This window comes from Antennarius striatus, chromosome 13, assembly GCF_040054535.1.
Source record: "Antennarius striatus isolate MH-2024 chromosome 13, ASM4005453v1, whole genome shotgun sequence".
NCBI lineage: Eukaryota > Metazoa > Chordata > Actinopteri > Lophiiformes > Antennariidae > Antennarius > Antennarius striatus.
Window position 1 is genome coordinate 13,017,144 of NC_090788.1, and position 72,089 is coordinate 13,089,232.

The 72,089-nt window shown below is 43.2% G+C and overlaps 1 protein-coding gene and 1 pseudogene across 1 annotated transcript; one reads left to right on the top strand and one right to left on the bottom strand.

Moving 5' to 3' along the window:
* Positions 1–18,845: 18,845 nt before the first annotated feature.
* LOC137605662 (uncharacterized) lies at positions 18,846–44,908 on the top strand. Its single transcript, XM_068330325.1, has 5 exons — positions 18,846–20,129; positions 24,017–24,276; positions 37,657–37,867; positions 37,981–38,416; positions 44,770–44,908. Exons 1-4 carry the CDS (start codon positions 19,349–19,351, stop codon positions 38,106–38,108), a joined length of 1,380 nt encoding a protein of 459 aa, XP_068186426.1. The 5' UTR covers positions 18,846–19,348; the 3' UTR covers positions 38,109–38,416; positions 44,770–44,908.
* Positions 44,909–47,856: 2,948 nt separating this feature from the next.
* LOC137606476 (putative nuclease HARBI1) lies at positions 47,857–49,464 on the bottom strand (annotated as a pseudogene).
* Between the last annotated feature and the right edge of the window lie 22,625 nt (positions 49,465–72,089).

Sequence of the window (72,089 nt, forward strand, 5' to 3'; positions counted from 1 at the left end):
TAAAAATGAAAAAAAAAAAAGAAGCAAAAAACAGAATGAAAAATGCACTCAGATGTCGCACACTCCTCACACTTCTCATGTCCTTTCCCAGCATGCACCAAGAGAGAGGGAGAAAGAGAGAGCGGGAGAGAGAGAGAGAGAGAGAGAGAGAGAGAGAGAGAGAGAGAGAGAGAGAGAGAGAGAGAGAATAGTGGCCAACTAATTACTTTTGAATAGTGTCAAGCCAGCCGGGTCGCACAATCCCTCTTTATAATTAAAGTACACCCAGCAGTATGGGCAGACACTCTAATCATATTGACATCACCTTGTTTTGTTTCAGTAACACGTTGCATAGGCCAAGCCAGGAGAAAAAAAACATTTCAAATATGCTACGTTGTGAATAGTAGGTTTTGAATGCTCTGGAAGTGAATCATACAGGTATTAGAAATACAACATGGTTGTTAGTGTAGGTATGTTTTCATGAAAAATGAAAATCCAAATGATGGTCATATCCATAAACAAGGCAGTCAGATCCTGCAACTTACCCTGACCTACTTTCAGGGTAGGTCAGGGTACCCTGGAAGTAGTACTTGACTAGTGCATAAACTAGTGCATATGGAGGCCAGTGTGATTAAGACCATACATCAAAGCTAGTGCATACTGTAGTTAGATCAAAGCACTAGCTTTGATCTCGGGTCTTACTCACACTGGCCGTCTCCCTCATCTTTCTATGGTATCTGGTTCCTGAGTGTACAAAAGTTGAGATTTGACCTTGACCTGGTTTTCTCATGATCAGGGTCATCATCTCACTTTCTCACTTTGCCGCCTGAGTAATGTGCTTTTTTGTTTCATCTTTCTATCTGCAACGGTTGTGGAGATATTTGGTGGACAAAAAAAAGAACAAACAAACAATCGAACAAACAAACGAACAAATAGACGAACACATGAACACTGACAATCATAATAAATCACCACTTTGAAGTGGGGGATGAAATAATATAGCTTTGTAATTTACACATAATGAGCTTAATATAGTTTCATTTCAATGTTTGTATATTATATGATTCCAAGCTATCATTGCTTGTCTCTTCATAGAAGAAACTGTCCCTTTTTTACTCCTTTTCCACAGAGCAAAAGCTAAAAAAAAAAAAAAAGCCTCCAAAGACCATGGGGAACACCCCAGTGAATAATCGTGCCAGAAAAGGCAATTTATCAGACAATATTGCCTCTGTGTAGAGTGAGTGTCCCTACGCTCCTCCCTAGCAAGGATGATTGGGTTTGGACCAGCAGCAGAGAGAGGGGGAGGTCACCTAACTGATCTCTGATCTGCTACAATCTATCTTCTAGAGATCCAAGTGTTTCAGTGGACACAACTACATGGGCCCTAATGAAGGCCTCACGCGGTGTGCTGCCTGCTGCAACAAAACATGTTTATCACTGTCAGGCTGTGCTGGGTTAAAGATTAGAGGGTGAATAGATCAGATGTCTTATGGTATATGTGTTTTCAGTTGCTACATGTTTAATCTCTTCTTTTCCAGAATACAGTGGTACCTCTACTTACGAAATTCATTGGTTCCGGAAGAAATTATGTAAGTAGAAAATTACGTAAGTAGAGAAGCATTTTCCATGCAAATGCCCTAATCCGTTCCAAGCCCCCCCAAAATTCCGACATAAATGTTTTATAAAGCATAAAAATGCATCAAAACATGTAACAAATACATGTTACGATTAGATTATTACACAATACATGAGAGTTGTGCATAACGTAAAAACCAAAGAATAGAGTAAAGAATAATAATGATGGTCATTTACCTTTTAACAGCTGTCCCCATTGTTTTTTGCCCTCTTTGGTTCATGCGCTCATATCTCACGATGCTGAACAACAGAGTGAATTCCAGTCCTCCTCTTGAACTTCTCCAACCACCCACACAATGCTTTAAACTCCTTAAACTTTTGTTTTATTAACGTGGCGACTGTAGATGCATTTCGGCCATATTCTTTGGCGAGATCAACCAAATGCATCCCTTTGTAATGCTTTTCTATGATCTCTTGCTTTGTTTGTATGGACAAAAAAAACTTTGTTTTCTTCGTCTTTTCTTTTCCTCTTTTCTCCATCACTTTCTTGGGGTCCATAGTGAATACGTACTCAAAAAGTTATTATATTTGCGCAAAACTATCAGACTATCTCACGGGTCGAGAGCTGAAGACATTGCATCAGCTGCACAAGCACCCATCGAGCTCCACACAGAGGTGGAGTGGCATCCCTCTTAGCCAATGGGATGCCAGGAAGATATGTAATAGGTAATAGCCAATGGCAGAGCAGCTATGAGAATGTTGCATTCAGGAACCTGCGGGAGATTCGAGTATCAGCCGATACTGTGTTTTTACATTACGTAAGTCAAAATTTCTTTCGTAAGTAGAGGCAATATTTTCCTCCTGAGAAATTTCGTAAGTAGAAAATTTCGTAAGTAGAGACATTTGTAAGTAGAGGTATCACTGTATCCTTCTGAACCTTTTGTAATTTTTTGGTGACAGTCTTTTACATGTTATTATGCATGCTGGCTCGTCCCATTTGAAAAACTTGAATAACTTCATTATAAGTCACTTATAAAAAGCGTTAATGGGCTTGCTCCTGCCTACATGTCTGATCTGCTTGAACCGTACACTCTGATGAGGGCTCTCCACTCTCAGAATAGTCTTGTGTCTCTTGTGTGTTCCCAAAGTCGAGAAGAAATCAATTGGCCACAGTGCCTTGTCTTATCATGCCCTTTTCCTGTGGAATCATCTCCCTATTGATAGGGAGATGTGTGGTGGATCATCGGCTATTGGTGACCTCTGTCTACTTCCTTGGCTGGTGGTATCAAAGGCTACGCGAAGGAACTGCATCACCATCTACTAAGGGAGTCTGGTTCCATTTCATTTTGGTTCAGCTATGGTTTGGGTTCTAGCAGAGGTAATCCTACACTTTTTTTTTTTTTTAAGAATGTGACTTAGACATTTATTTGGTCCCTCCTCAGAGTGGTGGATCCTAGGCAATTGGTGACCTCCGTCTGCTTCATCGGCTGGTAGTGACTCACTCCATTGGATGGATCAGCATGCTTTGTCATACATTTATTATTGTTATTGTTACTGTTATTGTTATAACAATAACAGTAACAATACTAGACTTGTAAAAAATATCAAAATAGAAATCCCTGTATCTGTTTCTATTTTGGTTCTTTGCAAAAAATGAATGTCAGTTACTTCCGACAGGTTTTCCCAGACTGCCAAAGATGTTGTAAGATGTGTAAGAACTTTGTGTAAGATGAGAAAGAAAGAAACACACCTTTATTGACCCTCTTGGGGAAATTATCTTTACAGTCTTACTGATGAACATACATTTACAGTATATGTTAGTACAGGCTCCTGAGACATTAAATTTGCTAATTGGTTTCCCTTCACTATTTTGACTTATTTTTCTTTAATCAGGTTTTATTTTGTAGAGAAATAACTGAACAAACATCATGTGTAATTCATGACACAATTCATCGGATCAGAAGTTAAGTTGTCTATTGCTGTTCTCTGCTGTACGTACTGTATGCGTTACCATACTCCAGGTACTTGAATTGATACTTTTGTTTTTCAATTCAATTATTCAACTTGATCTTTTTTGCTCTTTTAGCACAAATGGCTATGCCAGTTTTAGATTGGTCAATCTAGAATATAATTTTACTTTACAACTGTTCAACTAATCAGGCAGATAGGGGTGTGTGATATATGACGATATCAAACCATGAAGGATTCAATCATGTTGTTGATCTTCCAAAACAGAAATATTGTAGAATCGTCAATAGGTTACGACCTGCAGGTCCGTGAGGTGCAGTGAGATCGAACACTGAAATAAATTCATATGGTTAGAACGATAAAATAAGATATAATCTGTGATGTTTCTCCTCAAACTGATATTAATAATGCATAATTCAGCCAGAGACATTTTACAGACAAAGTAGAAGATTATAAATATTGTTCTCAACACTTGTGATAACAATGATTGGAAATAAAAAAAATAAAAATAAATAAAAATAAGTTCAGAGATTCTTTGGCCACTTACAAAACCATGATTTTTTTTCCCCCCATATCACCCATGCCTAGTTGCAGATCCATAAAATTAGTTTTAACCTCAACATAAGGTTTCGTGTTTCCACAATCTTCTTCTTTATTGCTCAAATGCATCTAACCATCAGCTTTTTCAACCTAAATAAGCATATTGTATTTTCAAAATTTACTTTTTCTAATTCTAGGTTTTGTTTCTAATTTTTTTCCCCCATGATTCTTCCGCCTCATCTCATGTTCATCACCATATCTGTCATTTTCTTAAGTTTTGAAACCCCAATGTTGAGATTGTTTCAGTTCCTTTAGTTTTACTGAATTTCCTTATTTGTGGACCGTAGAGATAGTTCAGTGTGAATTTAGTCATATATGGATAAAGTTCTTAATGCTGTTGTAGTAACTGCTTTTACATTATACAATTTATCATTTGTATTTTATACTTGCAGTTTACATTATGCGCTGCAGGACACTGGATGGTTGGACACCGGTTGAGAAGAGTAACGTTTAAAAAAAAAGCCTTAAAAAATAAATGCGGCATGAGGACCACAAAACTGTAAAAAAAATTTTTTTATTATCCTGTTCAAAAATCCTGTTCAAAAACTGTCATGTTAACCTGAAAGATTTGTTCGATGTTGTGTAACTGTTAAACACTGTTACTTTTTTAAAAACACAGTTTTGCTGAAAAAATGTACATTTACAGTTCAGATTTTATGTTTGAATACCTTTTGCTTTATTTAAACTGTCTTTGATTTTGGTGTGAATGTTATAGTTATTAATGTTATTACAGCTACTTGAAGTACTCAAAATAATCAGTCATTGTACTCGAAAACTGAGTACTCTTCTTCTTTTCCTTTCGGCTTTTCCCTTCAGGGGTCGCCACAGCGAATCAATTTCCTCCATCTAGCCCTGTCCTTTGAATCCTCTTCTCTCACACCAACTACCTTCATGTCTTCCCTCATGACATCCATAAACCTCCTCTTTGGTCTTCCTCTAGGCCTCCTGCCTGGCAGTTCAAAACTCAGCATCCTTCTACCAATATATTCACTATCTCTCCTCTGGACATGTCCAAACCATCTCAGTCTGGCCTCTCTGACTTTATCTCCAAGACCTCTAACATGTGCTGTCCCTCTGATGTACTCATTCCTGATCCGATCCTTCCTGGTCACACCCAGAGAGAACCTCAGCATCTTCATCTCTGCTACCTCCAGCTCTGTCTCCTGTCTTTTCTTCAGTGACACTGTCTCTAGACCAAACAACATCGCTGGTCTCACCACAGTTTTGTACACCTTTCCCTTCATTTTAGCTGGAACTCTTCTATCACACATCACACCTGACACTTTCCTCCACCCGTACCATCCTGCCTGGACACGCTTCTTCGCCTCTTTTCCACACTCTCCATTGCTCTGGACTGTTGACCCTAAGTACTTAAAATCCTCCACCTTCTTGATCTCTTCTCCCTCTAGCCTCACTCTTCCACTTGGGTTCCTCTCATTCACACACATGTACTCTGTCTTACTGCGGCTAACCTTCATTCCTCTCCTTTCCAGGACAAACCTCCACTTCTCTAGCTTCTCCTCCACCTGTTCCCTGCTCTCACTACAGATCACAATGTCATCTGCAAACATCATAGTCCATGGAGATTCCTGTCTAACCTCGTCTGTCAGCCTGTCCATCACCATGGCAAACAAGAAGGGGCTCAGAGCTGATCCCTGATGCAGTCCCACCTCCACCTTGAACTCCTCTGTCACACCTACAGCACACCTCACCACTGTCTTACAGTCTTTATACATGTCCTGCACCGTTCTAACATACTTCTCTGCCACTCCAGACTTCCTCATACAATACCACAGTTCCTCTCTGGGCACCCTGTCATAAGCTTTCTCCAGATCTACAAAAACACAATGCAGCTCCCTCTGGCCTTCTCTGTACTTCTCTATCAACATCCTCAAAGCAAATACTGCATCTGTAGTACTCTTTTTTGGCATGAAACCATACTGCTGCTCACAAATGTTCACTTCTGCCCTTAGTCTAGCTTCCACTACTCTCTCCCATAACTTCATTGTATGGCTCATCAGCTTTATCCCTCTGTAGTTGCCACAACTCTGCACATCTCCCTTGTTCTTAAAAATGGGCACCAGCACACTTCTCCTCCATTCTTCAGGCATCTTCTCACTATCTAAGATCCTGTTGAACAACCCAGTCAGAAACTCTACCGCCACCTCTCCTAGACACTTCCATACCTCTACAGGTATATCATCAGGACCGACTGCCTTTCCACTCTTCATCCTCTTCAATGCCCTCCTCACTTCATCCTGACTAATCTTTGCTACATCCTGGTCCACAACGGTCACCTCTTCTAGTCTTTGTTCCCTCTCATTTTCCACGTTCATCAACTCTTCAAAGTACTCTTTCCATCTTCCCATCACACTACTGGCACCTGTCAATAGACTTCCATCCCTATCCTTAATCACCCTAACCTGCTGCACGTCCTTCCCATCTCTATCTCTCTGTCTTGCCAACCGGTATAGATCAGTCTCTCCCTCCTTACTGTCCAACCTAGCATACAAGTCATCATAAGCTTCTTGTTTGGCCTTTGCTACCTCTACCTTCACCTTACGCTGCATCTCCCTGTACTCCTGTCTACTCTCCTCAGTCCTCTCAGTGTCCCACTTCCTCTTGGCTAACCTCTTTCTCTGTATACACTCCTGTACCTCCTCATTCCACCACCAAGTCTCCTTATCTACTTTCCTTCCAGATGACACACCAAGTACTCTCCTACCTGTCTCCCTGATCACATTAGCTGTAGTTGTCCAGTCATCTGGAAGCACCTCCTGACCACCCAGAGCCTGTCTTAACTCCTTCCTAAAAGTCATGCAACACTCTTCCTTTTTCAGCTTCCACCATTTTGTCTTCTGCTCTGCCTTTGCCCTCTTCATCTTCCTCACCACCAGAGTCATCCTACACACCACCATCCTATGCTGTTTGGCTACACTCTCACCTACCACTACTTTGCAGTCACTGATCTCTTTCAGGTTACACCGTCTACACAAGATGTAGTCTACCTGTGTGCTCCTACCGCCACTCTTATAGGTCACTCTATGTTCCTGCCTCTTCTGGAAGAAAGTATTCACTACAGCCATTTCCATCCTTTTTGCAAAGTCAACTACCATCTGTCCTTCTGCGTTCCTCTCCTGGATACCAAACCTGCCCATCACCTCCTCATCACCTCTGTTTCCTGTACCAACATGTCCATTGAAGTCTGCTCCAATGACAACTCTCTCACTTCTAGGCATGCTCTGCATCACTTCATCAAGGTCCGACCAGAATTTCTCCTTCTCCTCCATTTCACATCCCACCTGTGGAGCATACCCACTAACAACATTGAACATCACACCTTCTATTTCTAGCTTCAGACTCATCACTCTATCTGACACTCTTTTTACCTCCAGGACATTCCTAACAAACTCCTCCTTCAAGATAACTCCTACTCCATTTCTCTTCCCATCTACACCATGATAGAACAACTTAAACCCTGCTCCTAAACTTCTAGCCTTGCTACCTTTCCACCTGGTCTCCTGGACACACAGTATGTCTACCTTCCTCCTCTGCATCATGTCAACCAACTCTCTACCTTTTCCTGTCATAGTTCCAACATTCAACGTCCCTACTCTCAGTCCTATACTCTTGGTGTTCCTCTTCTCTTTCTTCGTGCGAACGCACTTTCCTCCTCTCCTTCTTCGACCAACAGTAATCCAATTTCCACCGGCGCCCTGTAGGTCAACAGCGCCGATGGCGGTCGTTGTTAACCCGGGCCTCGACCGATCCGGTATGGAAGTCATAGGTTTGATTCGCATCTTTGATTTGGCAAAAGTTTTACGCCGGATGCCCTTCCTGACGCAACCCTCTGTATTTATCCGGGCTTGGGACCGGCACAATAAGACACTGGCTTGTGTCCTCTTGCGGCTACTCGAAAACTGAGTACTACTGTGTTGAATTTGAATAAAGTTTAAAATTCAGATTTTATTCATCACTAAACGTCTCCTGATATTATTATATGTGCCACAGGGGTAGATGTGTGTGTGCAGGCATGAGAGGGAGGGTGAGTGTCTCACATGTTGCTCCATCGTAGCTCCAGTATTGCTCATTTTTTTCCAAAGGAGAAACAAAGGAGCCATGAAAGACACTGATTTAAGGTTAGCAAGGTTATTTCCCTTAAGTCTCATGTATAACTCCCTGTAATTAGTCTGTCTCACCTATTTCTTCTAGTGAATATTAAGAGAAACATAAGAAAAATTTTAGACAAAATCGGAACTAAAATGAGACTGAGGTGACAATCTCAAATTTGTCTCTTGAACTATAGAAGCCCAAGCTTTGAGCTGTAAATTTTTCCTCTGGGTATTATTATTGTTGTGTTGCTAATCTGTACATGCAGTATCTATTGCTTTGTCTGTCCTTTCCTGGAAGACGGGTTCCTCCTCTGTAGTCTTCCTGAGGTTTCTCCCATCCACTTTTTTCCCTGTTAAAAGGGTTTTGGGGAGAGTTGTTCCTTATCCGATGTGAGGGTCGTACTGCTCACAGTACACAAAGCTTAGAGGGATATAATCCATGTGCCGATTGTAAAGCCCTTTGAGACATTTTCTGTGAATCTGGGCTATACTGTATAAGAATAAATAAACTTGAAACATGAAACACTTTTGCAAACAATTAATATGACTAATGCCGTGAAACTGCCACAATACAGTTGTTTTGGTTTTTAACCTGGTGATTATAGTCTTTTTTTTTATCACAAGTATTTACTTCCACTAGGAACATACCTCACTTTCTTCATATCCAGTTACAACCTGTCATATCTCCTGTTAGCTAATCACTTGTAAGCTGTCGATGTATAAATGAATCATCCGTGAGATGGTCTTTTAAAAAATTGAACTCCACTCTTTAAAGAAGAAAAGATTTTTGCTAAATGAAACTACAACCAGATGATGTTCCTTGTGCATGAATAAAAAAAAAAGCTCCAGGAGCAGGACATAAGTGACTTTTTTTTCCATAATGTCTTGAAGATCCTACACTTCGGAAATGTGTTCTAGGTGATGGAAATATTTTAAAAGTAAAATCTGTGAAAAATCAAGTAATTTTTCCTACATGGATAAATTTAGTTAGGAATTAAGTAGGAAGTTAGGAACTTTTTTTCTGTCAAAACACAAGAAATTTATATTTTCTTCATGAACGACAGTGACAATTACATAATCTCAGCCAATGTATCTAGGCACACTTATGAAAACAATCATTAGTTTAATCAGCTGCAAAATTGTTGTGATATGGGAGGAGCCACTTGTTTTGAGAGTTTTGCTTCCCAGCAGCAGGTGCTGCAACACAATGTGACACAATGTCAGAATAAAAAACAGCAAGCAGAGCATAAATCTGAGACTTTAATGTCTAACCACCTAAAAGATGGACACCCCCACAGATCAGAAACCTTGGATTCATCCTTGGCTTGACCGTTTCCTCCCAGTGACACCTCTATTAGATCACCAAAACAGCTTTCTTCCGTCTCTGTAACACTGCCCATCTTCAACTCAACCTATCTCAATCGACTGCAGAAACTTTAATCAATGCGTCTATATCCTACAGACTTGATTAGTGCAATAGCCTCCTGTACGGTCTGCCCTCCAGCTGCCCGGTTACTCACCCACACCCACTCCAGATACCACATTGCCCCGGTCCTGCAACAGCTACACTGGCGCCCCATGCAACTGTGCATCCACTTCAAGGTCCTTCTCATCACCTAAAAACCCCTTCATAACCTGGCACCCAATACCTCTCTGACCTTCTGCAGCATCACATCTACCTATCACCCCTCTTCCCACCTCTGCTCCTCTGACTCCAACCTCCTTACTCTCCTTGCCTTTGGCAAAACCTCCCCCAAACATCCGTGCCTCTCACTCAATACCTTTCTTCAAGTATCAGTTAAAGACTTACTTCTTTCAAATACCTTCTAAACTCCATGAACCTCCACCACCCATTTCACCTGTTTCTGTATCTCTTGTTTGTCTTTTCTGTCTGTAAAGCATCTTTGAGTACTGAACTGAAGAAGTCTCTTGGATGAGAGACAAAACATCTTCAAGAACTTTCTTAACGTCCAGTGGATTGACTTAAGCAGCTTTGGATAACCAGGACCTGGATAAATTAGAACCTACACAGACAATACTTCCCATTCTTCATCTTCTTCAGTACAGTCCCCACTTCATCCTTAATAACCTCTTACTTCTCACATTGTCTGGTTTTCTTACTTTCTTTTTTCCCTCTGTTATCTCAACACACTCTCGTTGAATGGGCAATTTTTTGTACTTTGGAACAAAATCAGCAAAGAAAATAAAAAGTCAGAAAACTCTCAAAAGAGCCCCTTTGTTGAATTTTGGTAAATGATAGACAATACAACACAATTCAGAGCAAGAAGAGGCCATCACAAGCAAAGCTAGAATAATTATTAATTATTCATTTGTAACTGTCCCAAGATACGACACTCTGACAAGGACTCTTGTGGATGATTAAAGAAGGAGCAGCAGTGGGACTTTAAGAAGAAACTGTTCTCACCCAGTTTCAGATAAGTCTCTGTCACCAAAAAGAAAATCCAAATCATACATGGCAAGTCTTTCAGGATTAAAATGTTATTTGTGAGAGATCTGGTGTTGATCAATGTCATGTGGATTGAACATTATTCAGTCTTCTGGGAGATAAGATTGAGTGAACAGAGATTCCACTGCCCAGGAAATCCTCAGAGGCCGGCTACATCGAAATGGTTTCCCAGAGCCAGGCAGAGGCACTAGTACCTCTACTCCAATTAGTTGCCACCAAGTCACCCACATGTGGTATATAGACTATCTCAGGTGTAGCCAATCCATTTTGATTTGGGAAACATGTTTGTTGGATGGTAATTTTAGAGTGAGAATACTTTTGAAGCAAACATAACAGTTCAGAAGTGGAAAAAGCAGTGTTTGACTTGAAGTAAAGCATTTAGCTGAAGCCTGTGTTGGGTTGGATTACATTTAAAAAGGCATCTTCCCATCTATATATTTGAATAAGCTCACTTCAAAAAGTCTAATGCTGTCACCAACTCCACCCACTACCTGTCAATCAAGCTCTCAACCAATCACGGTACCTCTAACTAGAATGAATCACATGAACAATATGGCGTAAGGCATCTGCTAAACTGGCTGGCTAGTACGAACAGTCTGTCCAGCTATGGTTTCCGTTTGTTATGGGACAATTATTTATAATACCAATGAAGCAAAGTTTTTTCAAATATTCTTTATTCCGTGGGTTCTTGTTATTGAGGGAAAGTATGAGACTTAACCAATCGTCATGAGTTTAAAATGTTTATTCCTGACAATAAGTCTTATACAGATATCCGAGCTCTCCCACAGTCCCTGACTGCCGGTACTGTATGGGTCTTACATCAGGGGCAGCTGAAGAAGAGCAAGTTCTATCTTGGCCCAGTCAAATTTAAACCAATTAGGAATATGCATGAGGGGATGTGGTGGCTTATGGTCCAATCAGATCGTGACAAGTTTTCGGACGCATCTTCTTGGTGTAGTTTCTGTTTCCAGCGTCATCCTGTAAACAATCCTGCCTACATCCTGATCACCTCTTAAGTGTGAAAACTTCCATAAATGGAACTGTTATCTTGGGTGTGTGTGTGTGTGTGTGTGTGTGCGTGTGTGTGTGTGCGTGTGTGTGTGTCAGATTAAATAAATTTGCCTACATCCTCCAAATGGAACTGCCTCTGCAACCGTGTGTGTGCCAAATTAAATGAGTTCAAGTGTGTGGAAATTTACTGAGACAGAGTGATAGAAAACTTGATTAAATGATTAAATGATTAAAATTAAATACTTATGCAGCCAGCAAAATAATGAATAGGATGTAAAGTGGTACCTCTACTTACGAAATTAATTGGTTCCGGAAGAAATTATGTAAGTAGAAAATTTCGTAAGTAGAGACGCGTTCTCCATGCAAATGTCCTAATCCATTCCAAGCCCCCAAAAATTCCGACATAAATGTTTTTTACATGTTTTGATGCATTTTTATGCATGTTACAATTAGAATATTACACAATAAATGAGAGTTATGCATAATGTAAAAAACAAAGAATAGAGTAAGGAATAAAAATGATGGTCATTTACCTTTTAACTCCAGTCCTCACTGTTTTCTGCCCTCTTTGGTTCATGCGCTGTTGCCTCATGATGCCAAACAACAGAGTGAATCCCAGTCCTCCTTTTGAACTTCTCCAACCGATGCCTTACATTCCTTAAAACTTCCTTTTGTTTTAATAACGTGGCGATTGTAGATGCATTTCGGCCATAATCTTTGGCGAGATCAACCAAATGCATACCTTTTCCATGCTTTTCTATTATCTCTTGCTTTGTTTGTATAGACAAAAAAAGATCTTTTCTTCGTCTTCTCTTTTCCTATTTTCTCCGTCACTTTCTTGGGGTTCATAGCGAACACTCAAAAAGTTAATATATTTTCGCAAAACTATCAGAACACCTCATGGGTCGAGGGCCGACGACAAGGACCCAGCATAAACACCAATCTAAGTCCACACAGAGGTCCCTCTTAGCCAATGGGATGCCAGGAAGATACTAGGTAATAGCCAATGGCAGAGCAGCTATGAGAATGTTGCATTCAGGAACCTGTGGGAGCTGCTAGTGTCAGCCCATACTGTATTTTTAACTTTTTGTAAGTCAAAATTTCTTGCAATATTTTCCTGCTGAGAAGTTTTGTAAGTAGAAAAAATAAATACCATAGTATTTAAATATCTTCACCAACTAGCGGGAATCCGTGGAAATTCCACGATAAAACAATAATATCAGACTTCATACCAAACATGGCAATAGCACCCAACATAGCCAAAAATCAACGTGGTGACGTAACAACTTTGGGAAAGGAGCTAACGTTAAAGGAAAAGGTACCTGTCAAAAGAGCAAGTGGAAAAGAAATTTTACAGAAGTGATAGTTCTGTTAGCTGACTACATGAACAGAATTGTATGTAGTTACAGTATTTTCCGCACTATAAGGCGCATTGCACTATAACGCGCACCCTCAATAATTTGTTTGTTTTCTAATTTTGACATTTTCGGTGTCATTCCTGCTGTTTGGGATTTCTGCTCAAAAAATGAAAATTGTTGGAAGTTATGACACTCTAAAATTATGTTAACTGGGAAGTCAATGTATAGTTAGTGATGGGCAGATGAAGCCCCATGAAGCATTGCAGCTTTTCATCCCAATCGGTTCAAAGCTTTTTCTTCTTCTTTTCCTCTCAGCTTTTCCCTTCAGGGGTCGCCACAGCAAATCAGTTGCCTCCATCTAACCCTGTCTTTCTGGATCCTCTTCTCGCACACCAACTACCTTCATGTCCTCTTTCACTACATCCATAAACCTCCTCTTTGGTCTTCCTCTAGGCCTTCTGCCTGGCAGTTCAAAAAACTCAGTATTGTTCTACCAATATATTCACTATCTCTCCTCTGGACATGTCCAAAACATCTCAGTCTGGCCTCTCTGACTTTATCTCCAAAACCTCTAACATGTGCTGTCCCTCTGATGTACTCATATGTATTGGTTTTTATTTCACATGTTCCTGAACTTGGCATCACAAAAATTAAAAATGGAAAAAGTTAAAAAGATAGCAATGAACAGATTTAGAAGAATTCATAAATCTAGTGAAATGTCATTCCAAATTTATTTACTAAATGTATTTAATACATTAAATAATCAAGCACAATTGAAAGAGTAATTATTACCAAAAAAAAGAAGTGACATCCTCATTGTGTGATTGTTTAAAGCTGAAAAGGAGAAGGCTCACCTGCTTTGTATTCATTGCTGCTTGATTTCTGTTACCTTCTAATTAGTTTATAGTGTGCATTGTTGCTAGGTGCAGGCAGTTTCTTGCGTATGTTCAGCTGTCAGTGGTTGTTAGAATGTGTCTGTCACAAAATCCCAATGGTTCAACATCAGGATTTACATTCTCTATTTTACCACACAAAGCTCTCTCAGGTTTATACTTTCTTGAAATCTGTAAAATTAATTAAAGTATTCTAGGGTCTTTTTTTCATAATCAAATAGGAGTATTTAGTTTTGCTCCATTTTAATAGTAAGGCAAGGGAATGATTGCACGTGACTGTAGACTGTAGTTTGCTGTCACTTCTTCTATGGCCGAGGAAGTGGAATCCTCGCTCGAATCCCTGGGATCACCAGCATCCCTTACCATGAGGCTGGATAACTGTGTGCCTCACGTAGTGCCTTTTTCCAGCGGTTTCAGGACCACTCAACTCAAGAAAGACGTTACACACATATAGTTGTTGACAAGAAAACATTGTACATTATATACATTAGCTAAATAATGCGAATTTAATTCATAGAGGAAACATGTTTAAACATTTCAATAGCAACAACTAGAGAGATAGCATTATGATCTCACTGTATAGCATGCCAGCAGAGTTAGCTGAGTCATTGCACAATCCATGATGAGGCTCTGCTGGCTAGTGCCTCACCGCAGGTCTCTTCTCAGTATTTCAGCGGTAAATGTGAAAATTCAGCGATTTTGAGTAAAAATGACCTAAAACTGGTGACGGAACGGAAATAAAATAAAATAAAATAAACTAAACGGAAAATAACTATACAATACACATCACTGGATAGTTATAAGCAAATAATTTATTTCTTACATTTGTCATTTTTTTCTTTCATGATGGCAGACGAGGCACTGCCTCACCTGCCTCCCCTGACCGCATGTCACTGCAGTGATCCTTGATTTTTCGGGCCTCTTGGCTTTACATGGTGGCTTTACTTAGTGACCTAACATGACCTAACATGTGGCTATTCAGGAGAGTTTGAATTGCTTTACTTCAAAATTATGTCAACACTTTTGGATGCCAGATCTTTATTATCCTGACCCAAAATGACCAAAACGACTGAGTGAAATAAGAACACTTTTAAACCCCACAGATCCTTGCCTGTGATGTCCAAACCTGTTACTTCACTATGATACATTAAAATAAGATCATATATTCTCTGTGAGACATTCCTTATCAATTCTCAGATTACTCCACATAGGGAGTGGGAGACAGAAAAGTAGGTGAGAAGTAGATGGAGAATGAACCCCAGAAAGGATCATTAAAATGTGAAAACTCTGACAAACCAGTCTTTTCAATCCTTTGTGTCTTGATAAACGTTCTTAATGTATAGATCAGTCAGATTTCTTGTTCCTTTCGGTAAAAAAAGACAACTCTTAACTTTTATTTTGTTATTACTTCACTTGGCTACATATAATCTTTGAATGTCTTACATATTTTTATGACTTGTATGAATAAAACAAAGTGGTATAACACGTCATGTGATCCTTTTTAAAATAACATGATCCATCTGTGACCTGGGTAACCCTTATTACACTATGGAAATAGTATACAGTAATAAAAGTGTTGTGATAGTCAATAGAAAATTATGTGGACTGGTACAGAATAAGAGATGTAGACTGAATATCAATAATGACACACACAAAACACATTCATATTTGTATGACCATTTATATTGCTGTACAGTAGAATGTGTGCTTTAAATTGCCACACAACCAATAACACCTCCTATATAGTCAGTCTTTTTGTAGAAAAATTCAACTCTAGACTAAGGCTGATGGCCTTAAAAGTATTACTACTTTTTCTTCTCCGTTATGCCTTTTTGAACTGCTGGTCCTGCTTCAAAAGTGAATGATTGGTTTTAAACATTTGGGTGAAGCAAGAGTTTAGAGGTTCTTTTTATCTAAAAAGTGCAAGTTCTGAGTCTGTATAATGTCCAAGAAAAAATATGCTTTGATGAATTCACCAAAATTTGTGGTCACTCAATTAAAACCAAAACCCAAAGAGGCTTTCCTTTCCACTTGGTTTAAAAGGTTTTTGATTATACAGTCAGTCATCTTTAATTCACAGCGTACTTCAGTTTCAAAGATACATTGCATAGTCGTGAAATATTGAGAAAGCTCCTAGAGGCAAAGATTGCAAGCTTGCTCTCTCAAAAAGAATTTAAAAAATGAGTTAACACGAAGTGCACATGGACAACAGTGGTCTATCTATTTGAGCCTCTCATCTAGTGGTGTATTGCAAGAGTAGATTCTATTAATGGAGCATGATCAGCATGGACTAATGCAGGTCAGGCATACAATCAGCATTCCTGCAGCTGTAGTAGTTCTCTACTGTCGAGGTATACTGCAGGACCCAAATGCGCAGACATCAGGTAAAAGGGAAAAAGATTTATTTAACAATGAATGTGATGAGATGATGAACCAGATGATCAGGCTGAGCAGGTGAATCGGTAGGAGATGAGAAGGCAGGCAGGCGGCTGGAATGGAAATAGTCAAACAGGCAGCAGACCGGAACTGGAACACGGAGAGAACAGAGTTATCAAAAAGTCAAGGTGCGAGTTCAAGAGAGACAAGGTGTAGATACTGACAAGCAGTACAAACGAACTGGCAATGAATGGGGGAAAGCTGGTCCTCATGAAGGTCTGGAGATTAGAGATTAGTCACAGGTGTGCTGCTCTGCTGCCACCAACAGCCACACCCAGGTAGGTGGAAACTATGAGGGACTCAGAAGAGGGAGAGAGAGAGAAGCAACTGCAAATCCTGGCACTCTTCTGTTCTAATGAGATACAAGCGGTAATGCATGACGTATGGTATGTGAGACTGGCAAACTGTTATGGAAAACAAAATGCCATGCCACCAGTCAACACACTGTCCTGAGAAAAAAAAATGTGAATCAGCTTAAAGTTAACAAATCTGTTAAGAAAAAGAGATGTGTATGACCGTTGCTTCCCCATTCCACTACCTACATTTTTATGTTATGCTAACACAGAACATCAAAATAACATATTTTTATCCCTAATTCAAAATCTGTAATCAAGAGACTTGTCAAAATAACTAATGTATTTGGCACTGAATTAATATGGTAGTGAGACACACATCACACATCTTTTATTTGCTATAATATGACATAGGCCTTGACCTGGGACCTTTCTATGTTGAGTTTTCACAGAACCCTAACCAAAGTTGCAATTATATAGACAACTCTTCTGACTTCACATCGAAGCAATTGTTAGAATCTTCCTCAGAGACAATTCCTACATGCTAAAAATTAATAGAACTTACAGCATAGTTAAAACAAATGGTTTATTGTAGTGGTCAGAGTTGAATACAGAATACAAGATCTCGGGTTCCAACTACAGTCACACGCAGTCACAATCACGAACCGGGAACCCCAAACTATAGATCAGCCTGCTTATATAGTTGTTGCCAAATGGAGTAGTGCTTTTTCCCTCGGAACATCCCCATCTATCAAGAGGGTGTGAAGCTAAGCATTTTCACACCATCTTGTAAAAACAAAAGTTGGATAGCTGTAAAAAGATGACAGGTTGATACTTCCCCCCGGAATTGAGGAATCGCCACAGGGGAACTGGAGAATGCATTTGCATCTTTTTGTTTTAGTGTTGCAACCATGCATAGTCTGCCAATTATATTTTTATAATTATCCTGAATTATATTTTACCACATGAGCAAAAATAGCCTTCACCATACAAGTTACAAAAGTTGATGAATTCTGATGAGTGTTAGCTTGAAAATTTAAAATTATATCATATCTAAGCTCATTCTTTCTTTTTTTTAAATTTGATTATCAACCATTCAAAACAAAAAAAAAGGACATTTCTAAAATAAATGTAATTTTTCCGCATACACAATTCTTTAAAAAAAAGGCAATTGTCATTTAGGACATACATGTGTAAATTATTTTTTGTTCTTTTCTCAAGAAAATGCTCAATGTGTATTGTTAAGTATAAAAAAATCTATTGGAAAAACTGTCACTCATACGTTAAGTAATTACAAAGAGGCATATGATTGTATAATGATGTTCTTTCATTTGTTGTCATATTGAATGTGATAATTCATGCTGATTGAAATTTCATATCCTCCAGCATACCTGTGCTGGGAGAGAAAAAAACCATATACCGACTTTATGTCAAATGAATTACAGCACATACAGTATTTTTACAAACCTAATGAAAATAATCCCCCAACTAAATTCAACCTTATTGAAAATCTTAACACGACCTGTCTGATGTTTTCGTTAAAGGCATTAGAATAGATTTGAAACTGGCTGACTGGCATCACAGAAATGAATGAAAAGATTATAATGTTTAAATGCATAAGGTGGTTAAAAAAAAGAACTTTCTCGTTACTACTAAGTAATTCCACCACTGGTTTATTCATTTTTCTCTCACGTAATCCCCAGGGCTGATTTATTCAAAAAATAGATTTTTTACAACAGCCAATATACACATGCTTTTTCCAGCAAAAAAGAAAAAAAAAACCTTGGTCTGAAGAGATTTAAACATGCTACTTGCTATTTTGCTAGCTTCACAGTATTGAATTTGAATTACACACTCAGTACTTTTCCATCACCCTGTCTCAGTAATTTTCCACATACTCATCAAATCTGACACACACACGCACACACGTACACACGCATACACACACACATACACACACACACACACACACACACACACACACACACACACACACACACACACACACACACACACACACACATACTGTCACATTCTCTGCCTCTCATTCCCCTCCTGTCACACCCCTGCAGTATTTTTCCACTCTCCCTCACTCTGCTCCACTCTACCTGCCGGCCACGCCTACTGCTTCAGCCCATGCTGCTCACCTGCTTCTGATCACTGCAATCAAGCCTGCATTTAGTCTCTCCAAAACCTTCACTCCATGCCAGATTGTTCTTCAGCGTCATGCGAGACTTTCCAGCGTTTTTTCCCTATCTGATTTTCCGGTGTCGACTCTGCCTGTCCCTGACCTGCCATCCTCGTCTGCCTCCAGGTAAACTCACCTGCCTTCTGTCCCTGACCTCGTGCTTCGCCTCAGCACCTCTGGTATCTGCCTGCTCGTTTGGTTTCGACTCCTCCGCCTGGCCTCGTCTCTTCTCCTGCCTGTTCCTAAACGGTACCTCTGCCTTCACGGACTGTTCACCTGGCTTCGACCTCCCTGCCTGCCCCGACCTCTCTTCGGCTCACTCCTCGTCGGCCTCACAGTTCGTGCTGCCTGCTCTCCAGAACTCAGGGCATCCTGCCTCAGCTGAAGTAAGCTACATCTTATCTCCTCTACAAAAGAGTACTGCATTTGGGTCCAAACAACATCCGTTACAGTACAATCTGGCCAGAAATGGACCCAGCAGACCCCACATCCCCCCAGTCTCGCCTAGCCCTCGTGGAGGCAATGCTTCAGCAGCATGAGTCTCTGTTAGCCTCCAACGCGGCAGAGGCTCGTCAGTCTGCATCATCCCTGGAACGAGCGCTAACCTCGCTAGCTGCCCAGGTACAGCAGATGGCAGCTTCCATGGCGCAACACGCTGCTTCGGTCCCAGTTCCGGCCCCTCCTGCTCCCACCCCTGTGCCAGCATCAAGCTCCACATCTGAGCCCCGTGTGGGGGCGCCAGAGCGCTACGATGGGGATCCTGAGGGTTGCAATCCCTTTTTGACGAACTGCTCAATCCTGTTTGCCCTGCAACCCCATACCTTCGCCACAGAGGGGGCAAGAGTCGCCTTCGCCATCAATCACCTCACTGGTAGAGCACGTCTGTGGGGGACGGCGGAGTGGGAGAGAGGCACGCCTGCCTGCGCCACATTCCAAGCCTTCGGTGAGGAGCTTCGCAAGGTGTTCGGACCCGTTTCCCTGGGTCCTGATGCAGCAGGGGGACTCATGAGTCAGAGGCAGGGAGATCGGACAGTTTCGGACTATGCCATAGACTTCAGAACTCGGGCTCGTCTCAGCGATTGGAATGCTGCTACCCAATGTGACGCCTTCCTAAATGGGCTGGCTCCTTACGTAAAGGATGAGCTGGTTCCGTTCGACCTTCCCAATTCCCTGGACGGTCTCATTGAGCTGACTACGAGGCTGGACAGGCGGATACAGACGAGGAGGAAGGAACAACGCCGTGAGAGAGGTGATCCCCGGCGTTCTGCTCGTTCACATAGGGTCCCAGTCATTCCTGTTCCCTCTTCTGAACCTATGCACGGGGGGGTGGAACCCATGCAGGTGGGGCAAACCAGCCTTAACACCAGAGGAACGAGAACGACGACGACGGGAAAATATCTGCCTCTACTGTGGCCAAGCCGGCCATTTTGTCTCCCGGTGTCCAGTAAAAGGGAGGGCTCAGCATTAGAAGGGGGCATTTTGCTGAGCCGGTCCCAGAACTCTGCCCCTAGCCCATGACCTCTGTTTCATGCCCAGCTCCTGTTGGTAGGGGGGTCCCACACCCTCGCCACCTTCATCGACTCGGGGGCAGACGTCAACCTGATGGATGAGGACCTCGCCCGTCAACTGGACATCAGTCGAGATCCTCTCCCTCGCCCCATGCCAGCCAGCGCTCTGGACGGTCATCTCCTGGGAACTGTCACCCATCAGACTGCCCCCATCTCTATGCTCCTGTCTGGCACACACCGTGAAACCATCCGGTTTCATATCCTGAGGTCTCCCAATCTTCCCCTCATCCTCGGCTACCCCTGGCTTCGACGCCACAACCCCCATATAGACTGGTCCATGGGGTCCATCCTGGGATGGAGTCCCTCCTGTCAGCAGATCTGCCTCAGACCTGTGGGGGCCCCCACGCCATTTGCCAGCCCCTGTTCCATTCCTGATCTCTCCATGGTGCCTTCTGACTATCACGACTTCCGGGAGGTGTTCAGTAAGGCGAGGGCCACCGCTCTACCTCCTCATCGGCCCTACGACTGCGCCATCGACCTCCTTCCCGGCTCTGTACCCCCCAAGGGCCGTCTCTACTCGCTGTCCGCACCTGAAAGGGAGGCCATGGAGACCTACATCAGCGATGCCCTGGCCGCCGGAATCATTCGACCCTCCTCGTCACCTGCTGGAGCGGGGTTTTTCTTCGTCGACAAGAAGGATGGGTCTCTGAGGCCGTGCATCGACTACCGAGGTCTGAATGACATCACTGTGAAGAACCGCTATCCTCTCCCCCTCATCGCCTCAGCTTTTGAGCTGCTCCAAGGGGCCACCGTGTACACCAAGCTGGATCTCCGCAACGCCTACCATCTGGTGCGGATCCGAGAGGGAGATGAGTGGAAGACGGCCTTTAACACCCCTACAGGACACTACGAATATCTGGTGATGCCGTTTGGGCTCACCAATGCCCCGGCTGTGTTCCAAAACCTCATCAATGATGTGCTGAGAGACATGCTAAACAAGTTTGTGTTTGTCTATCTAGATGATATCCTGATCTTCTCCCGGTCCAAGCAGGAACATATCCTCCATGTCCAGACGGTGCTGCAGCGCCTGCTAGAGAACTCCCTGTTTGTCAAGGCCGAAAAGTGTGAGTTCCATGCCTCCTCCGTGTCCTTCTTAGGTTACATCATTGGCCGGGACCGCATGGAGATGGACCCCGCAAAGGTCTCAGCTGTCGCCTCCTGGCCTGTCCCTGACTCTCGCAAGCAGCTGCAACGCTTTTTGGGGTTCGCCAACTTCTACAGGAGGTTTATCCGGGGCTACAGCACGGTGGCAGCACCTCTCACCGCCCTCACCTCCTCCAAGGTCCCTTTCCACTGGACTTCGGCCGCCGAGGAGGCATTCCAGCTCCTGAAAGGGCGTTTCACCTCGGCCCCATTCTCCTGATCCCTGACCCTGAGAGACAATTCGTTGTGGAAGTCGACGCCTCTGATGTGGGGGTAGGGGCCGTTCTCTCTCAGCGTTCTGCCAAGGATCAAAGACTACACCCTTGTGCTTTCTTCTCCAGGCGTCTGTCCCCAACAGAGATTAATTATGACATTGGGAACCGAGAACTATTGGCGGTGAAGCTGGCTTTGGAGGAGTGGCGCCACTGGTTGGAGGGAACCAAGACCCCCTTCCTCGTCTGGACTGACCACAAGAATCTGGAGTACATCCGCTCAGCCAAGAGACTGAACTCCCGTCAGGCCCGGTGGGCTCTATTCTTCGCCAGATTCCGTTTTACCCTCTCCTACCGGCCAGGCTCCCGCAATGTAAAACCTGATGCCCTATCCCGACAATTCATGGGCGGGGAGGAGGCCCCCTCTAGTCCTGACAACATTCTTCCTGCTTCTCATCTGGTGGCCGCTCTCACCTGGGAGGTGGAGGAGCGCGTGAGAGCTGCTTTGGAGGACCAGCCGTGGCCCAGCTCCTGCCCCCAAAACCGCCTATTCGTTCCCCAGCAGCTAAGGTCTGAGGTTCTACAGTGGGCCCACGCTTCTCGACTCACCTGTCATCCCGGAATACACCGCACCAAGGAGGTTCTGCAGCGGCGGTTCTGGTGGACCTCCATAGATGATGACATCAAAGACTTTGTAAACGCATGCCCAGTCTGCAGTCAGAACAAGGCTCCTCGCCGGGCTCCCGCCGGGCACCTGCATCCTCTGCCTGTGCCCCACCGACCCTGGTCCCATATCTCTTTAGACTTTGTCACCGGTCTGCCACTGTCAGGAGTTTAAACCACCATCCTGACAGTAGTGGACCGGAATTCTGCCGCCTCCTGGGAGCCTCCACCAGCCTGTCCTCCGGGTTTCATCCTCAATCCAACGGCCAGTCCGAGAGGATGAACCAGGAGATGGAGACAGCGCTCCGCTGCATGGCTTCAAAGAATCCTGCCTCCTGGTCCACTCAACTACTGTGGGTGGAATACGCCCATAACACCCTCATCAGCTCTACCACCAGCCTATCCCCATTTCAGTGCGCTTATGGCTACCAACCACCCCTCTTTCCTGCACAGGAGAAAGAGACGGTCTGCCCCTCCGTGGAGGCCTTCATTCGCCGTTGCCGCCGGACCTGGACACAGGCTCGGACAGCTCTCCTGCGAGCCATTGACCGGTACATGACAGCCGCCAACCGCCGTCGATCCCAGGCTCCCCCCTACCAGGTGGGACAGAAGGTGTGGCTGTCGACCCGAGACCTTCCGCTGAGGGTGGAGTCCAAGAAATTGGCCCCCAAGTTTATTGGGCCATTCCCCATCGAGAAGGTAGTAAACCCTGTGGCTGTTCGGCTCAAGTTGCCCCGCACCATGCGGATTCACCCCACCTTCCATGTTTCCAGGGTCAAACCGTTCCAGGAAAGTCCTCTGCAACCTGCCTCCCAGCCACCTCCGCCTCCTCGCTTCATTGACGGGGCCCCTGCTTACACAGTGCACCGCCTGCTACGCTCTCGTCGCCGTGGGAGGGGCCTACAATACCTCGTCGACTGGGAGGGGTACGGTCCGGAAGAACGGTCATGGGTCCCGGCCCGTCAGATCCTGGATGCTAGACTCATTAAGGAGTTTCATCGCCTACACCCCGACCTGCCTTCCAACACTGTCTCTGAACGAGGGGGTCCCATCGGCAACACTCGGTCTCCTCCTGCATCTGGGGCATCTACAGGGGATGACGTCAGCTCAGCCTCGGAGGGGGACAGTTCTCTCTCGGCGGACGAAGAGACTAGGACAGAGGCCTCTGAAGAATTCTAGCCCTCCACCTGGCCCCCTCCACCCACCCGGTTCCTCTGCGGCAGTTTTGGGACGTCAGGAGCCGTCCCTTGAGGGGGGGGTTCTGTCACAGTCTCCGCCTCTCATTCCCCTCCTGTCACACCCCTGCAGTATTTTTCCACTCTCCCTCACTCTGCTCCACTCTACCTGCCGGCCACGCCTACTGCTTCAGCCCATGCTGCTCACCTGCTTCTGATCACTGCAATCAAGCCTGCATTTAGTCTCTCCAAAACCTTCACTCCATGCCAGATTGTTCTTCAGCGTCATGCGAGACTTTCCAGCGTTTTTTCCCTGTCTGATTTTCCGGTGTCGACTCTGCCTGTCCCTGACCTGCCATCCTCGTCTGCCTCCAGGTAAACTCACCTGCCTTCTGTCCCTGACCTCGTGCTTCGCCTCAGCACCTCTGGTATCTGCCTGCTCGTTTGGTTTCGACTCCTCCGCCTGGCCTCGTCTCTTCTCCTGCCTGTTCCTAAACGGTACCTCTGCCTTCACGGACTGTTCACCTGGCTTCGACCTCCCTGCCTGCCCCGACCTCTCTTCGGCTCACTCCTCGTCGGCCTCACAGTTCGTGCTGCCTGCTCTCCAGAACTCAGGGCATCCTGCCTCAGCTGAAGTAAGCTACATCTTATCTCCTCTACAAAAGAGTACTGCATTTGGGTCCAAACAACATCCGTTACACATACTCAACATATAGTTACAATAACAATTCCATTTATAGGACATAGGCGGTCTCAGCTCTTTGTTCACAGGATGAACCGGAACCAGAAACCACATTCCAGCCGGAACCTGAAACCACTTTCCACTTGGAACTAGAAACCACATTCCAACGCCCATTGAGAAGGAGTGGCTTAACACTTGTCACAATCTAATTGGACCAGAAGACATTATATCACCTCACGCAAATTCCTTATCTGAATTGTATAAAAATCACCGGGCAGGGAAAGAAAGCTGAGCTGTTGCAAGACCCGTATACTGCAGGCATTCAGGAACACTGGAGGGAGCTCGGATATCTGTATTAGAATTGTTATCAGGAAAAAACTCTTTAAACTTATGACGATCGGCTGGCTAAGTCTCCTACTTTACCTCAACAACAAGAACCCACAGAATAACAACGTTTTAAGACTACTCTGCTTCAGTTCCCATAAATCCAGTGTTCATGTGGGAATCCTGACTGTTTATATTGAAAATAAATAAATGCCATTGCTGTTTACAAGACAGAATGTAGCCGCAACAGGACACAAGCCAGTGTCTTATTGTGCCGGTCTCAAGTCCGGATAAATACAAAGGGTTGCATCTGGAAGGGAATCCGGCGTAAAACTTTTGCCAAATCAAAGATGCGAATCAAACCTATGACTTCCTTACCGGATCGGTCGAGGCCCGGGTTAACAACGACCGCCATCGGCGCTGTTGACCTACAGGTCGCCGGTGGAAATTGGATTACTGTTGGTCAAAGAAGGAGAGGAGGAAAGTGCGTTTGCTCGAAGAAAGAGAAGAGGAACACCAAGAGTATAGGACTAAGAGTACGGACGTTGAATGTTGGAACTATGACAGGAAAAGGTAGAGAGTTGGTTGACATGATGCAGAGAAGGAAGGTAGACATACTGTGTGTACAGGAGACCAGGTGGAAAGGTAGCAAGGCTAGAAGTTTAGGAGCAGGGTTCAAGTTGTTCTATCATGGTATAGATGGGAAGATAAATGGAGTAGGAGTTATCTTGAAGGAGGAGTTTGTTAGGAATGTCCTGGAGGTAAAAAGAGTGTCAGATAGAGTGATGAGTCTGAAGCTAGAAATAGAGGGTGTGATCTTCAATGTTGTTAGTGGGTATGCTCCACAGGTAGGATGTGAGCTGGAGGAGAAGGAGAAATTCTGGTCGGACTTTGATGAAGTGATGCAGAGCATGCCTAGAAGTGAGAGAGTTGTCATTGGAGCAGACTTCAATGGACATGTTGGTGCAGGAAACAGAGGTGATGAGGAGGTGATGGGCAGGTTTGGTATCCAGGAGAGGAACGCAGAAGGACAGATGGTAGTTGACTTAGCAAAAAGGATGGAAATGGCTGCAGTGAATACTTTCTTCCAGAAGAGGCAGGAACATAGAGTGACCTATAAGAGTGGTGGTAGACTACATCTTGTGTAGACGGTGTAACCTGAAAGAGATCAGTGACTGTAAAGTAGTGGTAGGTGAGAGTGTAGCCAAACAGCATAGGATGGTGGTGTGTAGGATGACTCTGGTGGTGAGGAAGATGAAGAGGGCAAAGGCAGAGCAGAAGACGAAATCGTGGAAGCTGAAAAAGGAAGTGTGTTGCATGACTTTTAGGAAGAAGTTAAGACAGGCTCTGGGTGGTCAGGAGGTGCTTCCAGATGACTGGACAACTACAGCTTATGTGATCAGGGAGACAGGTAGGAGAGTACTTGGTGTGTCATCTGTAAGGAAAGTAGATAAGGAGACTTGGTGGTGGAATGAGGAGGTACAGGAGTGTATACAGAGAAAGAGGTTAGCCAAGAGGAAGTGGGACACTGAGAGGACTGAGGAGAGTAGACAGGAGTACAGGGAGATGCAGCGTAAGGTGAAGGTAGAGGTAGCAAAGGCCAAACAAGAAGCTTATGATAACGTGTATGCTAGGTTGGACAGTAAGGAGGGAGAGACTGATCTATAGAGAAACAGAGATGGGAAGGACGTACAGCAGGTTAAGGTGATAAAGGATAGGGATGGAGGTCTATTGACAGGGGCCATTAGTGTGATGGGAAGATGGAAAGAGTACTTTGAAGAGTTGATGAACGTGGAAAATGAGAGAGAACAAAGACTAGAAGAGGTGACTGTTGTGGACTAGGAAGTAGCAAAGATTAGTGAGGATGAAGAGTGGAAAGGCAGTCAGTCCTGATGATATACCTGTAGAGGTTTGGAAGTGCCTAGGAGAGGTGGCAGTAGAGTTTCTGACTGGGTTGTTCAACAGGATCTTAGATAGTGAGAAGATGCCTGAAGAATGGAGGAGAAGTGTGCTGGTGCCCATTTTTAAGAACAAGGGAGATGTGCAGAGTTGTGGCAACTACAGAGGAATAAAGCTAATGAGCCATACAATGAAGTTATGGGAGAGAGTAGTGGAAGCTAGACTAAGGGCAGAAGTGAACATTTGTGTGCAGCAGTATAGTTTCATGCAAAAAAAGAGTACTACAGATGCAGTATTTGCTTTGAGGATGTTGATAGAGAAGTACAGAGAAGGCCAGAGGGAGCTGCATTGTGTTTTTGTAGATCTGGAGAAAGCTTATGACAGGGTGCCCAAAGAGGAACTGTGGTATTGTATGAGGAAGTCTGGAGTGGCAGAAAAGTATGTTAGAGCAGTATAGGACATGTATGAGGACTGTAAGACAGTGGTGAGGTGTGCTGTAGGTGTGACAGAGGAGTTCAAGGTGGAGGTGGGACTACATCAGGGATCAGCTCTGAGCCCCTTCTTGTTCGCTATGGTGATGGACAGGCTGACAGACGAGGTTAGACAGGAATCTCCATGGACTATGATGTTTGCAGATGACATTGTGATCTGTAGTGAGAGCAGGGAACAGGTGGAGGAGAAGCTAGAGTGGTGGAGGTTTGTCCTGGAAAGGAGAGGAATGAAGGTTAGCCGCAGTAAGACAGTACATGTGTGTGAATGAGAGGGACCCAAGTGGAAGAGTGAGGTTACAGGGAGAAGAGATCAAGAAGGTGGAGGATTTTAAGTACTTAGGGTCAACAGTCCAGAGCAATGGAGAGTGTGGAAAAGAGGTGAAGAAGCGTGTACAGGCATTATGGAACGGGTGGAGGAAAGTGTCAGGTGTGATGTGTGATAGAAGAGTTTCAGCTAAAATGAAAGGAAAGGTGTACAAAACAGTGGTGAGACCAGCGATGTTGTTTGGCCTAGAGACAGTGTCACTGAAGAAAAGACAGGAGACAGAGCTGGAGGTAGCAGAGATGTAGATGCTGAGGTTCTCTCTGGGAGTGACCAGGAAGGATAGGATCAGGAATGAGTACATCAGAGGGACAGCACATGTTAGAGGTTTTGGAGAAAAAGTCAGAGAGGCCAGACTGAGATGGTTTGGACATGTCCAGAGGAGAGATAGTGAATATATTGGTTGAAGGATGCTGAGTTTTGAACTGCCAGGCAGGAGGCCTAGAGGAAGACCAAAGAGGAGGTTTATGGATGTAATGAGGGAAGACATGAAGGTAGTTGGTGTGAGAGAAGAGGATTCAAAGGACAGGGCTAGATGAAGGAAATTGATTTGCTGTGGCGACCCCTGAAGGGAAAAGCCGAAAGGAAAAGAAGAAGCTGTTTACAAGACAGATTCTTCCAAATTCAATTCTGTTTTGAGAAGAGGTGGGTAAACAAAAGCCAGATATCTTGTAATACTTTCAGATGAGAGTGGCATATGATTACTTTGTCATCTCTGCTGATTAGGCTGATCGTTTTCCCTACTTGGGCGGCAGTGGCTCAGTGGGTGGGCGGCAGTGGCTCAGTGGTAAAGCGGGTGGTAGAGCGGGTCGTCCTATGATTTAAGATCGGCGGTTCGATTCCCGCTCCCGCCCCCCAAAAAATACCCGGAGGTGAGCTGACAGTGGGAGGTGTCAGCTCATCTCTGGAGCACTGCCGAGGCACCCTTGAGCAAGGTGCCGTCCCCTTTACAAATTGCTCATTTGAGGCGCACCAAGAAGGAGCTGCCTGCCACTCTCCCTCCCCTGCATGCCTACAGACCCCTTTGTGTGTGTGTGTGATACAGGGGCCTGTACTCACAAATATATATGTATGCATGCGTTTGTAATCAGTAGCTAGAGTGTGCTTTCTTAATTTCCCTTCGGGGATCAAACCAGTATATAAAATTTAAAAAAAAAAAAAAATTACTTTCTAAGGCCTATTTCAAGTGGAAGCTTGGCTATTGGAAGTTTGGTTTGAAGGTCAAGAAATATTTTCCTGTGACTGCTGTTTTTGAGGCATTCCCTCTGAGCAGAATGTTCTGGGAATACAAAACACACAGCATTTCCGAAAGCTTTTTCAATCTGTCATCAACATTTTGTTGACCTCACAGTACTCTATAAAAGCCAGTAAAACCACAGTGGACATTATTGTAATATACTGGGTGTGCAAGTACGATGGGGGTGGAGTACACAAATGTCCAGCTACATTGGTTTTCATTTTTTTCCTGTGAATTTGGTTTCAGAGAATCAGTCTTTATTTGTCATGCTGACACACGTTTACATATGACAGTACGAAATATGTCTCTGAAGGTCCTAGTAAGCCTGGTCGATAAATAAGATAAATAAGATAGAATAAGATAAATAGGATAAGTTAAGTAAAGATAGGTTAAAAATGTAAGATAAATAAGAGAACAGAGAAAAGTTAAGAATGCTAGATATATGGTGTAAAGTGTAAATTGAAAAGTGTCTGAACAGCAAAATATATTTACAGTCTAGCAGCTTAAGTATGTGGGTGCTCCATCTATTGCACCTGATGAAGCATCATATTGCACCAGATCCCCGTGTGTCTGTGGTGACATACGGGCGTCGTGAGGGTGACTACAGAGCACCACAGGAGTTCAGCTGTATAACAGCCTCCGGGAAGAAGCTGTTCCTCAGCCTGGTGGTCCTGCTCCGGATGCTCCGTAGTCTCCTGCCTGAGGGGAGGGGTTGGAACAGACAGGGTGCTGGGTGGGTGGGGTCTCTCATGACGTGGGTGGCCCTCCTTCTACACCTACTTGTGTAGATTTCTGTGGTGGTAGGTAGGCCACCCCCTACAGTCCTCTGTGCAGCCTTCACCACCCTCTGCAGAGCTTTCCTGTCTGCTGCAGAGCAGCTGCCGTGCCACACGGTGATGCTGGTGGTGAGGAGGCTCTCCACCGCTCCCCTGTATAAGGCTTTCAGGACGGGGCTCCCCAGTCGAGCACACCTCAGCTTCCTGAGGAAGTAGAGCCGCTGGTGGGCCTTCCGGAGCAGGTAGGAGGTGTTACAGCTCCAGGTGAGGTCAGTGAGTTGAGCCCCTAAGTACCTGTAGCTGGAGACCACCTTTACAGCTGCTCCTCCGATGTGCAGGGGGGTAGGGGAGTGACTTTTCCTCCTGAAGTCCACCACCATCTCCTTGGTCTTCCCCACGTTGATGCAGAGGTTGTTGTGTCTGCACCAGTGCACCAGGTGCTCCACTCATCATTTTTGTGGATGCGTCCCACCACTACTGTGTCGTCTGCAAACTTTACTATATGACAGCTCAGGATTATGCTGAGCAGTCATACGTCAGTAGGGTGAACAGGAGGGGGCTGAGCACGCAACCCTGTGGGGAGCCGGTGCTGAGGGTGATGGGGGAGGAGACCATGTTGTTAATCCTAATAGTCTGTGATCTGTCTGCCAGGAAGTCCAGGACCCAGTTCCCTGTGGTGGCAGACAGTCCCAGCTCTGACAGTTTCTGGGTCTGAGGGATGATGGTGTTGAACGCAGAGGTAAAATCCAGGAAGAGCAGGCGGATGTAGGAGTCCTTGCTCTCCAGGTGGGTGAGGGATGTGTGGACCACAGAGGAGATGGCGTCGTCGGTGGAGCGGTTCCTCCTGTAGGCATATTGGTGGGGGTCCACCGTAATGTCTATGGAGCCCTTTATGTGTGCCATGACCAGCTTCTCAAAGCACTTCATGACAATTGGGGTAAGGGCCACCGGCCGATAGTCATTCAGCTCCTTCACCGAGTGGCCTTTGGGGACCGGGACGATGGTGGCGGACTTCAGGCAGCTGGGGACCGTTGCTAGCTGCAGTGAGGTGTTAAAGATGTCTGTTAGCACCTCTGCTAGCTGGTGGGAACAGTCCTTCAGTACTCTCCCTGGGATGCCGTCGGGGCCTGCAGCCTTGCGAGGATTGATCTTTGGCAAGGTCCTCCTCACATTCTCTGTGGTCACACTGAGGGGCGGGTCGTCGGGGGGTGGGGAGGGGTGTTAGTTTGGTGCTTGAGGGGGTGTTGGGGTCCTCAAAGCGGGCTTAAAATTTATTGAGGGCATCTGCTAGGGAGGGGTCTGTCAGGCCCTGTGTATTCCTGGTGTTAAAGTTAGTGATGCACTTGATGCCCTTCCACATGCTCCGTGCGTCTCCTGAGGTCAGGTGACCCTGGATCTTTTGAGCATAAGTGGATTTGGCCTCCTTTATTCCCTTATCCAGAGCCCTCCTCGCTTCCCTTAGTGCCCCTGCCTCCCCCGCCCTGAAAGCAGCATCCCTGGCCTTCAGCAGAGCTCTCACCTCTGCATTCAGCCAGGGCTTCTGGCTCGGGTAAACGGTGATCGTTATGGTGTTAGTGACATCGTCCGCACACTTGGAGATGAACCCGAGGACAGAGGAAGTGTATTCCTTCAGGTTCACCTCTCCCCCCTTTGTGGCTGCCTCCCTGAACATTTGCCAGTCTGTGTGCTGGAAACAGTCCTGGAGCTGCATCCTGGGGCCACACAGTGACAGTTCTCCTCGTGGGTTTGAGGGATTTCACCCGGGGACGATATGCTGGGGCCATCAGGATGGAGATGTGGTCTGATAGGCCGAGGTGTGGTCGGGGGAGGGACCTGTATGCACCACGTAGGTTGGTGTACACACAGTCCAGCGTATTGTCCCCACGTGTGGGGATGGTAAACTGCTGGTAAAAACTGGGCAGTGTGTCCGTCAGTTTAACGTGGTTGAAGTCTCCAGCTACCACGTCAAACGCCTCCGGGTGCCTGGTCTGCAGTGAGCTGATGGTGTCGTGCACGTAACGCTTCGTTAACGCTAGCATTAGTATTAGCACCCGGCGGGATGTAAACAATGGTGACGGTAAATGGTGATGGTAAACAAACACTGCCGTGAACTCACGAGGCAGATAGTGTGGCCGGCATTTAACAGTCACGTGTTCTATCGCCTCGGAGCAGTAGCTCTTGACCAGTTCACTATTTGTGCACCAACCCCTGTTCACGTATCCACACAGTCCTCCCCCACGTGTTTTCCCAGATCGATGGTCCCGGTCCGCTCGGAACAGCTGTAATCCATCGATCTGGAAAGCAGAGTCCGGCATGCTGTTGTTTAGCCAGGTCTCCGTCAGGCCGACCACACAGCAGCTCCTCATCTCCTCCCAGACCCGCAGCCGGAGGCGTAGCATGTCCATTTTATTGTCCAAACAATGGACATTGGCCAAAAAGAGTGAGGGGATTGGTGGTCTGCTGGATTTTACCTGGGTTAGCCAGCCAGTCCTCTTTCCTCTTTTTTGCCTCCAGGCACATTGCTTCCTCTTGTTTCTTCAAGGGAAGAAACAATTTTCTTCTTTGTAAATATTGTATTAGAGCAGGGCAGCACGGTGGCGCAATGGTTAGTGCTGCCGCCTCACAACACGGCAGACCCGGATTCGAATCCTGCTCTGTGCGGAGTTTGCATGCTCTCCCCGTGTCTGCGTGGGTTCTCTCTGGGTTCTCCGGCTTCCTCCCACCTCCAACAGCATGCGCTTCAGGTTGATTGGCCGTTCCAAATTGCCCGTAGGAATGAGTGTGTGTGTGCATGGTTGTATCTCTTTGTGTGTAGCTCCGGTGCACTGGCGTCGTGCCCGGAGTGTCCCCGGCCTCACGCCCTATGCCGCCGAGATAGGCTCCGGCTCCCTGTGACCAGCTGTGGCGGATACAGCGGTGGTTATCTGAAGATGACTGACTGGCTGTATTAGAGCAAACTTAATCCAGTTCAATTCAATTCAAAAACAATTCAAAAACCAAAACACATAATGCTGCCACATTATAAACAGTCTTGATATCTTTAGAGTTTTACAATTTTCACAGTCTTTATTATATTTACTACCTTTTTGCACATACATTTATTGTTTATCTTGTACATATCTGTTTATTGTGTATTTTAGTGTTAGTGTTGGCTTTCTGTGTTAAAATTTGCTGCTTTATGTTCCTTCAATTACCCTTTGGTGAAAAATACAGTTTTTTTGAATTAAATTGAACTCGGTGGATTACAACCAAATTCTTCAAAGGAATAATCTGCCCACATATTGTATAACATTATTTTCATTATATTGCATCCATATCAATATATGATACTTGGAATACAAATCCAGTTAGTTTTGAAAATGACTACTGTATATCACATACAATTCCAGGTGTTTCAGAATTATCAATATGTGTAGTGCATGGTGATCAAATACATATGGATTGGGCTGGCATCCTTGAGGCTCCCAGAGCTGCTATTATATCGAAAGTGCCAGCTTCCACCCTTGGTGGGAATGCTCAAAATGTTCAAAATGAGTGAAGCAGGGATAGCATGCAAACATGTCAAACAGTCTGCCTAACCCCTAATCTCCAAATTCTATCAGTAAACACCCTTCAAACAATTTACATAAGTAAAGTCAAAGTTCGGGATTAAGCTCTTTCAGCTCATGCACAATGATTATCCTCTAGGATTTTTCACTTTGGGCTAAAATTCACTCGGCATATAGAGCCACTCCTCATCCTGGACTCAGAATGATTCAGGCATTTTAATCTGGCACAACTATTTATAATCTGCTGATTGTTCCAGAAGCTTTAAATCAGCATGGCATTGGCCCCTGGGAGACGGCACACACACAGTCTTCTTTAAAAACAGGTGAGAAGCCTTTATATGGCTCCAGCCAGAGGGTGTCTGCCAGTTGACACATAAGAAGTCATGTACTCATGCATGACTGCCAATATAAACACTGACTTCTTGCGTGTGTTTGCACATATACACCCTCTATCCTCACTGTGTCCTACATGCATGGTCAAACACATACACACCTGAAATGATTCAGGCCGAAAAGGAACAAGAGGTAGTAGAGAAGGGCAACTTCCCCTCAAGTGTTCGACTGTCATGGCAGCAAATGGGTAGGTCAAAACAATGGACTTGCACTGCCCCCATTAAATCTTATCACAATATTTCATCTTCAGAGACCAGATACTAAGCTGTTATAAAACTTCAAACCTGTGTATGTATAAAAGAAAAATGTTATTCTAAAATGTTTATTTCAGTTTTTAAATCTCCATCAGTTAAAATGTAATTGAGAAAGTCCACTGAAATCCACTGAATGCTCTTTGTGACCAGCAAATATAAAAAAGGTGCAAGGAATAACAGAGTAAACTCATGAATCAGTTGTACCTTGTGATTTAGTAAAACTGCACTCAAACTTATAAAAGACCATGGCACAAAGGACATACACTATGCAAATTTTTGTCCTGAGGAATTAAGATAGGTATAGGTTTGACTGAGGGAATAATACTGTATAATAATTTTCAAGAGTGGGCAATTATGAAAAAATAAAGAATTAAAGAGACAAATGATGACGGGACAGGGAGGGGTGGAAGCGTCATTGATGAACCACTGAAAGAAAATCAGCACACCCAATACAACCTGTTACATTGCTCAGGATTCTCGGGCATTCAATTACTTGCAGCAATGCTGCCATTAAATCAACATTGCTAGTCACGTATTAATTTACTGTTCTTTGAGCTCTGTGCCCTCCTATTGTCCTCTTTTTTTCACAAATTAATCTGGTATATCCCTGTTGTAAAGGGTATATGAGCTCACTTTCTTTTCAAGCTTGTAAATGGAGGTGATTGGTGCCAAGTAGGTGCTACAGTAATTTTAAAGCTAAAAAATCAACAGTGATGAATGACACACACACACACACACACACACACACACACACACACACACACACACACATACACACACAGACACTCAGACACTACCGTGTAAAAAAAGGTATTGAAACTGATAATTAATTCTTTTAATGATGTAGTACAAGATTTTTTAAAAAGACAAACATTTTTAGTGTCATAATATACACCCACTATGATGGTGTAGAGACAGTTTTGAACACATGACACATGTAATCACACAGCATATAGCATCATAATCTAATCTTCAACATGAGCTGTGGGAGGAGTATTTATCACAATGGAATATCATGCACGCATGTGTTTGTTGGTGTTGGTGCGTGCAAGTGGGAGTGGAGGAATGTTTCTGGCACTGAAATACTTTTGCCTCTTTAATAGGGAAGGTTACTTGCTATGTCATTAATGTAGATATAATGATAGCCCCTAGTATTGGGGGAAAACCCCAACACAGCCTCAGGTAACGGGCTTCAGTAATATCCTCAAAGTTAAGAGGCCCTCTGTTACCTTATGCAGTTCAAAAAGACTTGCCTGATATGTATGTGCAGTGGTGAGTAACATGTATGGCATTTTTGTATTGATCCACACACAGAAAAATGTATAAGATGTTGCTGCTCAGTGACATCAAGCAGTCAAGTTCATTGCAAAGCACCAGACTCTCTCACTTAAATGTGTTGGCGAATTTTAAATAACTCATTGGCCCGCTATCACTTTTTTGAGAACTAACTAGTTGTCATGCAGTTAGGCTTGGCTGTTCAATTATTTGCAAATTAGTTCTGCCATACCATTGTTGTCTCCTTACTTGATAGAAATCTTTCTCTTCATTTTCAAATATCAGTTACAAATGAGACCCATCGAGACCTGCTCATACTGATGGACAAGTTAAGTTTGTTCACAATTTTACATAGTTGATGTTCTTTGCACATACAAAGGATGGATGATAAATAGTAAGTTGACAAAACAAAGATATTACAAAGAATAAAAATATCAAATATGAAAATGTCTTCAAAACTAAAAAAAGACTAACAAATTACTGCACATATTTCTTGGAACGTACAGTATGAACTAAACTCCATCAGATTACATTTCCATCAGAAAAAGATGAACCATCTTTTGTCATTGTGCAAATTATAGAGGTTGTGTAGGTTAGAGTAGGGAGTTAGTCCTGAACTGCTGTGATCTGAGCGTGCTGCCATACTGGGCCAACGCAACTTAATGTTCCCAAGATTCGCTCTCACACACAGGCATGCACGCACGCACACGCACACACACACACACACACACGCAAGGATAAATATTATTCGTATGTTCATTCATTCATTCATTCGTTCATTTTACTGACCGTTTCATTCGCTTGCGTGGGTCACGGGGAGCTGGAGCCTATCCCAGCCGACTTAGGGCGTGATGCAGGGCAAACTCTGGGCGCGACGCCAGTGCACCACGGTCACGCCAGTGACCGTTAGCCAAGCGAACGGTCTCCTGTAATGAAATTGTTACTGTGGAACTGAAATGACAAAACAGGGTATCTAAATTCACATTATAGAATGTTTTGCTTGAACATATAAAGGGTTATCTAGTAGCCTTTGCAAAACTGAACAAACACAATAAAGGAGATAGCCTTATGTTGCATTATGATATGTTGTTGTGTAATGCAGACTGGTCTGTTGCTCCCCATTCTATCTGGGTCATTATCGTATCAAGGTGTGAAGTGAAAGGATTTAAGGAGGCAATGTCTCTCCCACGATCTCTCACTTACTGGCTCAATGGTCTGCTGGCATCCTGGCCGCCCACTTCTACCTCCATTTTTTGTGCAGGTGAACAACTGTAGTCAAGAAGACTGCTGTTGATCCCAGTTGTTGTCACTGGCAATATGTGAACACGGGGGAGTCTAAAAATGTCACCAGGGTACTATTGGCATTCGGAGCGTTATGGACCCTCCTCATTCTTCTCCCCATTGGTGGGATGCCAGCCAGTCAGTTCTTGTGACCGAGCTGCATGCACACATAAGATAACTATGGGAACACAGATGTTTTGCAAACTGTTGGTGCACGGTGGCTGTTTTGCTTAGAATTTCTCTGCTATAATCTCTTGCTGGATGTGCTCGCTGCTTCCTGCTACACTGCCCATCATATTGGCAACCTCTGCTGCTTGTTATTGGGACTGCCTTTTCCCAAATTTCTGCTTGTTCCCAGTCCTATAGTGACTGGCTTTTTCTTATGCAGCAATGGGTTGCATTGGCAGTCAATCACTTTGAGTAGTGTATGTGCCTGTGTGTAAAAAGTTTGATGGTTGACTGGTTGTGTGTGTGGGTACATGAGTGCATACATGTGATGGGATCAGGTCATGTTCAAAGTTTTTGTTTTTGGTATCCTTTGAATTTTTGTTATTTTCATTAATTTGTTTCCAATTTTAATGCACTGATTTGTCAAACTATTTATTAAACATCTCTGGCCAGAGACTCCTTAGATTATTTATCATTACTATTTGTATTGTTTGCTGTTCTTTAAGTGGCTGCATTTACATTTATGTCATATTTTAATGGTTTTATAGAAGTTTTGTGTATTTGAACAACGATTGACTTTCTCTTTCCCATTAGTTGCTGGAAGCTAACAACGATGGGGGTGATGTCATAGGGGATGGTTTCCCTTCATTGGCTGCATAATCCCTTGTTTAGGTTTGGTATTGCAAGTCTCTAATTTCTGAGTGTGTCTTTTTCAGTTCATGTTATTGTCTGGAAAATCACTTCACTGACTCCCTATAATAATTCCATTAGGGTTATTAGGCTAAATTCTGAGCAGCTGAACAGTCATATTTAATACAAACTTAAAAAGACATGAAACATTTAATATTCTGTGCTGGCCACAATGTGGAAGATGGCGTAATTAGGCTTTAGGACAATGGATAAGGGCTGATTACGTGAACATGGTCAGAGCATTTTGCCTAATGTGAACAGGTCGGCAGTAGCTCAGTCGGTAGAACTGATCCAAGATCGGCAATTTGATTCCCGACCATTCATTCTTGGAGTGTGAGCTGCCAGTCCCCTTCACAAGCTACTCGTTCGGGGTGCTCCAAAGATGGGGCTGCCTGTCACTCAGGCCTTCCTGTATTTACTGCATGCCTACAGGCCCCTTGTGTGTGTGCTTGGTTGTTTCAGGGGCCTGTACAAAAAACATATATATGCATGATGACTAACCTTTTTCTTCTTCCTCTTCTTCTTGTGGGAGGAGTGAATGAAGTGAGTGGAAACTGCTCAGTGTGTTTCAGCACTTTTTTCCATCTTTACATTTTGTCTTTATGTTTGTATTCTTTTTATATTGTTAATTAGGTTTACAATAAACAAACTGACAATAGTGTCATCTATTGTCAGTTTTTTGCCAGGCGTGGGCTGGTTGGCGGCCACTCAGACGCCGTCATGGCGTATGATGGCTTCACATCGTTGACAAGGAGTCACGGGATCAGGGTGGTTTCTCCTTGCAGCGTTGAAGAGGTGGCACTTGTGGTGGGTGATGTTATTGGGTGCAGTGTGGTGAAGTCTGCTGACCAGGGCAATTCTTCTGTTCGTGGAGAAGGTGGAACAGGTAAGGTTGCTAATTGAAAACGGGATAACTGTAAATTGACTGTTTGAACAAGTCATGCCATTGTCACAGCCGGCGTCTAAAATAACGCTGTCAAACATGCCATGTTTCATCAGTGACGAATTCCGAATTAAAGAACTATCTCAACACGGAAAAGTTGTCTCGCCAATTACGAAAGTCCCGTCGGGGTGCAAGTCCCCGCAGCTGTAACACGTCGTGTGTCACCGCCGACAGGTATCAATGATCCTGAACAATAAAGCGGAAGAATTACCGCTTTGTTGTTAAGGTAGATGACTATGACTACACGCTGTACGCCACCTCCTCTCGGCTTAAATGTTTTGGCTGTGGAGAGGAGGGTGACATTGTTAGTGCCTGTCTGAGGTGCATCAGCGAAGCTTCGCGGGACCCGCCCAGTGAGACGGCGGTTCCCACCACCGCTCCAAAAGCATCCCACGGCGCCGAAGCATCGGAGACTGGGAGCGGGTAGAAGTTCCGAGGAGCGAGCCTGAGAGTCAGGTGCAGGAAGGACCGTCAACCAGCGATAACATCGAGGTGAGAGGGGAGAGTGAAAGTGGGACAAGTGAGAATGGTGGCAGGAAAGGTGAGAGAGCAAGTGAGGTTAGGGGTAAAGCAGGTGGAGTGATGGGTGAGAGTGTGGTGGTGTCCAGTGAGTTGGGTGAGGTGACGATTGTGGTGGGTGAGAATGGTGAGCTGACAGGTGAACAGGGTGAGATTGGAGAGGAAGTGAGTGAACGGGGTGAGATTATTGAGGTGGTAGGTGAACTGGGTGAGAAAAGTACAATGGGTGAGATTAGGGTGGTGACAGGTGCAGTGGGTGAGGTTAGGAGGAAGACTAGTGAAAAAAATGAGAATATTGAGACAGGAAATCAAACAGGTACTGAAGCTGTCACAGACGACCATGCGTCTGTCCAATCCAATCCAATCCGTACTTTATTTGTTGAGCACTTTACCACAACCGCAGTCGACCAAAGTGCTGTACAGGCGAATGAATAAAAAAGAACAAACATTATAGATAAAAGACAAAATGGCTCAAATATTATAAGTAAAGTTAATCAACTAAAAACATAAAACATAAAGTATGGATAAAAACAAAAGCAAATAATCAGAGCAATAAAGTAAGATAAAAAAGATAAGACAAAATAAAATCAGGTGTCTATCTAGATGTTAAAAGCCAAGGAGAAGAGGTAGGTCTTCACGCGAGATTTAAAAACAGACAGAGAAGAGGCCTGTCTGATTTGCTGAGGCAGATCATTCCACAATTTGGGTGCCACAACAGCAAAGGCACGGTCCCCTCTGAGGTTCTGTTTGGTTTCCTGCTGTGGATTCCTGCTCCTGCTTGGCAGCACAGTGAGCGAGAATGTCTTGACTGTTTCTACCGGATGTAAAGCTGGTCGGCTTGAGGTCAGATCGAGTGTTGAAGACAGCAGTAGTAGTGATGATTGTATGTCTGATTGCAGTGAGCTATCTCACACTCCAGTCACTGCCAGTCAACAACACGTTTTGTACCTGGAATTTTAAAAAAAAAAAGTTCTTACAACAAACTAAAGGCATGAAAGGTCTGAATCTTGGACAGTTTTTTCCTGACAAATTATTTTTTTTATAATTCGGCAAAAAAACTTATTAAAAACAGCCACATCAGAACTCAGTGACCAAGAGACATACCGACTCCAAAAGCAAATGAATAAAGTCTGTAAACAACTGAGTTTCTAATTTTGATGAGGCTGACTGTATTGTTGTGTTTCCTATTTATTTATTTTAAGGTTCTTACTTTTAACTTCTCCCTCATCATATATTCTTTTAGAGTGGGAACGTTAAACGTAAATGGAGCCAGAGAAGCAAGGAAAAGGGCACTGGTTTTTGACACAGCAAGGAGGAAACCTATTGATGTTCTTTATTTACAAGAAACACACAGTGGTGACAGTGATGAGGTTGACTGGATGAAGGAGTGGGAAGAACAGGTGGTCCTGAGCCATAACACCACACTGAGTGGTGGAGTGGGCTTCCTCTTCTCCGGAACTTTTAACCCAACATCTCTGGAGGTCGAGCATGTCGTAAAGGGGAGGTGTCTTTTAGCAAAGGCACAATTTGAGCACCACACCCTGGTTTTTATCAATATTTATGCTCCAACAAATAGTGCAGAGAGGAAGAGCTTTCTAGAAAAAATACAACCTAGACTGAATTGCTGTGGCTCGGAGGATTTTTTATTCTTGGGTTGGGATTTTAACTGTACTGAGGACAGGGTTTTAGACCGTAATCATGCAGAGCCTCACCCAGCATCCCAACACACTCTGAAAGAGCTGGTCTGTTCTCATGGCCTGGTGGACGTTTGGAGGAGGATGCATCCAGACTGCTGACAGTAAACTTGGTCCTACCTGACAGAAGATAGGGTGTCTTTAGCCTGGCTGGATCATTTTTACTGTTTTAAACACAATTTCAATGTTTTTAGGGACTGTAATATAATACCAGCTGTTTTTACTGATCATTCTGGGGTTTTATGTCACGTTGTGATGAGAAATATTTTACACAGGAGTGCATACTGGCATTTTAATTCAGTTTTAGCTTTAGACAGAGGCTTTAGAGAGGTTTTAAGTTATTTTTGGAACACTTTTAAACTTAGAAAAGCTTGTGGTGGGACTATGGCAAAACAGAGATATAACTCCTGTGCCAGCAGTATACTCTGAACGTCACACGTAACACCTGCTGGTCTATGAAAGACCTGGGGGCTGAGATCTAGGAGTTAGAGATAAGCGCTTCCAGAGGAAATCAGATATATATTTAAATCCTCAAGTCCAAAATAATGAATTTAGCCAAACTGTTGGATACTAAAGTACAGGGTGCACTGGTCCAATCCAGGGTGCAAAACATCACTGAGATGGATGCTTCCTCTAGCTTCTTCTCCTTCGGCCTGGAGAGGAAGCATGGACAGACCAATGTGATCCACTACCTGCTATCTGACACAGGGCAGGAGCTGACAAAGCCTGGACAGATCAGAAGGCGAGCTGTGAGTTTTTATTCATCTTTGTACAACAGTGAATATCAGGAAAACCAGCCACTGTTGGATGAGTTCTGTGCAGAGCCACCTCAAGTCTCTAAGGAGATAAACTCACAGTTTCACAGGCAACTGGAGTAGGAGGAGCTCCACTCTAGACCTGCAGAGCATGCAGGGATGACGGCCTCCGGGCATTGACGGTCTGACAGTGGAATTTTACAAGGCCTTCTGGGACATTCTAGCACGTGATGTGCTGGAAGTGTTTAATGAAAGCCTGGCCTCGGGCTCTCTGCCACTGTCCTGCCGGAGGGCTGTCGTTGACCTTCTGCCTAAAAAAAGGCAATCTGCAGGACATCAAGATCTGGTGCCCTGTGTCACTGCTCTGCATGGATTATAGGGTTCTGTCCAAGGCTTTGGCTACCAGGCTGAGGGAAGCTATGGAGCAGGTCATCCACCGGGATCAGACCTACTGCGTGCCCGGCAGGTCCATGGTAGACAATGTCTACGTAATTTCAGATGTTTTGGAGGTTTTCAGCTCATTAGGTATAAATGCTGGTCTCATTTCATTGGATCAGGAAAAGGCATTTGACCTTGTTGAGCACAGCTTCCTCTGGAAAACTATGGCGAAGTTTGGGTTCAGCACTGGTTTTATTGCAAAGATCCGGGTGTTGTACAGTGACGTTGAGAGTATCCTGAAGTTTAATGGCAGTTTGTGTGCTCCTTTCAGAGTGCCCCAGGGCATCCGGCAGGGCTGTACTCTGTATGGGATGCTCTATGCACTCTGCCTAGAACCCCTCCTCTGTCAAATCTGCAAAAGCATCGACAGTTTGATTTTACCTGGTTTTAAAGAGAGCATTATTTTATCTGCCTATGCTGATTATGTTGTTGTTCTTATCAAAAACCAGAGGGATATTGATGTTTTAGTGGTTTTAACATTTTTTTTCAGTGTTCTAACTGCGGCAAAAGTAAACTGGAGCAAAAGTGAAGCCCTTGCTGTTGGTGAAAGGCATGGCAACCTCCCGGTTCTTCCTCAAAACCTGTATTGGAAGACTGATGGTCTCAAATATCTCGGCATGCACCTGGGAAATGAGACAAGAACCAGGAAGAACTGGGAGGGCGTCATTGAAAAAATAGAAGGAAAACTTAAAAAATGGAAATGGTTACTCTCCAAAATGTCATATAGAGGTCAAGTTTGAGTCATAAACAACCTGGTGGCCTCACAGCTGTGGCACCGCTTGGCCTGTATGGACCCTCCATCAGGGTTTCTAGCCCAGATCCAGACTAAACTTGTTGACTTTTTCTGGGATGGGCTACATTGGGTGCCTCAGGGAGTGTTGTTTTTATCGAGAGAGGAGGGGGGACAGGGCCTCATCCACCTGGCTAGTAGGACAGACACGTTCAGATTACAGTTCATCCAGCGGTTTCTGACCGGACCAGCGGATCTGACGTGGAGGGAGGTGGCCAGCTGTATATTCAGACGTTTGAGTAACTTGGGACTGGATGCTGCACTTTTTTTTAATTGATTCTACATTTCTAAAGTTAAATGGTTTGCCCCCTTTCTATCATGGTGTTTTTAAGTTATGGGCCCTTTTTAAAAGCAGTTCAGGAAAAAGCTCTGACTCTGTGTTCTGGTTACTGAAGGAACCACTACTGTATGGAGCCAGGCTGGATGTCTGCAGTGGAGCCACACTTGGGCTATTTACAGCGCTTTACAGAACCAGGACCCTTACCCTCCAGCAGCTGGTGGTCAACGCCGGGCTGGCGTTGGTGGATGCCCAGGTTGTGAGCTCCCTGCTGAACATCCAGTCCACCAGGGTGACTAGGGTGCTAGAACTGTGGAGGCAAAGACTCTCTAAGAGGTAGAGAAGCCTCCTCCTGAATTATAGTAGAGGAACTGTGCCTGACAACAAAGATCCTATCCCTGAGGTCCACATCAGTCCCCTGTTTGGTGAGTTAGAGGGTCTTCTCCTCGGAGATGATCGACGAGTCAGCCTGTACACAGCCAACAAAAAAATACTGTATAAATACTGTGTAAAAGTAATTAACAAGAAAGGCCTGTGTGACAGAGCTCCGACTGCCTGGACCAACAGGATGACGGGAAATGGACCTGACCCACAGTGGAGACTTATATACAAACCTCCCCTCAAGAAAAAAACAGCCAACCACCATTGGATAATTTTACACGGTACCATCGGTTCCAATGCTTTTATCTCTGTTTTTAACGCTGCTGTGTCAAGCCAGTGTCCCTTCTGTCCCCTTCGTGAGACAGTCTTTCATGTTTTTAGTGAGTGTTAAAGACTTACAATGCTCTTCACTCTTTTAACAAATATTTTTAATCTGTTCAGTGAACATTTTAATATCAGAAAATGTATTTATGGTGCTGAGTAGAAGAAAATGAATCAAAAAAAGTGGCAGCTTTTAAATTTTATTTCTGGAGAAGCAAAACTCGCAATTTATGTGACCAGAAAGAGGAAAATTGAAACCAATACAGTTCAAGAAGCAGTTAATGTTTTTTGTTGTAACATCAGATGTCGCTTACAACTTTATAAAATGACAAGACCTGAATAGCTTTAGGAACATCTGGTGCCACAAAAATGCCCTATGCACTTAAGTTGATGATAAACTTGCTTTTGCAAATTTCCTGATGTAATGCACTGATTTTTGAATTGTATTTTTTTGGTTTTTTTAGTATTTTTGAAGCACTTTAGCACTTTAATGTAAAATTGTAAAATGTTTGAGTGTAATTAAAGTGTTTTTGTAAAAAAAAAAAATCTTCTGTGAAAGAAATGAGTGAAAACTGCTGAGTGTGTTTCAGCACTTTTTTTCTATCTTTGCTTTTGTCGTTACGTTTGTATTATTTGTATATTGTTAGTTGGGTTTGTCCTGAGTGTTTAGTGTTGTCTGTTATCGTTTTTTTTTTTGTGTGTGTATGTGTGGTTTTTGCCAGCCAGGCGTGAGCTGGTTGGTGGACACTCAGACGCCGTCATAGCTTCTAGTAGTTTCACATCGCTGTCAAGGAGACACGGGATCAGGGTGAGTTCTCCTTGCAACGTGGAAGAGGTGGCACTTGCGGTGGGGGACATTATTGGGCACAATGTTGTGAAGTCTGCTGCACGGATGAACAGGGCGGTTGTCCTGTTTGTGGACAAAGTCGAGCAAGTGAAGTCACTGATTGAAAAGGGCATTACTGTGAACGGACTGTTTGAACAGGTCATGCCGTTGTCACAGCCAGCATCTAGAATCACGCTGTCAAACGTTCCCTCTTTCATCGGTGAGCCGTCTCAGCACAGAAAAGTAGTATCACCAATCAAGAAAGTCTCGTCGGGGTGCACTGCTGCTGAGACACGTTGTGTCTCACCGCCAAAAGGTTTTTATGATACTTAACAATAAAGCTGTGCTCTGTCTTGCTCTATGCACTCTCCCTAGAACCCCTCCTCTGTAAGATCCTCAAAAGCATCTACGGTTTTGTTGTACCTAGTTTTAAGGAGAGCATTATTTTATCTGCTTACGCTGATGTAATTTTCCTTCTTGAAAATAAGAGGGATATGGATGTTTTAGTTGTTTTAACAAATTTATTAAATGTTCTAACTGCTGCAAGGGTGAACTAGAGCAAAAATGAAGCCCTTGCAGTAGGTGATTGGCATGATGGCCTGGTTCTTCCTCAAAGCTTATGCATATTAGCGTGTACAGGCCCCTGTAATACACACAACCACACACAAGGGGGCCTGTAAGTATGCAATGGGAGGTACAGTGGCGGGCAGCCCCCTTGTGGAGCACCCAAATGAGCAGCTTGTGAGGGGGGTGGTGCCTTGCTCAAGGGCGCCTCGGCAGTGCTCCTGCAATGAGCTGACACCTTCCACTGTCAGCTTACACTCTGGGTGTTTTTTTTGGGCAGGAGCGGGAATCGAACCGCCGATCTTGGAACATTGGACGACCCACTCTACCGCCCGCTCTACCACTGAACCACTGCTGCCCCAATGGTGTGCACCTTGGAAATGAGGCAACAACCAGGAAGAACTGGGAGGGCATCGTGAAGCTCGTCAGCTGAAGAAGAATGGGCTGATCGACAACACCTGGAAGAACAACTGCAGGATCTTCATAAAAACAAAAAGGCTTTCTCCGGAGCAGATGAAAACAACGATGATCAAAAATGTGGAAGAATTGGATAAATTCGACCAATAAGGTATGACCAAATATAAAATCCCTGTAACTTAAACACAGCAGAGAACAGCCATCTCTGCACCATCTGAAGAAATGAAAGATCTAATACAGAGAACTGCTGATCAAGATCAAGAGGTTGAAACGTTAATTAATGTTTATGCCAATGTGCAGCACGTATTCCGAGGCAAGAGCAACAGCACTGTGGCCGCAAAGGAGAGGGAGAAGGCGTGGGAGGAAATCGCTGGTCGAGTAAATGCGTAACTTTAAATGTAACGCTGTGTAATTACAATAAAATTACGGTTGGGAACAGCGTGAATGATAGTTCATTAATTTATTTCATTCAGGTGCAGTCCCACTGGGGTGAAGCGCACATGGCAGCAGCTGAAGATGAAGCACAAAAACATCCTTCACTCAGGTCAGACTCAGGTTTCCCCTCATTTTCATCATGTTTAATATTGTACAGCAGCGTTCCCTTTTTATGGGACTTTTTATGCACGACGGAACGGTTTCATTTAAGACAATATTTTGTCAGACCGGCCTTCATTTGTTCCATAATTGTTAATGACGCCAGGACTGCTGTAGTCTATTAATAAATCACTGGAGTGGTCTAATGTCAAATGCAGACATCAACAGAAAAAATAAACAATCTTTTTTTCTTAAATTTATTATAAACATCTCTGTAAACGAAATTGTTCATTTTAGAACAATAATCCTTGTTAGTAAGAAATAATTCTATCAAAAAACTCGACTCAAGACACTGTGATGATGAGGTTCATTCTGAAATAATTTGAATGCTAATCAGTGCATTCATTGTAGGATAAATACTGATAATTTCCACATAAAAAGGTGAACAAGTCAATCAAAAAATAATAATAATGAAAATTGGTGGGAGCCCTTGCAGTGAGCCAGTCCCATTTAGGCGTAACAGGAGACAAGACACCTGAAGTGTGTTCCGTACGTCTGGTGTACTTCAGTTTACTCTGGGGTTTTTTTTTGAGGTCACTGCCGAAAATGTTGCTTCAGGAATATAGGAGGTTGGACATCGAACGAGGATTTTAAGTGCTTTTTGGTTGATCTCAGGATATTCTGCCTTGACTTTGGTCCAGAACACTGACAGAACACTCATTTTTGCTTGTGGGCGTAAATTATGGGTTCACGACTGGTAACCTGTCAGGTGACCGAGACCTGTCAAGACATGGGCATTCATCTGTGCCGCATTCCGCACAGAAGTCACTTTTCAAAAGAAAACATTTTTACACTGATAATCAATAAAAAAGGAAAAATTCAAACGTTCTGTGCCACACAGTATCCAACGGCCTGCAGCCCGGTATCGGGTCGCGACCCGGTTGTCGGGGTCCGCTGTTGTAAAGTAAATATGAGGTGGCAGATTGACTTTGCAATAATTCTATCACCACCTTAACGCTGTTGTCACCCACATTAATGTGCCCTCACCTACATCAAATTCAGTGAGATGAAACGTACTGTAAGTAACGGACTTTACCACAGCCAACAGAAAGAAGGCGGACGCCAGAAGAACGGGTGGCGGTCCAGCATCCTCCAGGCAGAGGAGCTGGTCCTAAGCCAAAATGTGGGAAGGCCAGCCGCTGAGGGGATCCCCGGGGGGAAATCATCATGTAACCCCATCCTCCAAGACACAAGTAATGTCAAATGGCCCGGGATACATACAGTCATGGGGAAAATATCACACCACGTTGTTTCCTCAATGTTCTGTTAATGATATTGTTAATGATATTAATGGTACATTTGTATGGAAAAATATAATAACAATAATAGCTCATGAGGATACCTTGATCCCTTTGCAATTGTAATCTTAAATTACACACTAACACTAGTCATTTGCATGCTTATACCAATGTTACGTAACAGCTGATATCTAGCTGTTTTCCATTGTTTCCATGATAATCACCACAGTTGCTTAAGTTCTTGCAGCAATAGCTGTGGCACTGTAGTCCCCAGAGCAGCTTTTAAGCAAAGTGCGTTTTCCTCCTGGTTGTGTCACATGATACACACAGGCTTCACTTAACTGATGAGCAAAACAAAGACATCAACAAGACATTGAAGGACACAAGGATGGTCTACTGATGTAGTCCATGACTGTACCGCCTTTATTTGTATCCTAGTCATATAAATATTAGTTTGTCTTTCATATCCCCATTTCCTGTAGTCCCAACTGATGCTGGTGGTGCAATGTACCCAGAGGAGCCCCATCATGCCACAGTGGAGTCCACACCTTTAATTATTCATTACTCCAAATATGTCACCAAATGGGATTTCAAACTCTAATGGAACATATTGCTCATCCAGGATGAAGACGAGGAAACATTGTCTGCCGTCTTCACAGAGGGGGATTCAGGAAAGCCATTGGAGGTAACATGTTGTGTTACTGAAAGTCCTCTTCCCATTTTCTTAAAGTTTAGTGATATTTGGAGTGTGACATTTAGTTGCCACTGAAGTATTAAGACATTCTCCTTTTGAACAGAGCATTGCTGGCAAACACCAAGAAGGTCCCTCAATGTCCACCGCAATGATCGATACAGTTGAGAAAGATGTTCACCAAACATCAGCAGTTTATTCGGTAAAATTCATACGTAACTCCATCTTTTCATGTTTTGATGTATCCACAGCTACCGGTGAAGGAGCTGTACCAGATTTACCTTATGAAAAAAACAACAACAAAAAAAAACATCTGGAAGCAAGACACAAGAAGTAATATTTGCATTTTTATTTGTAGGAAATAAAGAAGACCAAATGAAATGTGACTTGTGCTTTTATTTTTTACTATGGTGGTAGTGATGGTGATTTAATATGAAAAAAAATTCTCACAAATGTCGCGCACCACTCTGCCCTCCTGGACAGCAGGCAGGTGGATGGGGTCGTCATCGGGGTCATCAATTTGTGGGGCAGGGTGTTGTTCTCCTCTAATAGTGGCAATATTATGAAGAACTACACATACCACAATTATATCACAGGCCCTCTCAGGGGTTGTCCTGAGGTGATGTAGGCACTGGAAACGTGCTTTCAGCAGGCCTATTGGTCATCTCCACCCAGGCTCTCATCCTTCAGTGAGCCTGGTTGAAGTTCTGCCTGGGATCTGGTTCAAGGTCAGGTTAAGGGGTCATCAGCCGTGGTTGGTATGGGTACGCCCTGTCCCCCAGCAGAACGCCATCAAACCCTCCTGAAAAGTGGATTCAGTACAGCGGATTAAGTTTGAGACTGTAGTGAATGTACTCGGGCCTGCACATTTATGCTATGAACAGACTTCCTATTCACATAATCACCGTCATTCTGTGAGGGGGCCTTAATGGGAATGTGGGTTCCATCCACACAGCCAATAACATCGGGAAATCTTACAGATAAGTGGAAGTATTTTACCAAGCCTAATGTTGAAGCATGGTGTTATCGCGAAAATACAGTAATCCCTTGCGTATTTGAGTTTCAAGATGAGTGACTGCACTACATATCAGATTTTTATTAGAAAGTCATGTGATACTGCACGCACGTGCTATTGGCTGACAGCATCCGTGCGTGTGCTGCATTCCAAGACTCACGGTTCCTCGTGTAAGTTTTCTTAATATATATATATATATATATATATATATTTTTTTTTTTTAATTTTATATACTGGTTTGATCCCCGAAGGGAAATTAAGAACGCACACTCTAGCTACTGATTCAAACGCATGCATACATATATATTTGTGAGTACAGGCCCCTGTATCACACACACACACACACAAGGGGGCCTGTAGGCATGTAGGGGAGGTAGAGTGGCAGGCAGCTCCTTCTTGGTTCGCCTCAAATGAGAAATTTGTAAAGGGGACGGAACCTTGCTCAAATGGTGCCTCGGCAGTGGTCCGGAGGGGAGCTGACGCCTCCCACTGTCAAGCTCACCTCCGATTATTTTTTTGGGGGCGGGAGCGGGAATTGAACCGTCGATCTTAAATCATAGGACGACCCGCTCTACCGCCCGCTTTACCACTGAGCCACTGCCGCCCCCGGCAGTGCTTTAAAGGTGCTTTAAACAGTCGATAAGAGTTTTGGACATGGTAATATAGATATAAGGTTAAATATCAGTATGGGGAGGGTTCATAAACATTTAAATTCCTGTAAATAATAAATGGTTTGTCGCTATTTCGTGGAACTTCGTTCTTCACAGGTGGTCTTGGAGGGATTCATATATACTTTAAAATGAATTAATATCATTAACCTGCAATCCTGTGGAACCCCTCCTTGATAGCCCTGATGGGTTTATCTCCAGGGAACCGAACGAGCCGGAGTAAAAGCCATTACAGGGCAAGGGTAACTCTCCTGCCCGCCCTGCACACAGTCGCCTTACTCAGGTGCTGCACATCTCCCACACTGTACAGGAAAGTCCCCGTTGCGTAAAAACGCAGTGCTGCACACAGCATCTGTTTGATAGATAGATAGATAGATAGATAGATATATTTATATATATATATATATATATATATATATATATATATATATATATATATATATATATATATATATATATATACAACAGTATAAAATTAAATTGAAATTAAATTAAATTAAATCCATATTCAACCCCGTGCTGACCTCGCCACCTCCCCCCCGCTCCTCCTGAGAGAGTCATTGTACCCCCTGATGGCACGGGGCACGAAGGACGACCTCAGCCTCTCTGTGGAGGCGCTGTGTGACAGCAGTCTGCCGCTGAAGGTGCTTCTCTGCTGGGAGAAGGTGGTGTGTAGGGGGTGCCTGGTGTTGTTCATGATGGCCTTAATTTTAGACATGGTCCTGCTCTCCAGAAGCATATCCACAGAGTCCAGGCTCAGCCCGACCACTGAGCCCGCTCTGCGGATGAGTCTGTGAGAACACGATTGGACGTGAGAACCCGACTCTGATTCGTTCTGCTGCAGATGTAGGGACGGATCAGGTCGTGGATATATTAAATTATCCGGCACGTGAAATGGTACCTCTCTTAAAGATGGCTATCAGGGAATGACATGACATCTAAATGCGGTCTTAAAATCGTCTCACACCGGAGATGTAATTCCATGCGCAGAAATGCCGCACCTTCGTGGACGGGATCCTCTTGAAAGGGACACACCATGGTTGCGCGTTGGTCCAGTAATAATGCTTTGTCTTACACGTAAGGCAAGAGTCCAACTGAATCTGGGAATGAAACGGCGTGATTGGCTTTATAAAGGGAGCAGAGTGGGAGGAGACCCTGCTTTCATGAAGAACACCTGGGGTCCATGTCACGAAGCAGGGCTACCGAACCCCGAGTACAACCTGTGGCTCTGGGTTGACCTACCCTGAACTTGGAAACCCAGGGATTTCAGTTTCACAAACGCTTCTCGGGGTTAGTTTTTGTAACCCAGGGTAAGTTGACCCGCAGTTTAACAGACGCGATGCCACTTTAAAAAGCCATCATCAATGGAGTCCAGATTCGAAGATTCACCATGACGACAGACGAGATGCGCTCCGCGTTACTTTACGCAGTGGAAGTACAGATAGTAATCTATGCGTATGAAAAGTTTGAGGACATGTTGCGAAAAGAGGTACAGCGTTGCTGCTGAAAAATAGTTTATTAAATTATTTTATTAGGTACAATCCAGCAGGGGAGAAGCGCACATGTCAGCAGCTGAAAATGAAGTTTAAAAACACCGTTCACACAGGTCAGACTTCTGCATCATCTTGTTAGGGATCCTCCTCTTCCTCATTATAACATAATGACATTGTACAGTAAATATTCAGCTTTCAGTTGTTTTATCGCCAACATAATGCTTTTGTCACACACATAAATGTGCTCTCATCTATATCAAGTTCTGTTAAATAAGGAAATGTTTTTAAACGTTTTCATGTTACGTAATTTAATCAGTAAATTGGCATATGCATGCTACAAAAACAGTTGACAAGAAGAATATTCATACCATCGCATATACCTATGTTGTCTAAGAACTGACATGAAGAACTGACATCTAGTCCTTTTTGGTGGTTTCCTTGACACAGTAATAGCTACAACTGCTTCAGTTCTTACATCAATAGCAGTGGCATTGTACTGCTTATAACTGCTTTTAGGCATTCCATGTTTAATTATCTGTGTCTTTTAGTCACAAAATACATAACTGATGAAAAGAAAAAGAAATTAGCATGAAGTTGAGAAAAGGAAGGTGGTCAAATATTTTCTGTTACCGATTGTTCCTATTGCTTAACGTTGTGGTGCAATTAAGAGTGGCATTTAGCCTCCACTAAAGTATTACCACTTTCCTATCCTTTTTTTAACAGAACAAGCTGGACCGTTCGTCACATCCACTGCACAGTGAGATAGACGCTCAGTGAACACCATCAGTTCATTCTGTGGAATTAATATGCAACTGTATGTTTTGATATCCTCCTCATATATTTCCAGCTATTTGTTAAAGAAGTTTATGAAATTCACTTTCCACGAAATAGAGACAACAGATAAAAAATGGTTTCTTTGGATCTCCAGATTAGGAGGGCAGATTTGGACATATAAATAGTGGAGCACAAGTTAGAGGTGGGTGTTGTTCACAAGTGAATCATGTTGAATATTAGAATGTTCACCACTGTAACGATCTAAGAAATAACTTCGTATTTGCAAGTAATAAAGATGACCAAATTAAATGTATATTGTATGTTTTTATTGCCCGCTGTGGTGATGGTGACTTGGACAGACTCTGAAATGATTCTGGCTGATGGTGTCACTGTTGTGCCACCCTGAATAGCTGGACGGTGGACGGGGTCATCATCGGGGTGTTCAGTTTGTGGGCTAGGGTGTTGTTCTCCTCTGATAGTGGCAATACTAATATGAAGAACAGAACTACATCACATGTCCTCTCAGGAATCATCCTGAGGTGTCATAGACATTGGAAACGGCCTTTCAGCAGGCCTACGGTCATCTCCACCCGGGCTCTCATCCTGCAGTGAACCCATTTGAAGTTATGTTGGGGGCCTGGGTTAGTAAGGGGTCAGCAGCCATGGTTGGCATGGGTACGCCCTGTCCCCCAGAAAACAACCATCAAACTCTCCTGTGATGGAAAGTAGATTCATTAGAGTGGATTAAAAGATGAAGACAAGTGAATTACTGTGCTAATCTTTAGTTGCTGTATTACAGTCTGTTGCCCAGGTGAAACTCATCATTCACCCGTGAGTCAGGAACCGATCAGGACCGCTCCGTCTCCACATCAGTACTGAGGGGAGTTCCTCCCCGCCGCTGCTGCTTATGCTTGCTCTGGAGGTTCTGTTGGGTGTCTCTGTCTGTTAAAGCTCTTTGAAATGTCTGCTGATGTGATTAGGCGCTATTCGAATAAAGGTTGAAAATGTAGTTTGCAGCATCACACATGATCTGGACAGATGTTAGTTTATCTATGATGCAGTCTTTAACATGTTGAAACAGTAGTCAATGTACTTAGTACCTGCATATATTTGCTGTAAATGGACTTCCTTTTCACATCATCACCTTCATTATGTGAGGGAGCCTTGATGGGAATGTGGGTACCATCTATGGCAACAAATTACATTGGGACATCCGAAAACAAATTAATGTTACTAACCCAAGTCTGATATTGCAGCACAATATCATTAAGAGAAAATACTTTCAAATGAATTTATCAGATTTCTACATCAGTCACCTGCAATCCTGTGGAACTCCTCTTTGATGATTCTGACGACTTCCTCTCCGGGGAAATAGAAAAACTGGGGTAAAAGATTCAAGGCGAGGCTCACTGAGCATCTGCCACATTATATAGGAAAATTACAGTTTCCAAATAAAAAATGAAAAACTGAACGGAGCACTACACGCAGCGCTGCTGCAGACGTGAGGATGAATCAGGTTGTGTGTGTGTGTATGTGTGTGTGTGTGTGTGTGTGTGTTTGTGTGTGTGTGTGTGTGTGTGTGGGTGTGGGTGTGAGTGTGTGTTCGATCGGGACGTGAATCGGTATCGATCAGAAAGAGAACCATCTGGATATGACCGGACATCTGAATGCAATACAAAAATATTGAATTCTCTGTGAATTAATGAGGAAAATCCATCAAGGGGCTCCACGTCAGACGGACATGCCATTTTTGCCTCTAAAATACCTCCAAAATACCTCTAAAATACGGAGTTAGTTATAAAACCTTAGTTCAGTCAAACTCTCCGTCCGACAGAACCAGGAAATGAAGCCTCATGAGCTGTGGTGAAAGGGGGCGGAGTCAGGAGAAGCCCTGGTTTTGTGGAATAAAACCTGCTACCGACCAGGTTAGCTTCAGAGAGTCTGTTACCAAGTTAATAAAACCCAGCGGTTCAGTTTACCTCGCTACGTGAAACAAGCCAGGGTTACAGCTCTAACTCTGGGTTAAGTTACCTCCCTTTGTGAAACCAAAAACCCTGGTTTTCCCTGATTTCAGGTTTAACTTACCTAGGGTTTCCACTGAATCTGCTTCGTGACATCGCCCCTCCTCCCGACCAGGCTAGCTTCCATGTCTGTTACTGTAGTAACAAACCTAGAGGTTCAGTTTACCTCGCCTCGTGACACAGGCTAAGTTTACTCCTCTGACTCTGGATTAAGATACCTCCCTTTGTGAAACCAGAAACCCTGGTTTTCCCTAATTTCAGGGTTAATTTACCGTGGTTTTCCACTAAACCGGCTTTGTGAAACGGGCCCTTTGTGGATCATGCCCTAAATGACCCAAATGGAATTTGGACACTTCAAGTATTACATGGAACAGTTGAAATACCATTCAACATCATCAATGTCAGAAACATGGACTAATGAACAAAAAACAAAAAAAATAATTTATGCTTGGAGGAATAACATTAAGTTTAAGACTTTAAAGAGCATGTTGATATCTTTTAATAATATAACAGCATGTAATACTGTTAAAATGTCCATACCAAACGGGTTAATTCTTGGGTATACACTGTCTGTTTGCTGAGTTAGGTTAATATGATCATTATATTCTTGTTGAGACACTGGCAATGTCAACTTTTTGTTTTGACTATCTATGATATTAATAAACCTTGAGTTCCTAGGAAGAATGTAAGTATGGTTATGCTCTAGGTTAAAAGGCCAATATCTGGAAGTGAATAAGAGTATGAACGTCTGTCAAAATTCAATGTATGGTGAACTAGGTGAAAACATTTAATGTCTGAATTGGCTGACAATATATTTCTAATGAGAGAGATGTTTTCTTGTCTTTTGGGGGACGGGAATTTCACAAACCTATTGGCTTCTACCCGTCAGCCCTTTTTTTTTCGGATGTTGTTGTTGATGTAATAAATGTGATGAAGGAGTGAAGGTCTGTCATATTAACCTGTCCAAAAATGAATAAACTAACTAACTAACTTACTAAATAAATAGATAAATAAATGTGTACAAATAAATGTGTAAATAAATGGACACCCTTATGTCTGAACATAGTGTTCGTTATGGACAGTCCGTGACGAGCACAGAAGTCCAATAACAGAAAACCACTCAGGTTCCGATCGGGGGGGGGTGTTCCTCCCAATCACGCCCTTCCAGGTCTCACTGTCATTGCCCACGTGAGCATTGAAGTCCCCCAGCAGAACGATGGAGTCCCCAGTGGGAACGCTCTCCAGCACCCCCTCCAAGGACTCCAAAAAGGGTGGGTACCCTGAGCTGCTGTTCGGTGCATAAGCACAAACAACAGTCAGGACCCGTCCCCCCACCCTAAGGCAGAGGGAGGCTACCCTCTCGTCCACCGGGGTGAACCCCAATGTACAGACGCTACGCCGGGGGGCCATAAGTATACCCACACCTGCTCGGCGTCTCTCACCATGGGCAACTCCAGAATGGAGTTCTAACCCCTCTCGAGAGGACTGGTACCAAAGCCCAAGCTGTGTGTAGGTGAGCCCGACTGTATCTAGTTGGAACTTCTCAGCCTCACATACAAGCTCGGGCTCCTTCCCTGCCAGAAAGGTGACATTCCACGTCCCAAGAGCCAGCTTCTGTAGCCGGGGATCGGATCGCCAAAGTCCCCACCTTCGGCCATAGCCCAGCTCACACTGCACCCGACCCCTATGGCCCCTCCCACAGGTGGTGAGCCCATGGGAAGGGGGACCCACGTTGTCCGTTCGGGTTGCGCCCAACCAGGCCCCATGGGTGCTGGCGTGGCCACCAGGCGCTCGCCTTCGAGCCTCACCTCCAGGCCTGGCTCCAGAGGGGGGCCCCGGTGACCCACGTCCGGGCGGAAGACATGGTCTATTGTTTGTGTACTTCATTAAGTGTCTCTGAGCTGTCCTTTGTCTGGTCCCTCACCTAGGACCTGTTAGTCATGGGGCCCAGACAACTTAGCTCCTAGGATCATTGAGACACACAATCCCCTCCACCACGATAAGGTGACGACTCAAGGAGGGGTATAAAATTCAATTCATTCAGAAAAGGTAGACATGTGAAAACTGTGATGGTGTGGTGACAGGGTGATCCCTTCACATACTGAAGCCTATTGTAACTAAGCATAACCATTTTGACGACACAAACTGCTCCAACTCAGCCAATCGCATGCTACTGCATGAAATCCATTATAAAGTCACTTTCATTTTTATAATATTAGATGGTCTACACTGAGGTCAGAGACTGTTAAAACTATGCAAATTATTACATTCTAATGTAATACCTGTATTGTAATTGTCAGTGTTTGTGTGTTTGTTTGTTTGTTCGTTTGTTTATTCGTCCATCTGTCTGTATGTCCACCAAATATCTTCGCAACCGTTGCAGTTAGAAAGATGAAACAACAAGCACATTACTCGGGCGGCAACAGGGGATGGGAATGAGATGATGACCTTGACCTTGATAAAAAGAGGTCAAGGTTAAATTTCAACTTTTGTACACTCAGGAACCGGATAACATAGAAAGAGGGAGAAGGCCAGTGTGAGTAAGACCATAGATCAAAGCTAGTGTTTTGATCAGTGACAGTATGTCAGAGCACTAGCTTTGATCTTTGACCTATCCAAGTAGGTCAGGGTAAAATGTTGAATTCAGAGGTGTCAGGATGTTGCAGTCTGTGACTGCATTGGTTCTAATTATGCTATGTAGAACAATAGATGTTCACTCTAAAGTAGACCTGTTCACTGAACTGAATACACTGTCCAGGTGGAAGCCAACAAATGCCAGACTTGTAAAATTGGGAATCATTTTTATTTTATTGGGTTTCTGTAAACCATTGAAATGCATGATACAATTAAGTTTCTTGAAATATTTTAATTAAAAACTCTATCTGTAACATTTGCATATAAATGACTTTGCATTGTCTTTCTGCATTGATACATAAATGAAAACAAGTAGAATGAGCAACATTTACCTTGGATTTACCTTGGATAATAAACACACACACACACACACACACACACACACACACACACACACGGCCCTAGCTGAGTCAGTCAAAATTCTGATTGGACACTAGGCCAGTCTGATCAATATACCCCACATCTAATGGAAATGGGCTCTTGATAGGAATCTAATGGAAGTTCACTCAGGCAATTATACTTAAACATGCTATTACATACTGCTTCTTTAAAAGCCACACTTTACTAGAGGACAGTACTTACTATATATCCTTAGGCCACAGGCCCACATGCCCCTCCTTAAGTTGGCCAAAGGGGAGGAGAACTGGATAATCCTCAACAGCAAAATGGAAATGTGATGTTTATCTGTCACATTTTTAATTGAATTAGGCTTTTGGTGCTCACCGAATTCTATTTTAATCAAAATAAATGAGGAAACAATAAAAACTAGAACCAATGCAGTCACAGACTGCAACATCCAGCAATACCCCTGAATTCAAAATTTTACCCTGACCAACAAAGATCAAAGCTATTGCTCTGACCTACTGTCATTGATCAAAGCACTAGCTCTGATCAATGATTTTACTCACACTGGCCTTCTCCCTCATCTTTCTGTTATCAGGTTCCTGAGTGTACAAAAGTTGAAATTTTACTTTGATGTATTTTTTTCAAGGTCATCATCTCATTTTCATCCCATTTGCCACCCGAGTAGTGTGCTTTTTGTTTCATATTTCTATCCCCAACAGTTTGCAAAGACATTTGGTGGACTAACGGATGGATGGACAGACGGACGAACAAACAAACGAACACACGAGCACTGACAATTACAATACATCACTTTGAAACGGGATCCATCCATCCATCCATCTATTTTCTTCCGCTTTATCCGCCACAGCAGATCACAGGGAGCTGGAGCCTATCCAAGCTGGCATTGGTCATAAGGCGGGGGACACTACGGGCGCTATTTTACCTGATACGAGATTTTAAAATATTTAATCAAAAGCAAATTTCAAACACAATGTCAATATCTGCCTTCTAAAAAACTTTGCATTACATTTCTGCACATTGTTCTTGGTTTACTAAGCCTTAATCAGTAGAAGTAAGATGAGACCAACAATCTACTTGGCTTCAGTCTGGCAAAACAACTACTGACTGTCGGGTGGGATTCATCCTAACAGTTAATTATTGGGAGAAAGTTTTATGATGGGCAGCATGGTGGCACAGTGGTTAGCGCTGTCGCCGCACAACAAAGTGGGTCCAGATTTGAGTCCAGCTCTGTGCGAAGTTTGCATGTTCTCCATGTGTCTGCATTGGTTCTCTCCGGGTTCTCTGGCTTCCTCCCACCTCCAAAAACATGCGCTTCAGGTTAATTGGCCGTTCCAAATTGCCCGTAGGGGTAAGTGTCTGTGCATGGTTGTCTGTCTCTGTGTGGCTCCGCGGTGCACTGGAGTCGCACCCGGAGTTTGCCCTGCCTCACGCCCTATGACAGCTGGGATAGGCTCCAGCTTGGGACCGGCCAATCAACCTGAATCGCATGCTTTTGGAGATGGGAGGAAGCCGGGAACCTGGAGAGAACCCACACGGACACGGGGAGAGCATGCGAGCTCCGCACAGAGCGGAACTCGAACCCGGACCTGCTGTGTTACCCACCGTGCCGCCCTGACCCATTTCTTTCACTTTAAATCTATTCAAATAGACCCCCTTGACTGAGGAATAAAACATTGAAAGTTAAAGAGAGCTCACTTTCTTGAAGTTGCTACAGTACTAAGGCTTATAATATATGATGTGTTTGATGCTCTACCCCCCTATGAAAATGAGTAACCTGTAATACAAACAACCAGAATATACACTACACATACCTGTAACTCTCATTACTACAAATTTTGTTATACTCTTTGGGAGGATAACATCCCATTAAGGGAATGAGAGCTGCATGATACATATCAGAAAAGCTTTCTTATAGCCGGGTTTGAGTTGAGGTGCTGTCTAACACTTCCATACATACACACAATTTTTGAAAATGTTTCGCATACAGGAAAAGTATAGAAAATCAAACAGACAATGCATGCCACAGAAGCACACACATAAGAACTTACTGCCACACAACAACAGCTAAACAACAGAAAAATAAATGCTGCTGTCAGAGTGCCTTGGGAGAGGAGCTGGAATAAATGACTCTACATCAAAACCCATCACATATCTTCCCTACCCCCCCCCCCCCCCCCGACTCCCCAACAACCCCAACATCCATCCAATGGAACAAAAGCACTATGATCCTCACTGGAGATGTTCATTAACAGTTTGTTTATGTGTCTTTGTCACCCTCCACTTCAAAGCCTCATCGGATTCCTCCTGCCATCAATGAGAGACAAAATAAGCTTGTGTGAAAGCAGAAGCACAGCAAAGCATCATCCACAAGCTAGAATATTGGCTGACAAGCAGAATGACTTTGCAAATCCTAAAACCCAGGCAGAATTTACAATGAAACGCTAAACCAAGTGAAAAGTAGAGTAGATGGAATCTGCCATGCTTATCTTTTGGTTTAACAGCAAATGAAGAAAGAGGATTAACATGGTGTTTCAAATTCTGTCAACATTGTGAGATGTCGGTAATCCAAACTGTTCTTATACCCTTGTTATACTGTCTACTATTCACACACAAATTAGTCAACCATCATTGAATATTACTTTCATTGTAATATTTATATGGTGCTTGCAATAACCACATCAAAAGAGAGCCATTTAATGTTTTTTGTTAAATAGAACACAACATACTACTTTTACTCACTGAAATCTCAAAAAGATTCAACTCATAATGACAAGCAGTAGTTTGTAGAGACTGTTTAGCTGCTATGATTTGCTGCAAGCATGATGTGTGTCCTGACTAGCTTCTGGTATATTCGTGAGTTTGTTTGTTGCAAAACTTTGTACGTACTGTATGTCACCAGGGATTCAAGTTAGATGACTAACAGCGACTGCAAAATTATTCAGGTATATGGGGTGAGCAGAAGTGTTCATTTAGCATTTTGAATTGTAGGCATAGAGCCCTCCATGAAATGTAAGTATTACATGTAACAATATAATAAATAAATAAATAAATAAATAATAATAATAATATTAGTTGATGTTGGTACTTTTGGCGACCAAATATAAAAAAAAAGACAAAGAAGAAGGTCACAACTATACAGTAAATCTAGAGTATATGGTACTTTAGATGAATACACAGGCAGATGATTGTTTCCCTTGACATTGTGAAGATAAACAACACCCCCTTCTGGTAACTGTTGTGACCAGGTGGCAAAATGACTTATTTTGGTCTGTTGGAGACAGTTGAAGTCACAGCTGTCAAAATAAATGCAGACATTGCACATCCAGAAACATTCTCAAATAATTTCATTTGACCCTTATAGAGCTCAACTCATCTCAACTTTTAGTATATCTTCATTTGCCTCAGAAGAATTAGGGAAGATGAAAGGTGGAGTGCAGAACAATGCATGCAACACATAAACACTTCTTAAGTAAAGGCCATCCAACAGTTGTTCGAGGATACAATAAAATCTGTGTAAAGGACCCATCAGTGACAGTCTAAAAAAAGGGATTTCATGGTCACATGTCAAACATATACAAGCCAAATGTTGCACACAAAAACATGCAAAAAACAACAACAAATAAACATGCAATTCTGTGTTGCCATTTAAAAGGATTTTCCCATTGTTTTGTCTGCATACAGATTTTCAGTGGTTAACTAATTTGTATTTTAAATGAAGAATTATTGAAGATTAGTTGCACTGGGGAAGATACTGTAAAAATAAAAAGTAAGGTACCAATTTCGTTGCAAGTGTTCAAAAGAGAGGAAACTAAATCAGACTGAATCTGAGCGTGTGTTCATACTTGTGTTTTTGTGGTAACCACGCCTGAAGTTGAATCAGTAAGGTGGTTTAAGTTTTGTCAGTATCTTACAGCATATTATTTTTATATATTGTTGACAAAAAAAGCATTGGGAATACTGAATGACTTTGGTTAATTGGTGAAGATGAAAGAGGAAATGAGAGGATTTAGGATGACAAGGGAATTCAATTATGAGAGATAGAATGTGGATAGTCTCAGAAATAGAGCCTTAAGCTACAGACTTGCTGAAAAGACAAAATAGGTTTCCTGTCAGGAATCATTATTTTCTTGAGCTATACTGTTCGCCTTCATTAGTGTTTACTCATACAATAAATATCACACAAAATCACATTCATCTCCTTTAGTTTTCAAAGCCTGAACAGACACTTGCAGACACAACTTAAGTTTGTCAAAAATTCAAAAAATAAATGTATAAATGTATAAATTGTTTGTTACAATTCCCATTACGTACGTACATACATACATACATAAATACATATGTACATACATACATACATACATACATACATACATACATACATACATACATACATACATACATACATACATACACCTTCTTTTCCTTTCGTCTTTTCCCTTCAGGGGTCGCCACAGTGAATCAGTTGCCTCCATCTAACTGTCTTCTGCATCCTCTTCTCTTCATACCAACTACCTTCATGTCCGCCTTCACTACGTCCATAAATCTCCTGTTTGGTCTTCCTCTAGGCCTCCTGCCTGGCAGTTAAAAACTGAACATCCTTCAACCAATATATTCATTATCTCTCCTCTGGACATGTCCAAACCATCTCAGTCTGGCCTCTTTGACTTTATCTCCAAAACCTTTAACATGTGCTGTCCCTCTGATGTACTCATTCCTGATCCTATCAATCGTGGTCACTCCCAAAGCAAACCTCAGCATCTTCATCTCTGCTACCTCCAGCTCTGCCTCCTGTCTTTTCATCAATGACACTGTCTCTAGACCAAACAACATCGCTGGTCTCACCACAGTTTTGTACACCTTTCCTTGCATTTTAGCTGAAACTCTTCTATGACACACTTCACACATGACACTTTTCTACAGTATAATCCTGTACAAGCTTCTTCACCTCTTTTCCACACTCTCCATTGCTCTGGACTGTCGACCCTAACTACTTAAAAGCTTCCACCTTCTTGATATCCACCTTGAACTCCTCTGTCACACCTACAGCACACATCACCACTGTCTTACAGTCCTCATACATGTTCTGCACCACTCTAATAATAATAATAATAACCAGTATTTTAATTGTCCCTCTAGGGGGACACTTCACATGTACATATACAGTATATGTATTACATACACAGGGTTTACAGGTTACAGCCCCTGAACACAGGACACACTAGGGGCCTGTAGGCATGCAATTAGTATAGAGAGGACATACAGAGGTACAAGGGGCGCCTCGGAGGTGAGCTGACGCCTCCCACCGTCAGCTCACACTCCGAAGGATGTTCTGGTGGGAGCGGGATTTGAACCCCCGATGGCTGGGCGATCCTGTCTTCAAGACAATTGCTCTACCGGTGGGCCACTGCCGCCCCATGCTTCACTGCCACCCCAGACTTCCTCATACAATACCACAGTTCCTCTCTGAGCACCTTGTAATAAGCTTTCTCCAGATCTACAAAAACACAATGCATCCCCCTCAGGCCTTCTCTGTACCTCTCTATCTACAGCCTCAAAGCAAATACTGCATATGTAGTACTCTTTTTGACAAGAAACCATGCTGCTGCTCACCAATGTTCACCTCTGCCCTAAGTCCAGCTTCAACTACTCTTTCCCATAACTTAATTGTATGGCTCATCAGTTTTAGTCATCTGCAGTTGCCACAACACTGCATATCTCCCTTGTTCATACAATGGGCACCAACACACTTCTCCTCCATTCCTCAGGCATCTTCTCACTATCTAAGGTCCTGTTGAACAACCCAGTCAGAAACTCTACTGCCACCTCTCCTAGACACTTCCATACCTCCAGGCATATCATCAGGAACGACTGCCTTTCCACTCTTCATCTTCTTCAATGCCCTCCTCACTTCATCCTGACTATTTTTTTCTACTTCCTGGTCCACTTCTCTATCTGACACTCTTTTTTTACCTCCAGGACATTCCTAACAAACTCCTCCTTCATGATAACTCCTACTCCATTTGTCTTGCTATCTACACCATGATAGAGCAACTTGAACCCTGCTCCTAAACTTCTAACCTTGCTACCTTTGTACCTGGTCACCTGGACACACAGTATGTCTGCCTTCCTCCTCCGCGTCATGTCAACCAAGTCTCTACCTTTTCCTGTCATAGTTCCAACATTCAACGTCCCTACTCTCAGTCCTACACTCTTGGCATTCCTCTTCTCTCTCTTCCTACCAACACACTTCCCTTCTTCGACCAACATACTGTCCGTCTTCGACCAACAGTAGCCCAATTTCCACCGGCACCCTGTAGGTCAACAGCACCGATTGCAGTCGTTGTTAAACCGGGCCTTGACCGATCCAGTATGGAAGTCATAGGTTTGATTTGCATGTTTGGTTTGGCGAGCGTTTTATGCCGGATGCCCTTCCTGACACAACCCTCTGTATTTATCTAGGCTTGGGACCGGCACAATAAGACACTGGCTTGTGCACTCTTGTGGCTACATTACATACATAAATACATACACAAATACATACATACCTGTACATATAAAATAGTTGTTTTTTGATCATTATTGTTGTTTGCTTTAACTGAACAAATTTAAAAGAATGACACAGTAGTATGTAGAAATATGAATATTATTCAAAATATTTGAATTACCATATTGGCCCGAATATAAGACGGTGTTTTTTTCATTGAAATAAGACTGAAAAAGTGGGGTTCGTCTTACATTCAGGGTCTAGACATTGTACCCATTCACAACGCTGGATGGCGCCAGATATCTTTAAAGCAAATGCTGAACTTAACTCCCAGGCCAAAGCAAACTCCTGTCACGAAGAAGAAAAATAAAAATAGTGGTAGCACGAAGAAGAAAAATAAAAAAATAGCGGTAAGAAAGAAGAGAGAAGAAAATACGAGAAGAGATAACAGAAAATGGGGAAAAGTAGTGACAATCTGAAGAAAATTGGGTCGGTTTCTCAGATGGTAGCAAGGTTGGTGCCAGTCCATTCATTTACAAATGTGATTGCACTTTGTTTTACATATTTAAATGTTCAGATATTAAGATGTGATAGACAGTTTTTGCATGATTTGAATGAGGCAAAATAACATGCTTTTTCTCTCGAATATATTGTTATAATCATTTGTTTCAGATCTACTGTAATTATTTTCTGTATAAAAATTAAATTTGGTGTACAAAAAGTCTTTTTTCAAACTTGTCTTGAAAAAGAGGGGGTCGTCTTATAATCAGGGTCGTCTTATATTCGGGCCAATACGGTGTCTCAATCTTATCTATTCTGACAGCTTTTGTGAACTTGGATAGATTACAACAAATTAGATGTGTATGAAAAATGAGCACCATCAAACTGGGATGTGGAACTTCAAGGGGACAGACAGGTTCACGGGGATAGTTTTGGCCTCATATTATCCATATAATTTTTAGAAGATCATGCTCATTGAGTGACATCAACACACAGATTAAACGCAAACCTTTTTATCTTCGGTTCTACCAAGTTTACTTGTTATCATCTACCTTTGTAGAAAGGTTTTTATGAATTTGATAGAGTTTACCTACAGTCTCCCACTTTTATTATATTTTTGTCCAGTGGTTACCCAGTGGCCTTGAACAGAAGAGAAAAAAAAAGACTGGTTTTCTTCCTTTATATGAAAGTGAACAGCTGTACTGAGCTGCTCTGTGAATGAGCTGTGAAGTGTCCTTTGTCTGGGTGGTTTGATACAAAGTCACTTATCCGCTCAAATATTCCCCTGTCATCTCAGTACAATCCAGCGCTGAACCTTTTGGTGTATTATAGAACTCATTAAAACCTTCTGAATGATAATCTGACAGGTTATCAGTTACAGGCAAAACAAATGTGTTTATGAAATGTGTCATGGCAATTTTGAACATCATAGAATACATCAAAAATGTTTTTTTCAGACAATTAAATACTGAGGGTTGTATCTTATCCACTCAGTTACAGAAACCATCTTATATGAGACAATGATAAGTGATGTGTGCTTGGGGTATTTCAGTCGATGCTTGAGGCTCTAATGATTCTTGTCTTCAAGAAATAAATGTATAAGGCAACCAGTGAGATTTAATGACTCACCCTGACTTTTCCTGTAGCACCAGAATGAGGTTGACATTTTTAGTCTTCACTGACATCCATTGACAGTAGGATTGATTACCATAATATTTTGTCACTGCCCCCATATTATGAGCTCAAATTACATTTTTTACAGTTTGCATGCTATTCCCTGCAGTGCCGGTGCAGGTTAATGTTTTACACCCCTGCTTAACTTAGACACACTCATTAACAGTGAGGTGTGTGATCTCTTAACATTTCTTGCACTGCCATTGTGACATTTTCTGCATAACTGTTCCTGTTCAGCAAATCAAAATATATAATTTTGGCTTTGAATTAAATTTCCCCAGTGAGAAAGTAGAGGAATAACATATTACTCTCCGTAAGGTATTATATATACAGTGTGCCCTTGTTCCTTGCGGTTAATGCATTCCAGGAACTATATACAATTAACAAATTCCACAATAGATCGACAAACGATTTATTTTATTATTTACGGTAATTTAAATGTTTATGAACCCTCCCCATACTGATATTAAACCATTCTATCCGTATTACCTTTTTCCACACTCTTATCGACTGTTTAAAGTACTTTTGTATCTCACGTAAATGAGAGACTCACGGAACAGAGCGCACGTACAGTATCACGTGACTGCCTACCAAAAATCCACGAGGAGGTAAAGTCACGAGATTGATGCACGAATATGCGAGGGTGCACTGAACTTTTATCTCACATTTCTTCCTGTGGTTATGACCAGCTTGCTTTGAATAATGTGGTTTCATTGGCTACATGAACATGAGAACTCAATGTGACTCCATTGTCAGGTTCTAAAAATTAGCACCGAAATATAGTGCAACGTAGTCAGCTGAAAATAAAAGGAGTATTTTTTTTCCTTCTGAATGCTAACAACTAATGTGGAATGTGCATACCTGAGAAATTATTGAAAATACAATAATTTACTGAGAAAAAACACAGCTGTCTGTGTTCTGTGAGTCTAAATTTTAGCCTTGCATGTTTGTGTTTCTATATAATGCTGCAGACCAGTTCTGGAAACCAATTTCACTTTTGTGATTAATCATCTTATCATCAGTATCATAGTTTATTATGCTAAACATGTGCTTTAGTGCAGCAGAATGTCTGAGTGGAAAATTAGAGAATGAAGCCTGTTTTAGTTTTTTTTGGTCTTTAGATGAAGTCAGTCAAAAATGTATCATGTTATTCCTTTTATGGGTGAATTGGTTATTTTGAAGTTGAATGTATGATATTGTTAAGGACAAGGACAGGCAATCATCTGTCTCTGCCTCACAGTCCATAAAGAGGAAAGGAAGATGTGAAAGCCAAAAGACTGGGAACGAAAATCTTCACATATTTCAGACTTTAACGAAAAGGCAAATGATGGTCTTGCCAATGATGACAACCCAACAAACAGTAGGACAGTGACAGGGATTGTTGCAGCACTCATGACCAGTATCGCTCCCACACCACAAAGTGTGTGGGAATGAAGTGATTCCCCAGTCTTAAAATGAGGGCAATAATGAATGGTGTAATTAGCAACTATTATGAAGTGCTTTGCGGGTCTTCGTTTTACCAATTTATTATGCAAGCATGTTTATTTATTTAATTTATCAGACCACCATATGATGATGACAGGAGGCCACATTGAGCACATGTGCTTATCATCTGAAAAGGATGTTTGCAGGGGTGCTTTTTGCTTGTCCTAAAACACCATAAGGAAGGGTATAGAACTCACTCAGTATAAAAAGCAAACTTATCAATTTACTTTGATATCTTACATAAAAAGTCGAGAAATGTAAGATCAGTAATGTAAATGAGCAATTCCACCACCAGTCTTCAAATTTAACTTCTTTGTCACAGAGAAAGCCAGACGGAGCTGCATTGTGTTTTGTAGATCTGGAGAAAGCTTGTGACATGATCCCCAGAGAGGAACTGTGGTATTGTATGATGAAGTCTGGAGTGGCAGAGATGTTAGAGCGGTGCAGGACATGTATGAGGACTGCTAGACAGTGGTGAGGTGTGCTGTTGGTGTGACAGAGGAGTTCAAGGTGGAGGTGGGACTCAGGGATCAGCTCTGTGCCCCTTCTTGTTTGCTATGGTGATGAACAGGCTGACAGACAGTTAGACAGGAATCTTCATGAACTATGATGTTTGCAGATGACATTGTGATCTGCAGCGTGAGCAGGGAACAGGTTGTTTGTCCTGGTAAGGAGAGGAATTAATCTTAGCCTGTTATTCACACATGTGTGTGAATAATAGGGACCCAAGTGGAAGAGTGAGGTTACAGGGTGAATAGATCAAGAAGGTGGAGGCTAGACTGAGATGGTTTGGACATGTCTAGAGGAGTTAGTGAATACATTGGTAGAAGGATGCTGAGTTTTGAATTGCCAGGCAGGAGGCCTAGAGGAAGACCAAGTTTAGTAGGTTTATGGATGTTGTGAAAGAGGACATTAAGTTAGTTAGTGTGAGAGAAGAGGATGCAGAAGATAGGGTTAGATGGAGGCAATTGATTTGCTGTGGCGACCCCTGAAGGGAAAAGGCAAAAGGAGAAGTTCAGTTTGATGATGCAGGCTACAAGTGAGTAGGTTCATTATGCATTATCTGAAAGATATTTTCAGTGAAAGTGCAGCTAGACTCTGCGGTTATTCATGCTAAAGGACAGGCTGGCATGACCAAATGTAAAACTGTATCATCAATATCCCAGAAAATTAATCATAGTCACACTGGAAATTTGTGGAGATTTTTCTAATGCTACAAAACTTAAAGGTCCCATATTATTTATTTTTAACTTAATCTCATTCAGCTGCCAGATGTCCAACTAGACTTTATTCCAAATATTTTGACCTAAAGTGATCTGTGGTCCTAAATATCAGCTTTTCAAAATCGCTCATCTGAGCTACTCACAAAACGCTTCGTTTCAGGCCTCCGGCCGTAGTATGCTAACGAGCCCCGCTGGTCAACGCCTCCTTCACCTGGGTCACACCCCTCTGAAGGAGAGCGTTAGGCTAACGGGACACTGACCGACATTACATTTGTTATCATTTTGGCGTTCGAAGGCCCCATCGTGTTGCCGTACATTTATGACCCTGAGTCAGACCCAGAAGTGGAGGTTCCTGAAGAAACACTGACTGTGCAGCTGCAGCAAGACATTTCTGAATGGTTAGTACGTGTGAATGTTACTTAGTTGGTTTTGTTTTGTAACCTACGTCCTCACAGGACCGGAGCATCGTCCGGTAGCTACTTTTTTTCTACTCCCGCCTCTTATCGCACAGTAATAATGTCATATATGTCCTATTATGGATTTTGTATATGTACAGATGTGTTGACTGCTAAAGTGTTGCTGTACTTCTATAAGTGACAGCAAAGTCTGATGATGGTTCTGATAGTTATTACCATGTGGCAAATGCTAGCTTCTGCTCACGGCTAAGTTACTTTATTTTTATATCACATTGATTTAACCCGTTACTAAGCTGCAAAATATTTGAAGCAGTCCTCTGTGACAAGACACAGGGAGCTAACACTTGCCACCATCACACCAGGTTAATCGTAAAATGATGCAGCCATATTGCAGTGATGCCTTTATCTACTCTATTTTGAGATGTCTTCACCTTCTGTTTATTGTACAGGTGTTTCTGTGGACACTGTGAACGAATGCCAACAAAATTAGAAAACATCTGCTGTTTGGAGATACCACAGGTAGCAAGCTCACAGCTAAACCACAAAGTTATGTCTCTATTTGGCTACTTTTACAATTATAAATTCAAATGACCTTTACCATGTTTTTCACTGTAGGTTAGGAGCCGTCTGCAGGTTGATGAGGTTCCGTGCATGACTCAACATTCTGGGTACCAGCCTGTGTGCCTAAACGTGTACACCCTACAGATGGCAGGTCACGTACTGAGGGCTGAGTATGGCCCTTCATGTCTGAGACGAATACATCGGTAAGTCGTTCTTTGAAAAATGTCAGAATAAAAACTACAGTTATGTCTTATTTTGCTTCATCAGGCATACTGTACCTTCATTAATGCAGTAACACATGACAAATATAGGTACAACAAAGTCTAATATATTGTATTTGCGACACCTTGATTTTTGTCTTATTAATAGACATGTTGAACATTTTTGGTATTCACAATCCATTTATGTTGACATATACAAGCATTTATTTACATAAAACAATACATCCAATAACAATAATGAGAACACAGGGCCATCCTATTAGGAAATAAACAACGGCTGTAATGCCCAGGATTGAAAACATTGTCAAATAAATAATTTTGTGTCCTGTTTCTGTAGAGGGTGCAGACATCTGGCCTATCGCACCTTTGTTGGCTGGTACTGGGGCTACTTAGGACGCAGAATCTGGGTCGTCATTCCAGCCTGTGTGGTCCTTCGCATACGCCGAGAGTTTCCTGAAGACAAAGGCCACTACCCTGGATTTAGACTGAGTCTCGGTTGAACCTGGTCATGTAACTGGCAATGACCTCCTCCTTGTCCGGACGCTCATACTGGGCAGACAGATTCTCGGGACAGGAATGGCCAAAATCTCATTTCTGTATGGCATGGGGTACACCAAGACTTTGTCAAATATGAGGTCCAACATGTCAGCTACAAAAGCTGTTCAATAAAACACAAAGATATATCTTTACTGTTATTGATATTGTTTGATTCATTTCTTTGTTTAGAAAAATTGTGTTCAAAATACATCCTGGTACTTGCTACTAATTTATTTATTTGTATGGTTACTTTTTACTGTGTTTTGTTGTGAGCAATTACCAACAGAATTTCAAAACATTTTTGTTTGAAATATCAAAATATTGCAACACTAACAGAATGTTGGCTCGGTCTTGTGAGGTTTGACTCTGCATTGTCCATTCAAAAGCCTTTGGAAAGTGGATCTTGTAGAGGGGTACCCCAAATGTAATGAAATAAGGAGGCAAAACAATATCATGTGACATACATGAATCTGTCTCAATTTTTTTTATACTAAACTCTTCACTTACTGTCTTGCTAGAATATTCTAATACACAACCATATTTTTTACTGAACTACTATCAACACATGTGCATTAATTAACACCTATAGACAACAATATTTAGAAAATTAGTCTATTTAACCAATTTATTAAAACATTGTATGGAATATGACTTGTACATACCTTTACTTCTATAGTGGGAATGAAGAGTCCTGAAGGACAGCTGTGTACCAAGAGTATGACTGTCCACTGGGTCAGTTTGGCACGCCACGTCCTTCGAAGCTGTAGACTGAATGGATGCACAAGGAACAGGGACACTAATTTCAGGACCCCAATGTTCTGATTTTGGATAAGAAGAAGAGACCTATGTGCGTTGTCGCGATGACGTCGAACAAACAAGCGACTCTAACACGTGCGCGTACACACGCAATACGAAACAAAGCACAACTCCCTACGTAGCCTGGCATAAGTTGACTTTATTTATGCTGACAGATAATAGGAAAAAACATATATGAGACCAATTTACGTGCGTTTTAGCTTTATACTGTAGGTCCAGCACGCACACACATGTTGGAGCATGCTCGTGTAGCGGAGTTGGTTGTTTTCACTTCTCATTGGCTAACAAGTTGTTAGAGCTCCCCCTATGGTACGCTGGTGGTGGTGTGCTAAATACCTGGAGACCCCTCCTCAGTCGGTAATGACCGCGGCTGAGAGAGGTACGTGTCTGTAGTGGGTGGGATCAATCTTCCTTGTTGGGGGCTAGATAAATAGCGGTGACAGTCGGAAGGTCTTAACTAACATTGTGCTTCACCGCAACTGTTTAAATTTAAGTTGTCTTTTCCCTCAATAGGTAGTTTGATGAGGATTCGATCGCCATTCGCACATGTTGTGTGTTGCCAGGTATGTAGCCATCCACCACCAGGTATTAACTATTTTACTGGAGACAACTTTTTATTTCCATTTTGTTTATTGATAATGACTCTTCAGTCAATTCATTTTATGTTAAATTTGCTAGTCAGTAATGACCGTGGCTGAGAGAAGTAGTATGATGAGGATTCGATCGCCTTTCGCACATGTTGTGTGTTGCCAGAATAAACGGCTGGTGATTGAAAACACAAATGATGAGTGGACTCATCATTTGAAGAAAATTTAAAAAAGGAAGACAACGCAAAGTACGAACCGCTACACTCGCGCACACGCAACACGCAAACTCTAAACAAAGGAGACCTCCCTACATAGCCTAGCATAACATGACTTCATGCTAACAAACAATAAGAAAATATGAGATAAACTTATGTGTATTGTACCTACTGTGGGTCCAGCACGCGCACACATGTTGGAGCATGCGCGCGCACACGCAATACGCAAACGTGAAACAAAGGAGACCTCCATACATAGCCTAGCATAACATGACCTCATTCATTCTGACCGACAAAAAGAAAAAATGTGAACCCAACTTATGTGCGTTGTAGCTAGATACTGTAGGTTCAGCATGCACACACGTGTTGGAGCTCGCACACATGCAAACGTGAAACAAAGTGTGGCAGGATAGTGCTACACTCCCCACCTTGAGGGGGTAGTGTAGCAGACAATTAGCGAGTGCCGCATAAATAGACCTGGTCGGACCCTTCTCCATCCTTTTTCCGCTTCCTCTTCCTCCTTTACGGAGCCGACAGCTGGGCGTGGCAGCGTTTTGCGGTGAGCAGTTGAGTTGGAAAATAAGTGTGGTGTTACTGGGACCTGGGCTGTCTCCCTTGGGCCGGTGCGCGTGCGGTGCACATCCTGAGGAACCACCTCTCCTGGTCTGGGCTGCGGGCTTCCTCCTCCTGCCGCGAGTGACACCTCAATCCTGCTCTCCGTGCGAGGCCGTCATCGCCACTGAGAGCTCACTGCTGTTTTGGTTCTTTGGTTCTTGGTTCCTCGTTCTCTGTTCGTTGTATTTTTTTTTCCCTGCACCTGTGTGTCTGCTCCGGGGTTTGGCTCATCTGGAGGCCTCCACCACCACAATCCGGCGCTGATTCGGCCTGTATCGGGCCAGACACCATTACCGGTGGTCAAGGCCGTATCATACGGCGTCCTCAACGCGAGCCAAGAGAGGGCATCCCGACCCTCTAATTGACGCTGAGCCACTACCCCTGGAGGGTGGTTTTAATTGGAGGGGCAGACTCTCCCCATTTTTTTCCAGTTTATTCATCTGTTATTTCTTCCGTTGAGTTATTATTGATCAGTTTGGTGGGTTATGTTTGATCTATTGTGTAGTAATCTTTTTTTTCCTCTTTTGGATAATTTGTGTGTTAACAGTTTATTGCTATTTGGTTATCGTGGGTGAGGGTTGCCTTGCTTTTTTTTTGTTTCTAATTGTGTTCTTTCGTTGACAGGTGCTGCGGGCCCAGAGCGGCAGCGGTTCCCCTGGTGGTGGTTCCTTATTCACGTTTTTGGTTTGCTGTGTCACGGGTGCAGTGTAGTTTTTTGGATCTCTCCCTTTTTTGTTGCCGCTGTCGTGGTAAGCCCCAGCCCTGTTTTTGGTAATCCCTCATACTCTTTATCTTCATATTTGTAGTATTCTTTTCGTCTGTCCTCATTTTAAAATAAATGTTTAATAAAGTCTT

Coding starts and splice junctions, on each gene's coding strand:
- LOC137605662 (XM_068330325.1), top strand. CDS start 19,349: ATGGACCCAGCAGACCCCACATCCCCCCAGTCTCGCCTAGCCCTCGTG. Junction 20,130..24,016: donor GGAACAACGCCGTGAGAGAG/GTGATCCCCGGC, acceptor GTCTGCCTCCAG/GTAAACTCACCTGCCTTCTG. Junction 37,868..37,980: donor TCGTGGAGAAGGTGGAACAG/GTAAGGTTGCTA, acceptor ATGTTTCATCAG/TGACGAATTCCGAATTAAAG.